Source organism: Bactrocera tryoni, chromosome 1 (assembly GCF_016617805.1).
Source record: "Bactrocera tryoni isolate S06 chromosome 1, CSIRO_BtryS06_freeze2, whole genome shotgun sequence".
Classification (NCBI taxonomy): domain Eukaryota; kingdom Metazoa; phylum Arthropoda; class Insecta; order Diptera; family Tephritidae; genus Bactrocera; species Bactrocera tryoni.
The window spans coordinates 30,010,455-30,080,581 of NC_052499.1; the positions used below are offsets into that span (position 1 = coordinate 30,010,455).

The window sequence follows — 70,127 nt, forward strand, 5'->3', positions numbered from 1 at the left end:
CTCCACGTGAGCCTTCTATCTAGGTGAATACCAAGATATGTTACTTCGTTCGCTTGGGGTACTAAAATATTGTTCATTTTTACTGCCGGACACATTTTAGGTCTTAGCAAAATGTAACATGCTTACACTTTTGTTCATTCACATTTATACGTCAGTTGGCTAGCCATTCTTCGACAGAACTTAAGTGCTCGGCTAATATTCGTGATGCTAAAATGTGGCATTTGTTACGGCTGTGTCATCCGCAAAAGTTGAAGTTAATACATTATTAGCTGTTGGAAGATCTGCTGTATATATGATGTATAGTGTTGTTATCTGTCGTTCATCAGATATGAAATCTCCCACTTTTACCATAAATCGTCTATTTTTTAAGTAAGACTCCAATGTTTTATACAGTTCTAAAGGTAGAATTTTTTTAATCTTGTATAAAAGACCTTCGTGCCACACCTTATCAAACGCCTGAGCTACATCTAAAAATATTGCTGAACAGTACTCCCTGTGCTCAAATGCTTTCCTTATCTCGTTAGTAATTCTATTTACTTGCTCTATTGTGCCATGTTTCGCACGAAAACCGAATTGATGCATTGGTATTGTATTATTTTCATGGAGAAAAGGAGTCATCTTTGATAGTAATACTTTTTCAAATACTTTTGAAAGACAGGGTAGAAGACTGATTGGTCTTTATGAAGACGGCTGTGTTAAGCCTTTCCCAGGTTTATCTATCAAGATAATCTGCGACTTTTTCCATGAAATTGGATAGTATCCGAAACTAAGAATTGCATTGAAGAGCAAAGAGAGCACCTCTACAGCAATAATTGGTAACTCAATTAGCATTTTTGGGGAAATATTATCATATCCCGGCGCCTTTTTTGGATTAAGTTCTTTGATAATACCAATAATTTCAGAAGGTGAGGTCTTAAGAGACTCGAGCGACTCTTTAGCTGTGTTGGGTAAGATTGACAGCTTAAAGTTATTCTTTAGCAAATTGGGTTGAAATACCTTTTCTAGGTGATTTGCAAAACAATTAGCCTTTTCCTCGTCACTTCGAGCCCAATTTCCACCCAAGTCTCGTATTGGCATGTTGGAGTCAGTTGGTGGCTTCATGGACTTTTGGGCTTTCCAAAGGGAATTTTGCTAGTTTGAATTTGGACACAGCTTCTTTATGTACATTTCGGTGTTCAATTCTTCCTCACGTTTGAGCGCTTTTTTTAATTTACGTACCGCAGCTTTCAATTGAAGCTGAGTGGAGGAGGAGCGATTTATCTGCCATTCACGTCTTGCACGCCTTTTTTCATTTACAAGCGTTTCTATTTCTCTATTAGAGATTTTTCTGAGACCAAGCGGATTATATCTTTTGTTCGGTGTTGCTAAGACAGCTGCGCTGGTTATTATATCATTAACTTCTCTTATACTTTCGTCGATATCACTTCCTGTATTTATTTTGTACTCGAATATGGGTTGTTCAAATAACTTTATTAGTACAGGAGAATGGTCAGAAGATAGATCAGTACATGTGTCAGCTGTTATGTGCGATTTATCTATATTTTTGATTACAGCAAAATCAATTAAATATGGTATTTTCTTACGATCACTAGGCCAATATGTCGGCTTACCAGGAGATATTATTTCAAGGTTATTGTGCCTATTTATAACAGTTTGAAGTTGAGTAATTATAGCGCTGCTTTTCTGGCATCCCGCCTTTTTCACTAACTGCTGGTTGACGGCACCCTGATTGTGTTTTGTTGCCAGCTCAGAAAACAGATCAGCTGCAAGCGAGAGAGCAAGAAAAGAGATTCTAATCAAGTTATCTATGACAATAAGAGAATGACGAATATTACAAATTACAAATGTTTGCTTTGGCATGTGCACTGGTACATACATACATATGCATGCGCTAAGGCGCTATCTACTATTTGACATGCACTCTCTTCTATGTTGCACGAATATGTATGTACGAGCTAAGGAACACTGCGCTTTGACATGCGCACTCTACTTTGTTTTATATTCACACATACATACTTACAAACATATGTATGTATATACATATGTATGGGCGAAGACGCAAGTGCAAAATCTAACAGAAATATTGTTGTCGGCGTTATTTTGATTAGAAGTATTATTGCGTTAGGTAAGCTTTGAATCAGTTCAGTTTTCTTCCAAAAGTCAAGGCGGCTATTACCAGCGAATACATACATACTAGATACATCGAATTTCAGTTCAGATTCAGATTAATTATTAAAAATAAAATGCCAAACCAAAGCCGAATTAGACGAAAAAGGAGTTTAATAGGTGAATGTTATAGATACATAGGAATTTTCAATTGTTAATGTATGTATGTATATGAATTGACCTGTTTTATTAGAGCCGTAGTCATGCAGGATCTATGGCAAGTTATTTCAAAGCTGCCCTAAACTCCGTAGTTCTTCCGGAGTATAGTTCGCTTGGGGGTTTGACTAATATGTTTACACTGTAAAGCAAAACATTTCGGAAGTGAAAAGGTACCTGTACTTTTCATTGTTTTATATTCGTAATATATGTATATACATACTTATTGTCTTAATATTTGGTTGAAATTGTTAATAGGTAAGAAATGGCTTTACGACATGTTGTCATGGCGGAAAAGTTAAACTTCAAGAATTACGTGTACCTGAGTTTTTGAAAGCTGTGTTAGAAAATGATTTGAGCTCTTGGCGGGGACACTATTTGGAGAATATTCGGCAGCTAAATAGTTCGTTTGCTTTTGCATCATTCGAAGCGAAAATTGCGGAGCCTACAGGGCGCGGACCATATTGCTTCCGAATACATGGATCAATATATCATAGGGTAGGTCCATTGCATGCAGATCATCCTTCAGAATCCTCCTACGCCCAGCTGTTTATTCTTGACACGGATCAAGCAACTGATATAAGGGCACAACATAATTCAAACTGCGATAGGTATTTGCTGAGAGAAATCCACGAAATGCTTTCAAATATTAATCCCTTGGCAAATGAGTATAAGCATATGGCGCAGGTTGAACGCGAAGAGGAACAGAGGGCCAGAGAAGGAAATCGCAATGCTCGCCGAATTAGCATGCTACTTTTGCTTAGATCGATTATTACGTGATATTCACCAAAATGAAATACCTTTTGGGTGGAAAGGTTATTTTATTAGGTGGTGATTTCAGGCAAGTTCTTCCTGTGGTGCCCAATAGCTCACGCGCTGCTATAGTTGGTAATTGTTTGAAGCGGTGCTCACTCTATAAATTTTTAGGTGTCTCAAACTCTCAAACGAATATGCGTTCTAAAGAATCTTATACAACAGTTTTCTTTTGCGTGTTGGAGAAGGTCGAGAGCTCTCTCCAGAGTCGAAAATCAATATACCAGAAGAGATAATTTTGCTAAATGAAAATTTAGTGGATTGGGTATTTCAGCCTCAGTCTGGTGTTATTAGTCAAAACCATTTGAAGGATCGGGCAATTTTGTGTCCAAAAAATGATCACTGTACGATAATAAATAGCGAAATAGTAAATATGTTGCCCGGTGAAGAATGGGTATATTATAGCGTGGATACTGTCGTTTCTGAAGATCCTGAAGAGCATGTCGGATTCCCTACAGAATTTCTAAACTCCCTTAATTTCAGTGGAGTAGCGCCTCATGAGTTAAGGCTTAAGGTTGGAACAGTTGTGATGTTAATCCGCAATCTTAATACATATGAAGGGTTGGTCAATGGGACTCGCTTGATAGTAAAAGCACTACATTGTAATTGTTTGGAGGTCGAAATTTTAACCGATGAATCACAAGGGAAACAAATTTTATTGCCCCGTATAAATTTTACAGCCCAGCGAATCAACACTTCCTTTTATTTTAAAGCGTCGCCAATTTCCAATAATTGTAGCATTCGCAATAACAATAAACAAATCTCAAGGGCAGACTCTAGCAAGAGTTGGTGTTTTCCTCAAGGAGGATTGTTTTACGCATGGCCAGCTGTATGTCGCATTGAGTCGAGTACGATCTTCTCAAGATATCAAAGTTAAGACTTAAGACCAAAATAAAACCACTACGAATGTAGTTTTCCATGAAGTACTTGAATAAATTGAGTTTTTATAAAAATTTTTTTTTTCTTTTTTCATTTTAAATAACGGAGTCCCCCTATTATCGGGGGTTATTACTAGTATACATTATTACGTTCAAAGAAGTTCGAATTTCAATTGCATTCTTTCTCTTAAAAAAATTCACGAAAATCGCCTAATTTTTTTTGCGTCACACTGGTATAGCCCCTTAAGAGCGACCGTAAATTTATTCCTTGACAAGGGAATTTATTATCCCCAAGCCCTAATTTGCACAGGGCGTAGAAAGACCAATTATGCCTTAGGTCGTTAAGTTAAGCTGTGAGCCTTTATATTTTCCTTGGGAGATGTACATATATTACAACAATATGGATTGAAGTTGTATAAACGTAGATAATATGTATGCATGTATGTATGTATTTTCGAAAATTATGCGTCCCTTATTGATGAACCCACTTGTTGATGATGTTCACAGATGATGTTCACACGTAACGTAAATGTATGCATTTACATATAAACGCATTGTATTACAAATGGATACAAATAAATTTTGTTCTCAAATCAAGGGGGAGATTTGGCCCTTAACGACGATTGTCAAGCTGCCAATAGAGTACCACACCGTTCGATGTAATGAAATTCAAAGAAGGGAGAAATCGGAAACGCTAATAGGGAGACGTGGATGTCAATAGAAAAATATCTACACAAGAGCAACTGCAGTATACAAAGAGTAAGCGCACAGAGGAATTTCAAACTGGTCAGAAAAAATTCTGCTTTGCCACAAGAATTTTCGAACTAAAAATAAACTGTCGGAAGAAGGTTGATTACAAAAAGAACCAGAATAGAGTTATATAATGTTTCTTTAACGATCTTATCTAGTTCAGAACTTGTTTTGAGTGTGTGTTTTATACTAGTTGCAAGCTTGTTTACAAATACTACCTTTTTCCGCTGGGATATTACCATAACTTCCTTATTTCTACCGGGCATGTACATATGTATGTACAAGTCATTGTCGATGCAACAATGTAATTTTTTTTGCTTTGTAAATACATATGTATAAGTGTACGTGAGTGTGGAAGCAGGGCAACTTCCTATACAAATTACAGAATTAATTTTAATTTTTTTATCATATCATATGTGAACATAATATTATACATATACATATATTTACAAGCTACCTTAAGGGACAATGATTTTCTTGTCAAAAAGGAATAAAATATTGAAAATATTGCTCCAGTTTTGTGAACTTTTTTTAAATTATGAAAATACGCCAATTATAAAACCCAGTAATATTATCAAAGTTTTTAAAATCACTATTAATAACAGTAATTTTCATACTCATATATTGAGGGTTGTCATTGCCGGCCTTCTTAATCAGCCTAAGGATGTAAAACATATTCATTCCTTTTTCTCAGGCAATTTAGCGAATAAGTGACTATAAAACGTTACCCGAAAATAAAATCATCATATTATTTGTTATTGAAATGGTTGTAATTTGTTTGCCACAATATATTTACAGGTAGTTAGGTATATATGTACATAGATGGAAAAAAATTGAGGTCCCTCCTCTATGTCACAACGAGTCACATAGGCGCAGCACGCTGTTAAACCCTTCTGGGTCTTATTGAGGCTCTGTGTTCCCGGTTCGGATGCATATGGTAGATCCAAGGGACTTAATTTTACTTCCTCACTTAAGGCCTTCATTTGTTGGGACGAGATTACCTTCCCTCTACCATACTCTTCTGCTGTCCCTTGCAGCATAGTTTATATGTTTGATTCATTACAAGGTGGAGCGGCTTAAGTTCCAGCATAACTTCTAATGCTGCCGGCAAGGACGTATGTATTGCACCCGATGCTCAGCCATAAGTTAGGTTAGAATAGTTTTGGATAGTGCTGGACCGCGGCACCGGAGGTGTTCCAACGTCTCTCCCAAACCTACTGCTTTTCAATTTCTGCATGTATCGTCGTTACATATTCCCATTCGGCATTCGCATATGATAACAGTATGTTGTCAACTGAGGCCAACAACTTTCCAGTAGTGCTTTCGAGAGGTTGTGAACAAAAGGCATTTTGGCATGAACTTAGCGATAATGCATGTACTTTAGGCATTTAATTTCGCCTAGATATGCTTGACAGCCCTTTCCAAAATTTGATTGTGTATCGGTTTGAGTGATAGCCACACGGATGGAACTTTTGGTAATATCATCAGCAATTTCGTTTCCCGGAATTTCTTTGTGACCTGGAACCCCAGAGCAACTGCTTTCCGAATGTGAGATAATTGCCTTCATTTCCGACTGGCTTTCGACATATACATATATTCATTCTTTTTCGTGTTGTTTCCTGCATTGTTAGCCATTTCCGCCGGTTTCCTTATAGCAAAGCCCTCGGAAGCTTGAAGGGGCGCAAGAGCTCCAGCTCAAGCAATATATCCCGGCTCCCACTCTATTAGCCATTTTTAAACAATCTGTATACATATGTACATCTTGTAAGTTACGCTGGTGAGTCGCAAGCTCCTACGCCATCTACCTTCTTTCAGTGTGACCCAGAACTTTGTATCCCAAATAAAGCGCAAAGATCCTGTAAATAATTCACCTAACGCTGCCAATCTTGCATAGCTTTCCACTGCAATGTCGATTTCTTAGCCTTGAGTAGCCTTTCTAATGCAGCCGTTGGAGTGGTTCTCAGCATTCCCGTTATGGAGAGAATAGCGAGTCGCCGTATCCGCCCTAACATTTTTCTATATTAAAATTTGCTATCAGCGGTCCTCCACATCAAAGCACGGTAAAGCAAGATTGGCTTGACCACTGCCGTGTAACACCAAAGCATGAGGCCAAGTTATAGGCCCCATGTAGACCCCAGCATCTGTTTACATGCATATACCACTAAAGTGGCGATACCGTCCCTTGGTGTATGATCCTTAGAGCGTTGTCCACCACGTTACTGATTGTGTCTAGTAATTATCCCGAATCTTGTATAGCTATCATAGGTAGGTATGATTGAAGTCCTACTTAATCTGCGATACTTTGCATGCCCAATCCTTCATATATAACAATCCATCTAATAATCCTTGGCTTGCAGCTACAGAATTTACCGGCCAGGCAATTGGACACCATGAGTGCTTTTGTGCCCTTAACCATGGTCAAAACCACCGAAGTGTGCAATCCAAAGTGAGACCCAGATATTTGGCCTAAGGGTTAAGGTCCTTAGGTTCGACAAGGACCTTCTCTTGGTGAACGAGGCTCTGATCGTTTTGGACCGGTTGATGTTTAGCCCAAACGTGTCAAAATTATTCCGAAAATCATAGCAATAATTACATACTTTTTGAGAGCCGATATACTTGCATATTAGTCGAAGAAAATTTTGAGTTCTTTTTTACAAATTTGTTCTAACACAAGCGATCCAAAGCAATGAAATTTTAGCAGTAAGCCAGAAGTTATCATTAGTACCTATGTAGATCCCTTGTGCTCTAAGTCATAGCGCTCAACAAAAACTGCTGATACGGCATTAAACATTATTTTGTTATTCGTCTGAAGAGTTTACCAACTACATATGTATGTATATATTTTACTTTCAAATAAGCAGAAACCGAAATTTCTTTCACCAAGGAAAAGATTTTCGCCAAGATACAAAGATGAAAACATTTCATCGAACCACAAACTGCAATCACCTGTTTACGTTATGAAATCACTTCCAACCACTATCCCGTTCTCACCAGTACAGAGGACACGAAAATGGCGAAACTTAAATTATACCTGCAAATCGAATAGAGATTTCCATATATGTAAGTGGGGATGTAAATGTATGTGCAAATGCAGATGGCTGTGTAGATTCTGGAGCGAATGTCTTTCTGTTGCGAACTTCGCTTTTGAATGCAAACCAAGTCCGCAGACCTGCGGATTTTCCAGAAGAGATAAGCGCGCACACACAATTACACAAATTTGTGAGGACAGTAATCGCTCGTCAGCGCTAATGTGTAGTTGCAACGGTAAATGCGTGCGATGCGGCATCACACTCGCCACCGCAAGCACTTCAGCATAAATTGAAAATCAAAAACCGCGCTTTTCAGGGCTGGATTTCGTGGTGGGTAAATATGCAATTCGGGTAACCTCGTTCTAATTTATGTTTCGGGTGTTGGAGAGTGTGTGATTAGTGATGGAAGTTTCCAATTTACTACTGCTTCGCCGGCAGTAGTTTCAAGGATTTTGTAGAGACAATTTTGAATACATAAAGATATTGTATCTTTTACTTTGCAGATCGAGCTTCAAACCAAGTCGGACTTGGAAGCTGTAGAGTAATCAGTTATAGAAGAATTTATTGTTGTTGTCTAGAAGTTGTGAGTACTAGTCGGTTTGAAAGCAGCATTCAATATAGAATTGTCTTTAATGTTCGCAAATGCAAACCTCAATGTGTGCTTCAAATAATGGGTTGTCAAAAAAGTCTTGCGGTATTTTTATTGAATTTTTTTTTATTGAAATTGAAATGAATTTTTGATGTCTCATGCCCAGCTCTTGACCGATGCTACGGCTGCTACTATGCCGGTCTCTTTCGACCAATTCAGCGATTTTATCGCAATTTTCGACAACAGGCTTTTCGGAGCGTGGCGCATCTTCGACCACCTCTACACCAGAACGAAAACGTTGAAACCATCGTTGTGCGGTGGAAATGGAAACTGTATCGGGTCCATAAACTGCACAAATTTTATTGGCGGCTTAAGATGCATTTTTGCCTTTTTTGCCATTTTTGCCTTTATCGTAGTAGTACTGTAAAATATGCCGTATTTTCTCTTTATTTTCTCTTTATTTTGCTCCATGTGTGTGACGCTATAACTCACGAACGACTCAAAAGAAACGACATCAATCAAACACGTGTTAGCGTGTGAAATGAGCTTTCCAAAAAGATATAGCATGACCCGGTGCGACGAATACAACTAGAACTATGCGCTTTCAGCGCCAACTAGCGAAAATACCGCAAGACTTTTTTGACAACCTATTATAAAAAATGTCAAATGTGACATAAACCATAAAAGACAATTTTCTAATTTTCTTGTATATCATCTATATATGTATATACTTACATACATATACCGTAAAGTCAGAGCAGATCCAGAAAAGGATTTGAAAATGGTTTGAATTTGTCTGCACAGAAAACAGCTAAAAAATTGTTAATGCACTACGTTTTTCCCCATTTGGCTAACTTTAATAACTTTACTAAATTATGTTTATTATCACTTGAAAGAATGTTCTTTGGCATTTATTTTCTGAGGATTATCTCTTTGAAATGTTAGCTGCGTCTGACTCGTTCGAGCATTTCAACTGGTAACTGGCGAATGACACGCATGATGTTTTTTCCAAGGTCTGAATAAAAGCGGGAACTTTAATTCTGCCGGAACCGATAAGACTTCGAGTTCAGGCCTTTGGAATCTTACAGCGAAATTAACATTGTCATCCTTTTTGTCTTTTGAATTTCGCGGCTATGTATAAAGCGCTACAGAGCTCGTACCTACATCTTTGAAAGGTCTTGACATAACCTACAAAACGACGCTATTAATGGTTAGTTTGGATATTGCGTTCAACAGTTATAGACGTGTAAACATGGAGTTCACTAACGCCGAAATTCACGTTATTTTAAAGTTTTCCTTCGTTAAGAAGAATTGTTTCGACGATTCAGAGCGGGTGAAAACGACACCATGGATAAGCCAGCCGGCGGAAGAACTGTGACGACGAATACCGATGAAATCATGGAAAACATCCAGTTAGACCGGCATATGGCATCTTGTTACATCGTCCAGAAGATAAGAGTTAGTCACCAAACCATTTTAAACCATTTGCAGAATGCTGGATACACAAAAAAGTTTGATGTTTGGGTGCCTCATGATTTGACGCAGAAAAACCTTAAGAACCGAACCAACGCCTGAAAATGCTGCTGAAACGGAACGAAATCGACCCATTTTTGAAGCGGATGGTGACTGGCAACAAAAAATGGATCCCATAGGACAATATCAAGCGAAAACGGTCGTGGTCGAAGGCCGGTGAATCACCCCAAACAGTGGCCAAACCGGGATTGACGACCAGAAAGGTTTTGCTGAGGTTTGGTGGGACTGGAAGGGAATCATCCACTATGAGCTGCTCCCATATGGCCAGACGCTTAATTCTACGATATACTGCGAACCACTGGACCGCTTGAAGCAGGTGATCGACCAGAAGCGTCCAAAATTGGCCAACAGGAAGTGTTCCCCCAGGACAACGCCAGAACACCTACTTCGTTGATGAGTCGTCAGAAGCTATGAGAGCTCCGATGGGAGGTTTTATCGATTCCACCATATAGCGCGGACATAGCGCCAAGTGATTACTACGTGTTCCTGTCCATGGCGAACGCCCTTGTTGATGTAAAGTTGAACTCAAAAGAGGCTTGTGAAAAGTGGCTGTCCGAGTTCTTCGCAATAAAGGAGGAGGGTTTGTACGAGGGGGTACTATGAAGTTGCCGTCTAGATGGAAACAGATTATCAAACGAAACGAAACCATCACTGTAACACTTTTTATAAAGCATTGAATAAAGAGCAAAAAAGCGGAAGGTAGATATTTATTTGACAATCTCACAATATTTTCATAAATTCAGGACCACTCGTGTCCTATTATCCTACCAGATTGTATTTATTAAGGGTCGTAGAGAGAAAATCAGATCTCAGGGGGTATAGGATGAGGGAATGTAATCCAACAATTTATTAATATTGTATTATAGTGTATTTATTTTGCAAAAAAATGTTTCAATTTATTAAATGAATATTTTTTGTTTATGTTAAATATGCTCGAGTTCGTACATACATACATATGTATGTAATAAAGTGCTTATATTTAAACCTTTTTGAGGTTGTATCTTCATCAAATTTGACATGAGTTATTGTCGAAGACAACAGCGCAAGTTGTGCAGATCGAGATAGCATATAGTTGGAATAGAAAGTCTTCGTTTAAAGCTTTTGTAATGAATCGTTTGTATATGCGAATGTAATATTATAGCCCTAGCATAACCGAAATTAACCTTTTTTTGTTATAAAATAAATTACAAGCATCTGGAAATATTTCACACTTCTTTACTTCTTTTTCTTTATTCGCGTAGACAGCGCTTACGTGGCTATAGTCAAGTTTACAACAGCGCGCCAGTCATTTAATCCATTCGCAATTTGACGGCAGTTTCTTCTGCAACTGATCCCTCTAACGGAGGTGAGATCGCTGAACCATTTCAATGTCGTCGTACATCTCAAACAGCTCACCGTTCCATCGACTGCGGTATTCGCCATAGCCAATGCACAAAGGAGAATAAATCTTCCCCAGAACCTGTCTCTCGAAACCTCGTAACGCCGACTAATCAGATGCTGTCTTCGTCCATGGAGAAGTGATCCCTCCATAATGTTAGTATACTGTGGACATCAGTTCTAGAAGAATATGTTCCGGTTTTGAGAGTCGAGTCTGTATCTTCGCTGCAACATGATAGTGATCCGATGTTAGGACCTCAGAATGTACGTATGTCTAAAATATTGGAAATATGTCTTCCGTCGATGACAACATGTTCGATCTGGTAGGTAACTTTTCGATCCGGAGACAACGGGTTAACTTGATACACTTTCCTGTGCAAGAATCTAGTGCTACAAATAACCATATTTCGGTGCCCGACGGAGTCGATCAGCGATGTTTCATCATGGAGGCTGAATTTACCGACTGCAAAGACACTTTTTTGCCCATCCTGGCGTTAAAGTCGCCAAGCACGATTTTGGCATCGTGGCCGAGAAGATCTCATACATATGTGCGTTCTAAGCGCTCATAGAAGACATCTTTCGTCACATCGTCCTTCGATATGCTGAAGAATTTCTCTCTGATGCGGATTGGGGTTAGGTGTTTATTTACCGGGGTTTGTACAAAAAAAATATGTAAATTTTACAATAGCGTGCCGGAAGCCCTTCTTCGATTACAGCTGCGTCCTTCAAGTTATAGTTAGGGAAGAACAATAATTGGTAAAGGGTGACTTATCCTTATGGACTAAAACATTATTTCTAGTAACTTTATGTAGATGCAAATCTTTCCTTAACCGTTCAGCAGTGACATATTATTTGTTAGCGACACAAAATTATTCCAATTATCCTTATCAATAATTGGGAATCAGCTCCCAATACTGCAATTGGTATTGAAAGCCGTGGTCACTATGCAGAACTTGAGTTCGATGTTTCAGACGTATTGACGTATACGTATTTAGCCAACCCTATAAATAGAATACAGGTATATACATACATATCTATAAAAGGCAAAGTAAACTATTTATTTTACCACCTCATAGTTGTTTATTTTCTCTGAATATGATAAATAATATTCAACTAATATTAAATTCATACAAATGCTGCAAATATTTTCTTGAAAGAATAAAGTGAATTAAACAGTTACACATACAGTTTCAAAAGAGAAGTGTATTTTTATTTCGGCTAATTGTTAAAGTTTATTTTATGATTTAGAGATAAAATTAGCTAAGCTTACACAGTACTTTGTATATGGCAATATGGTTTCACAAATTGGCTAAGACTTCACCTAAATATGTAAATAGCTACATATGTACATATATATATTTATAAGTATGGTTACAGCTAAGTTTTTGCTCTAGAATATACGCGGTGACCGTTTGTGTTTGGTTTTGAATATTTAATAAATAAATGAAAGGTTTATCTTTTGTTCGCTCGTTTGTAAATCTTCAAGCGTTTGAATGTGCTCTGGAGAAAAGGCACCTGCCACAAATTTATTTTCATTTCTGCTGCAGAACCACCACTCCTCCCCTGCCGACTGAAGAATCTCCGCTGGGCAGATCTAAATAAATGGCAACGCTTTAATTTTCTTGTCAACAGTTTGTATTCTCCCTTGTTGCTCGTTTACACCATCAATCTTCGGGCTGCTTAGCAGATTTGTTCTTTCCAGGCGTCCTGCCACCGACAACTGACAACGCTTACGGCCGAAATGAAAAACGGAAACGCTCGACAGTTTCTTACTTGTTTCAATCAGCTTGAAATACATTTTACAAACCCCCTGAAGTCTTACACTACTGACCACTACCATCGAACCCTCTTGCTATGTCTTTTTCATTTTTATTTCTGCTTGTTTCAGTTTCACATTTCTTAGCTCTTTTTGGATGGCCCTTCAACGGCACTCTAGTACTACTACATTTCAAATATATACACCCGCGCATTTTTCTCCACTGAAAAAAATGTAATTTGATTGTCCTGTGACAGAGAACCACTGTCTCGTATAGTGCCTTGTGCTTAATGCTCTGTGCACCATTTTAGCCCCGGAACATGGCTATATGGTTGAGTGGCGGCTTCTGCTTACAAATGCGTCGACAAGTTAAACGCCAAAAGGCGGTGCGAAAATCGGGATTGTAGAAAGCATAGATGAAAGGATTAATGGCGCAGTTCACCCAGCCGACCCATGTCAGAAAGGACATGAGACCCTCAAACACCGCCGGTGGGGGCAGAAATGGCATCAACAAGTAGTAGGTAAAGAACGGCAGCCAACAGGCGATGAAGCCGCCCATAACGATGGTCAGCGTCTTGGCGGTTTTCGAATCCCGCTTCGTTGTGGACACACGCATCGGTATGCGATGGGGATTATGGTGGTGATTGTGGTGATGGTGTGCTTGCGCCTGCTCTTGATTTTGTCCCAACATCGGATTGAATTTCAAACCTCTTGTTGTGGTCATGCTTGTGGTAAGCGCGGAGTTGGCCGCCAGACAATTATCAGAAAACGACGTGCCATCCTCGATGAAGTGCACTTCTTGCATGGGCAATGAGGAGGAGCGCCGTTGTGCCAGCGGTACACCCATCGCACTGGAATGCATACAGACGCCGGCGTATTTACAATTGAGTGCCGAACACTGAACTATTGATGTTAAACGTGACACCTCAACCAACTCGTAGAACGATGCCTGATGCTTGAGACCGCCACCATTAATGCTGGCACTACCACCGTTGACATTGCCGAGGTAGGCCTTATTGCATTTGCTGCAATGTAAACTGAGATTTTTGGCAGAGCAGTTGTTGCTGCTGGCATGGCCACTGCCCCAACGCGACTTGAAGGAGGGAAATTTCGGCGTGGCACATTGATAATGCTCCGACTCGGAAATAAAGTTGTCACAGTCTATATCATGGTCCGCGGTGCGCTCCGACTTCTAGCGTACGGCAAGAGAGTGCATGTGAAAGATAAAATAAATGATGATAAACTTTCTTAGTACCGTTTTAGTAAGTGTTAAAATATTGTTCCGCGCATTAATCAAATTCACACCCCGAAATTGCACGGCTGGGAATGCGAAATGACACAGACCTTTATCCACACCATTTGAATTAAGCCAAGCGTACTGAAGCTCACTCATACACATAATCTATCACACACACACACACACACACACCCCCTGTTTGCACACACACGACTAGTTGTCAAAACTTACCGCATCACGCACCATGCGCTGTCTCCGCGATGTGAGGACATAGCCAATCTTCATGTAAACGTACATCATAACGGCGAGCGGAATGAAAAATGAGCCCATTGCGGAAAACACCACATATCCCTTATTCTGATTGTAGCGGCAAACGACATTACCTTCGTGACGACGTCCCGGATCGTACCTGATAAAAAATAACATAGAAATAGTTAAAAACCAGCACATTAAATGCGAATATTCAACATAACGGTGAACACTAGTGGATCTCATGCACATAACTAACATACATACATATGTATGTATACTCGAAGCAGGTTTTATGATTTTGCTGGTAGTAATACCTAGTGACGTAAGTACTTTCTAGAGCAAGCTTCGTAAAGGTTGGCGAATTTCCAATGTTATAAAATATAAATGGAGTTATAAACTTTCCAATAAAATAACATATTTTATTTTGTGAAGTAGAAATGGTTTGAAGCTATGGTCAAATATAACTGATATAACTATTTTGATGTGATGTAGATAGGAAAGTAGGTAGGTAGTTAGAGTGGATGTATGACAACGCATCTAAGACTTTAGGAGGCCCATTGTGAAACAAACATGGCTGGCCCCTTCTGATTAGGTTCATCAATACAAAAGGTTTTAGTCTTCTCCTTCTGACCATAGTTATTGTATGGTGTTCCCAATCTAATGTCAAATCTGCCAATTATATATTCGTAACTAACATTCGTACTAGAGTTACTATGTCTTTACTTTTGAATTTTAATGGTCGGAATATGCGGACCATATTCCATGCATGCCAAATTTGCCTGCTTGTTGAGCCAGCGATCAACTCCACCGAGACTCAGCTGTATTTATAATATGATTGTCGACTAAATATCTACAAGTAGGCAGAGCCGTATACATTCCTTCTTTTTCAGATTCTAGGTGTCTAGTACCTGTTCTTGTTAGTTCATCTGCACATTGAAAGTTTATGGTGAAATAGTTTGTTGTATTCGCTACGAGATCAAGGTAATCTTTCCTTATCATTAACGAAACCCTAATACACTTAAGTGATCTCAAAGCCGATTGGTTATTGCGGCGGTATTATTTGGTATATACATGTGTATATACAGAAAAAATGGTTAGACAAAATAGTTCTTGATTTATTTTTCTTTTTTCTCTATGCCGTTCCCCTCAAAGTAATCCCTCTTGGCCACAATACACTTGTGTCAACGTTTGTTCCTACCAAGCTTTACCATGGGTTTTCCGGTTTCGTTTCATCTTTGCCGATTGATCGTCTGTCATAGATCTAAGACTCATCTGCAGTAATAATACGTTTCATAACATCCTGGTAATCGTACTTGTAAAACATTGTTTTCAGGACGTTAACCCAACGCGGTTTTTCGGAAAAATTTAATGATTTTGGAACCAATTGTATTTTAACTTTCTTTAGGCCCAAATGCTCTTTCGAAATGGTTTTCACTGATCCTTCCGATATTTTAACGATGTAAGTAAGATCCCTGACCATTAATCGTCGATTCTCAAGCACCAATTCCTTTGTCTGATGTTTATAGCTATCGTGGACGTAGTTCCAACATTCTGAACGTTTCGGCACCAGAAATTTGATTCCGCACATTTAAATTAAAATGTCTTACTATTTTTTGCCTACAAAAGTATATTTCTTGTTGTGAGCACACTCCTTGTCAGAACAAGAAGGCTTTCTTTAATACAATTATTTCTGCTTGTGAGGCACTCCAGTGGTGTGATAAATGGAGGCTATTTTGGTATCTAAGTCTGCTGTAAATTCACCATCTCTTTCTCGATCATTAAGTTTGGACCATTTGGACTTAACCTTGCGTCCCCGACATCTTGGCCCTTTCCATTCTTCTCTGGAAGGGAGGGCAATATTGCGGACTAGAGCTATATTGTGGTCTAGATATAATTGGAAAGAATCGGAATCGTCAGAGTGAATTTCAATTTTATCTAGAGAACTCTCTTCTTTACAAACAAATTAGTCATGTGCAGGAACTAGATGACATAAAATTACATCGACAAAGAAAAAGTAGTGGATAAATATTCCTGAAATGTAGCCAGATATAGTGCGGAGTTTTGAAAATATGAACCTACAGCTGATAGAAAAAAAAGAATATTGGCGAAGAACCGGACTAGAATGTAGAGCTGATGGTTAAGAGATGATTATGAAGTTCTAGCTATAAATTGTTACAAGTCTTAATATGAAAGAAAGAGATTGCCAGCAGCCGAATATATGGAAAGGAATCTGAAAACACATTTAGTTGATTTCAAAAAATTAATTTTTCATTTATTTTCCATGATTTTTTTTAAGTGCTCACACTCAATACTTTTTCATGAGTTCATGGTCTTTTTCTAAAGATCATGGTACCAGAAACTCGGGGAAGAGCAAATATAGTGGTTAATCACATGTCGGCCGATTAGAGGTTTACCGAAACTCTATTTTCCGGAATTTGATAAAAAGCGTGCCTGTATAAAAAATCTATGGCCTTGCATTGCCCCTGTATCTTAACTGGATTAATGTTCCACAAAGCCTCTTTAGTACACCCTCCGTTTTCTTCAGTACATATTTTAATGTGCAATGTATTGTTGGTTTCTATTGCGTTGTTTCACGCATTTTATGTGCATTTCACATTAATAACAGTACAATGTTTTCGGCATTATGTGGGAATATTTTGCGAAATTCACACTGCACGGCACTTTAACTCGTGTGTACATGCACACCTACTTACGAAGTGGCTTTTTTGTGTCGGTACGGATCCATGGAAGACTGACGAAACATTTTAGTGATGTGCGAAAACTCCAGTGTGAATGTGTATGTGTTTCATAAGTGAAATGTGCAAAAGTTCACTTTTATTCAGAAGCTTTTCTTGTTTTTTGCCAATGTTGACTGATGCATTGCGGCAAAGGCGGCGAATTTCAGTGCTAAGCAATTCCAGCAGATTGTCTGCAGTTAAAAAGTGCCAGTATGGCGATAAAAACGTGAGTCTATGAACAATATAATAGGCATTTTTGCACTGCTTTTTAGTCTTAAAAGTAAGTCTTCAGCCGCAAGGATGCAGCTTAAAATGAAATTTCTGTAGGATTTCCATAATGTGCACAGTGATTTGGAGTTAGAGTGGCCCAGAAAGCTTGTCGCAGGTTCAATTCCATACATATATTTGAGGGTATACTGGTGACTACGGTTTATTGTAAATGACATCTACTTATACATATATTAACGCAGTTATACAACTTTTAAGTACGGCTCAGCCGTGAGGAGAACTAATCACCGGTTTGGTTATAAGCACTTACAATGGAGATAACATAACTCATATGTCTGTGTATATCTTCTTAGAATGAAGGTAAACATTGTTTACAACATTTGATTTCATCCATCGTCAGGCGCTTGCTGAACACATAAAAAACATAAACCTCGATAGAAGTTAGTAAATGGGAGTGAAAGTAAGACTATGAACTGAATATGCAGTAGCCAAGCTATCTAAGAACACTAGTATGTTAGAACATTGCCTTATATAAATGAATATGTAGAATATATGTATTTATTGGAGAAATCATACATAACTTAATAACTTAACATAACTTAATAGTCTAAAATTGCATTAAGACAAGAAAAAACATTAACTTTGTTGCACCGAATCCATAAAACCTTTTACAAATACAAAAGATTCCTTACAATAACTTGATTTTGTCACTTTGTATGGCAGTTATATGCTATAGTTTCCTGAAGAGATTCTTCTGCCAAAAAACTTCGAGTAAAACTTTAGTTCTTCAAAACATATATAAAAAACAACTTCCAAACACACAAAATTTTAACTTTATTATCTATCAATAAATAAATTATTCATGCATATTCTGTGGACCCGTTTTACTGATCCGATCAACCCACTCCTTCTACACAAGATGATAGAAACAATACATGACACCATAGCGAATGAAGCTTTAAAATTTTCATAGCACTTGCATACAAAGTCTTCTGTACTTCCACTGATGACATCACCAGATTACCTTTATTTTATCTGAATGAAAGTCTTGCAATGTTTTATTCCATTCTTTCGCTTCTTGTCTTTACTTACTGACTTTTATCAAGGCCTATGAGGCAATCACCTTTGATTGTTGAACGAATACTCCAAGCGCAAAAGATTTATCACTCAAAGATTGCTTAGCTCTATTCAATATTTCATAAGCGTTGTGAAAGACCTTATAGCAACATCCTAATATTATTGGCTTTATCAAGAAACTTAAATTTTAAAGAGTTTGACCATTCATTCTAACTTTTTATGAAAATATGAAGGAAGTAGTAAAATACTCACCAACCCAAGTACGGTGGACATGTGATTAATAGCGCCGTCACCCACACAATGAATATCATGCCCAATGCCAAGCGCTTCGAACGGCGTTTTTTGGAATAATTTAGGGGTTGAGTCACTGCAAGATATCTAAGAATAGTCCATTTTCAGAAATCAAATCGATGAAAATACAAAGGAATGAATTAAATAATAGAGCAATTGTTCCGCGTTGCCACAATGTTGCCGCTGTCAAATACACCCCTAAATTACATTCATTAGAAAAAGTTGCTGTTGCAAAAGCCGCTGAAACGTACGTGAACAGTTATTGAGTAAATTAGTGAGTACCTTATTAAATTCACCATGGAAAATTATTAAAATGTGGAAAGCTAAAGTCAAATGCCTAGGCAAATGGTAATTCGAGTACTAGTTCTCAGATGGATATTACAGCTGTTATGAGCTTAAAACCAAGACAATTTTATTATTTAAAAAATACTCCATGGTGAGATTTGTAAATTTAAAATTTTTCTTTTCTAAACGAAGGTGAATTTGACTATTTCTTTAATTTATAAATCTGCTCCCTTCCGACTATCTTTCAGAATGACTACTAAATGCAAATCCGCCGAGAAAATCCACCATGCCTCTAAAATGTGATAACGACATGGCCCAGAAGGAAACTAAGAGTCTATTAAATATACTATGTACATACTGATATACATATATAAATAACACCGGTCAACACGTTTTTTGGGTCTGACATCTACATGTTAAATTTTAGTTTCTCCTATGACAAAATAAGGAACACTTTTTTTTTAGATACAAGAGTCGTTTTTATTCAAGATGTGTGATAAACAATAAATGTAAAATAACAAGAAATTACTGTCTGAAAGTGAATATTTTTTATATTTCTTTTATGCTCATATGAGCTCTCTCGTATTAAACCCCAAATATACTTATCGATGTCGATCAGCCAAAAGCAAACTTAAAGAACTAAAGATTAATATTTAAGTGTTTTTCAACGTCTAGAATCAGAATTCAAGCATGAGAACAGAAACCCCAATAAATATTTTTTTGTTGACCGGTGTAATCCGCATGACGAGTTAAGTTGTCTGTATATACGCAAACTCGTCCCTCTGTTTTAATCGATCTGAAATTTAGAACACTTTTTTCTCATTTGTCGAAAAGCTGAAATTGGATCATTGTTTTTGTCATTGCGTGCAGCCAAAGTTAATGTTTTCTTGTTTCAGAACAAGCAAAATAGAAAAATAATTGTGAAAACAGTAAATTCGAACAAAAATAACAGCACTTATCAAACTGTTCTTATTTGTGTTTGATACTTTAGATAACTTGCACTTGGTGCTGCCTCAGCTCAGCTCAGCTCCTTTCGCTCGCTGCAATGGAAAACTGACACCTAATAGCGCCATTTTTCTCCCTTTGCTAGTGGCAGGGGCGAACGCAGGGGGGGGTTTTGGGGTGTTAAACCACCCCAAAGTAATTGAATTTTTAAATAATAGAATTTAATTCTACATAGTCATTTGAAAAATTGTAATTTGTTGTTTTCAAAGCAATCTTTCTGCCGACGATGTATGAATACGTAAAATAAATGAATACATTAGTCACTAACAGCGTTGCCGTTTTGATACAACTGTATCTTTTTTGATACTTTTTTTCTAAATTTTGTGATTTGATACTTTTTTGTTCACAAACGGCCTATTTTGATACTTTTCTGCTGATAGAATTTAATTTTTTGAAACTATGAAAATGTTAAACTAAAAACAAACCTATTGTATCTGGATAGTATTAAAAAGTTGTGGGAATGTAGGCCAATTAAAAAACCCAGAAAAATATAAACTGGACAGAGACATTTTTTTAGTTTGCTTCAAAGTAATGAGCTTGCCTTATAACTCTGTGGCTGCTGAACTGGATTTTTTTAGATTTAAGGGGAATTGTGAGTCGAAAATGGACTTCTTTTGAAAATTAGTTCTGAACTGAAAAGTCACCAATAAGGTTTCTATTATTTTTTTTAGAGTTTATTGTTAATCATAATACAGGAAAAATAAAAACTCATTTATTATGACTTTCAGTTTTCGTTCCATGAGCAAACTGTTGTGAAATAAATTTAAATAAAAAAAAATTATGCTATTTGCAAAAAATACTTGAGTGTCTTAACTAAAATGTCTATATTTTTAATAAAAACAACCAGAAAAAACTGGTCTGAATTACATACACACAATTTTACTTATTATTTGTTTTTCATTTGCTGAATTTAGAATGTGGAAAAGGTTAAAAATCTTTTCTTCAGATTATATTTTCTAACTAAAATTTTGAATATATTTTCAGGAACTGGTTAAATCAAACAAAGAGATCCAAAACTTTTTTAGTGCATCGTTTTTTAAAGATTGGAGCAACAATCCCTATATCTGTCGCTTCAAGTGAACGCTCGTTTTCCTCACTTCGCAGGCTTAAAACACATTTAAGAAATAAAACTGGAGAAGCACGCCTGAACGGAATGGCTCTCTTGAATATCCATAGAGATATAGACGTGGCGAAGGAAGAGATTTTAAATGTTATGGCCCAAAATAAAAGAAGATTAGACTTCAATTTGTGAATAAAATAATGAAACATTGTCTTTTTACCTAAAACCCCCCCAATTTTTTTTCCTGCGTTCGCCACTGGCTAGTGCGTTTGTATAATACTTTTAGCAGCGAAATAAATAAGATGTTATCAATTCGTTTTCACAGTACCGCTAACTGCACGAGCCCTTTGAGTGTTTTATGGATTTTTCAGCAGAAAATCGAAGGGAGAAGCACTCAGCAATTGATACCATGAGGCTTTCAATAAGGCGTGTAATGAAGCGCTGTACTTTTAAACACTTGCCTGAATTTCTTCGAAACTTAAACTTAAAAACTTTTAGTGAAACAATAAAAATATAACTTGTAGGACTGTGCTGTATACGACGAATAACGACAAAAATTTAAATAATTATTATTGATTGATTTTGACCTGTAGTCACCGAAGTTGTAAGCAATGAGTAGGTTAAAATAATTTCTTTAAACATCCGATATTTTGTTTTCATAAAACTGCGTTTGAAGCGCATTTTCTTATTTCTCTGAAACTTCATTATTTTTCCATTGCAGGTTAGGTTCAGGTCAGTTTGTATGGTTCTTATCTTTATCAAGTCTCAACAAATGCAAGTTTTTGCAACCTTCTATTTACGAAATACGTTAACCATATACCCACATGCTATACATATGTATGTATGTAAGTCAAATATAGACGTGTCATTAAATGGTAATTGAGACTTGTGTAGACCGCATTAAATTTATGAACAACAACAAAAGGTATAAAAGCTAACAAAGCGACGAAAACTCTATTGGCTAGACCTAATAGAAAATATCGGCAAATAGATTTGCGCAATTTTTAGGACACCCTGCTCCCCTGTTTGACAATTTGCGACGATGACAGCGGCAGCGATTAGTGGACAGCACAATGACGGAAGCGGTGAAAAATGACTGAGCACAGTTCACCTTTTTTGCAATTATTCCTAAAGCACCGCGCTTTCCTAGGTCACTTTCAATAAAGCAGTGTGTATGTAAATGTATTTTTATTGTGTGTGTTCGCATTGTTAGTATGAGAACGTTGTAAATTACCTGTCCAGGCTAATGGCGCACAAGCTCAGTATGGAGCCGGTGCAGAGCAGAACGTCCAGTGAAATCCAAATGTCACACAAGATCCAACCATAGCGCCAGCTACCTGCCGATGTATGCGTTATATGTAGGTGTGTGTAGAGCAGCCATTAAAGTCGAGTTTCCGTTGAGGCGAATATGTGGAAGATTAAGAGGCTAGGATTAGTAAACATTTGGTGTGGTGTTTTGTTGCGAGGACATTAAATGTTCGCAGTATCCTTGCACAAATTGGCAAATAAACACACATGAGCACACTCATACACAGCCACATACTCGTAAGCGTGCCACCCCACATCGGCATTACCTGCACCTACTGGCTTCCTTGGAAACACTCGCTGCACACAGGCAAATTAGTGAGTTTGTGTAATTAGCAGATGTGACCTAACGAACAAGGTGCAATTATATTACACAGTAACAACAAAAACAAACTGTAAACATACAATAAAATACGCGGCAAAGCACCTAAAGGGATTCCTGCTTGTCTTAATTGCCCTTAATCCTTGTATGTTCATATATTTACTTGTCTAATAGGCGATGTGAGCACATAAACGGAACAACAACACACTTATACACATACACACAGACAGACATGCATACCCAATCAACCATGAGTATATAGTTGTTTTGAGAGTATGTATGTCGAACTCTTGAAATAAGGAAAAAGGATCGACAAGTTAAATGTTTTTGAAAGCCTTCCTTTTATGTTCTTCTTCTACATAGACGGCAAAGTTAACCTCTAATACTCATTTTAATAAAAAGGTCGGAATGTCTGCGCGAGAAATAGCCAGCTGTAAATGTAGTTGTTCTTGCTAAGTGCACCCCTATCTCATACGAAGGTCATTCATATTCGTATAGTGGTAGAAGACAAGGATCAACGGGCTCCAACGCTTGTTCTGCACAAAGCTAAGATCATTAGTTAGGTGACATTTAGTTCAAATATCTTCAATAGTACTTCAATTACCACCGTTATTCTCCCTTTAAACGAGTGGAAATCAAAAAGCCCTTGCAGGTCGAGTAGATATTATTTCCAGTGGTGGATATTCCTTTGTCAGTGGTAGTTCGGACAATGCAGCTCTTCTCAAAATGTATACTAACAGAACCTGATTCATAATGTCGGCGACTTTCGAGGAAGTAATTACTTTTAATTAACTGGGTGGCATTCACATGTGAGTCACTCGTCACTTTTACTTAATTGCTCTTAGCAAACGACCGCGATATGAAGCGCCCACGCGCTCACGCGGACACAACGAGCCGCAATTCAAGCGAACGGAGTTCAAGGAAGTGTCAGCATGTCTGGCGACATGTTGGAAGTTTAATAAAGTCATGCCAAATGTCGCGTTCACTTTCCATGTGAAACTTTGCTCATATTAATTTTTCGCTGTTGTTGTCGTTTTCATCAACTTTCAATTACAACTTTTGCCCTCTAACCTCAAAGCGTTCATATATGGATGTATGTATGTATAAAACATGTTTATTCCTTGCAAGTGCCTTTGTTCTTCCGCGCGTTTTTCATTAGCCCATCCTGCTGGACGCGACGTAAGCGCGACCATCAGTATATCAAGTATTTCACTCTCCCCCTCCTCTGACTCTCTTTGCCAATATAGATGTGCATATATTGGCAAAGAGAGTCAGAGGAGGGGGAAAGTGAAATACTTGATGTTCTATGGTTTCGTCAACTCCAAACGCAAGATTTCTAACTTGCCGCCCGCTATGAAATATAAGTCTAGTATGCCTAGTGACAATCACACAATTTCTATTATGTTCGCTGAATTCTTTAGGTCCAACTACTTTCCAAAATCTCCAAAAAATGTTCCGCAGCAGCACAAGTTATGTCCGATTTCTGTCATTAATGCACCTACCATTTCCGAAGGAGACGTCTTATATCAGTTAAATATGTGAGAACAATCATTTAATTATGGCCCAGATATGATTCCTTATGATTTCTTAAAAAATGTGTCAAATATACATATATACAAACCAATAACAAAACAATTTAATTCCTCTCTTATGCAAGGATTATTTCCATCTACGAGGTGTGTTCAAAAATTATCGCAAATTTTGAATTTTCGCGGCTTACGTATATTCGAATTTCGAATTTTTTGTGGCGTTATGTTGGTACTCATGTCTCTCACTTATGCCGACAAGCTCGGCCATTTTGAATGTTCATTTAATTGTTGACAGGTGCTTGCTTGCACGTATTTTGGATCGTCCTCGATTTTTTCCTATTCAAAAATTAAGTGCGCGGATGCATTCCGAATGTTGACTGTGGCATACGGAGAAGCTACCGAAGCAACGTTTATCGGTCGTACAAAATGTTCTCAGAAGGCCGAGAAGATGTGAACGACGAAGAGCGTGCCGGAAGCCCGAGCACTTCAACAACAGACGAAAAAATTAATGAAGTGAAGAAAATGGTATTGGCCAATCGTCGAATCACCGTTAGAGAAGTTGCTGAGGACCTAAACATATCGACCTGCAAGTCATGCGCAATTTGCGCGAAGCAATCCGCCAGAAACGCCCGGATTTGTGAAAGAAAAAAAAATTGGCTTTTGCACCACGATAATGCCCCTGCTCACACATCGTTGCTTGTGCGCGACTTTTTGGCCAAAAACAACACACTAATGATGGCGCAGCCACCGTATTCCCCAGATCTGGCCCCCTGTGACTTTTTCTTGTTCCCTAAACTGAAGAGGCCCATGAAAGGACGACGTTACGCTTCTCTTGACGAGATAAAGACGGCATCGAAGGAGATAAAAAAAATGATTTTTTGAAGTGCTTCGAAGATTTGAAAAACCGTTGGCACAAGTGTATAATATCTCATGGGGATTACTTTGAAGGGGACAAAATAGATATTCATGAATAAATAAATAATTTTTGAAAAAACACAAAATTCACGATACATAATGAACACACCTCGTATGTATGTATATGGAAAAAGTCATTTATAATTCCTTTACATAAGAGTGGATTTAGGTCATCTATTGAAAACCATAGGGGAATAGCAAAGTTGTCAGCAACATCTAAATTTTTTTAAGTAATTACAACTGACGGCATAACCTTCCGGATCTCTCCACTAATTTCTTGTTCTCAGCACGTTATTTATTAAAGATATATCATCTGTTGTTAAGTATTCAAAAGTTTTATTCTATGCTGACGATGAAAAACTTTTTAAAACATATACTTCAAACAGCGAAAGATGTCCGTTGGAAACAGATTTAAGCAACATAGTTTCCTTGTTGTGTTAAAAATGACATGCCATTGAACCTTAAAAAATGTAAAACGATGCTTTTCACGTAGATCTGTAGATCCTACTTAGATCTGTAGACCCTGCTTCATACGCAATACTAAACTTTAGGTTGGAGCAAGTATGCAGTTTTGTTGATCTGGGAGTAACTATGGACCCCAAACTCAATTTTAATTTTCACGCCTCTTTCACGGTTTTTAAAGCTAAAGGCGCTCTTAGTTTTGTTAAACGTTGGTCTAAAGAATTTAGAGATCCGCCTACCACAAAAATTCTTTTTACCTCTCTGGTGAGGCCTATATTGGAGTATGCTTCTGTGGTTTGGAACCCTAGTTACCAAGTCCATTCGGATAAGTTAGAGTCCGTTCAAAAACATTTTTTACTTTTTGCCTTAAATCATTTGCATTGGGATTCCAGTTTAAATCTTCCCCCTTACATTAACCGTTTAAAACTTATAAATCTCCCGACACTCGCTAGTCGTAGGGAGATGCTTGGTATAATATTTCCTGTAAAACTCATGAATGGGTCAGTCTGTAGCCCATCTCTCTTATCTGATATTAATTTTAACGTTCCCGCACGCTCTACCAGGCAGTTTAGACCTTTACTTTTAAAATTTTCTAGAACAAATTTTTAGTTAAACGAACCATTCCGCCGTATATGTCATGATTTCAATTCTCATTCCAGCACATTTGATCTAACAGACTGACTCTTTACCATTAAAAAAATTATTTTGTCGACTCTTAACAAGTAACATTTAAAAATAATAAACTTACTTTAATGTCATTCTTAATTTTGGCTATTGAAATTTTTGTTTCTGTAGCTGAGCAGCTTATGATCGCAACGCTTAAAACTCTCTTGCCTTTTATGACTCGGCTAATTCCGATCGTTCGCGGATTGCGCCCCTCGCGTCTGTTGGGCGAGAGGAGGGTAACCGTTGGGTATTATTTAACCGTTTTTCGTGCAGTTGAAAAATTGTTTACGTTTCATACTCTTTCTATATTTGCTGCACACAGGTCCTTATGTTCGTATATATGTACTATATGTGCGTGTGTCAATATTGCATATTAATATGTCGCGCAAAGTTTATTCCGCATTGACTAGTATGAATTTAAAACATCCAAGATTTTACTAAACTCGTTTCATGCAGAACCACCGTTGTTTAATTGTTCTAGGGCCAACAAAAAAATAAAAGAAATTTTCGTTCTGAAAAAAAAATTTATTCATTTGTCCCATTCGATAATATGCACTTATGCCACCGCTTCTTCCTATCGTCGAAACTCTGCTTAAACTTGATTTTTAGTTTTTTAGCTCTTTCATCACTAATTTAGTATAACGACGACCCTTTAAGGCTCTCTTTATTTTTGGAAATAGGGAAAGGTCACGCGGAGCCATGTCTGGCGAATATAGACGGTGGGGCACTGTTACAGTATTGTTTTTGGCCAAGAATTCTCAAACAAACAACGAAGTGTGAGCTTTTAAGAAACGAAAATCGCCACACTCAGAAAGATGCGTCTCAACATTTTTTTGTACTTCAGGTACAAGTATATCATACTATTAAAAATAAAAATTCCTTTTGGACTCTCCAAACTCGCATTTAAAAGTATTGTTATGTTCTGCACAAACATCGTATAAATGATCGTGACGGGCTAAGTCGATTTGGCCATGTCCGCCTGTCTGTTCGTTCATGTATACGGGAACTAGTCCCACAGTTTTTTTGGTATCGTTTTCTTTTTATTAGGATATATATTTTTCCGACCGAACATACATTCAAATATCTAAACAATGTCACAACTTCAGCAGAATATCACAAATGTCTTTTGTGCGAAGAAAAATTCCGATTTTCTCCCATAAAAGTCTCTGCTTATAATCAAGGTAACGAAATTACCGGAAATTTTTTAAATTTATTCTAAATCATGTTCATGAAATGGACCCATACACTGCAGCTGCTCCTCAAATAATTCCTAGGAGATGTGAAACAAACAGTTTTTTGTGCGCAAATTATCGCTGGAATATGGATGAATAATTACTTTTGAATCAACACTTGGCTCCTTTATTATTCTACGGCGCTATCGGTAAACTAACTTTCGTAACTGATAACAATGTAACCACATGCCACACAACAACAACACACACGCGCATACACAACAATAACCGCACAAGCAATCGCAAATGAATTTTTCAATCACCGCAAACACAATTCACCTGTCTGTAGGACAATTTCACGGTAATCAGTTTAAACAACTGCCTATTGTAGCAGCACAGAGCGAATGAGCTCGCAAAGCACCTGTAACAAGTCAATCACCTAAAACCACAGACACAATGCCCTGCAGCAATATTATTTTTACCAAATACATTCACACATGCATACATATATAGACAGGCACAATGGGTGAAAATGTCCCGTTACCAATGTAGAAATTAAATTCTAGAAAGTTCGCTTCAGAACTTTGAAAATCAATGAGGGTTCTTGTACGCTAAACACATTCGAAAGGACTTTATTGAGCGATTGCATGTACCTATGTATAACCCACAATATTTATGAATTCAATATGACATCGAGAGAATGGTTTTGTTATCTTACGATGAATTCGGGACCTAGAGCATAAATGTTAAGGGATTAAATAAGTAAATTAAATTCTATATAAAAATGTAAAACTGCGGGGAATTTCATAGTTGAAAACAGTGTGTTTATATATTGAAATTTAACAAGTTATCTATTCTCGGATCCGAGCGCAGACTCCCCTAATTTGAAAGAATTTATGGAGAAATATTGACAGACTTTACTCATTTTTGGTACAACAACACACTAACATTGTTAAATTTATTAATTTTCCCACTCTAAAACTCAATTTCGATAAAGTATCTTGTGGATGAAATACAACATGGCTCTTCGTCGGCATCTATCAAATAGAATAAATTCGGTTCTTACCGAGCACCCCGAACTCATGACGAAGGTATTGAACAAAAATTTCAGGCATTTTATTTATTGTCAAAATGTCATTTATTTTATCAAAACTGAATGATTGAGAAAATGTACGTGCTACACTATGAAGCTCTTTTTCCGTTTGAAGAATGTATTAACGTTTTGAAGAACGTATTACGTATTGTCGAAAAGCTTCGATTTTAACCTCCAAGTGTCAGATACAGACCTAATAACATATTTTTTCGTAAGTTTTTTACATATGACAACGTAGTATTCGTACCTACTGTATCTGCCATTTAAAGCACACAGTAAACATCTCGACCAACACACACACACATACAAGCAAATAGAGCTGACTTGCCTCCATTCAATGATGGTTTGTCAACAAACACAAACAACAACAACAATTGCAGGAATGAGCAAATATAATTGTAACTCACCAACAACATAGAGCATAACAGCTGGTGGCATCACACACGTGCCCACAAGCCAATCAGTGATGGCCAGGTTCATCACGAAGCAATTGGTGACAGTTCGGAGCCGGCGTGTGGTCAGCACGGACAGTATGACTAGTGTGTTGCCGACCACCGTCACCAGGATCAGCAGCATGAAAATTGCCACTGCGAGCGCCTTCGGCCAGGGCAACGCCACCAGGTAGGCGTCCATGGAGGCAGCCACGTGAGCGCTGGCAGTGGTGGCGGCATAGCTCACGGTAACACTACTAGCATTCAAAACAGACTCAGTGCTAGAGTCGTAGAGAGTGAATTGGGCGCTGTCATCTGAATAGGGGGGATCCCCGCCGACCGTGGTGGCATTCATTTGAATAAATGCATTTGCGGATGTAACGCTGGGGAATACTGCACTCAGAGTTGTGGCGAAGGTTGTCGGCACAACCGCAAATGAAGTTGCCTTTGTGGCAATTGACGGTGTTGCGGTTGACGCTGTTGCAACATTGAAGTGCGTGAGTTGTGAACCTGTTGTCGCTGTCGTGGTGGCTGCAACTGTTGCGGCGGTTGACGTTATTGCCAGGAACTCGTAGAGTAGTGTTTTTAAATGCTGTGCACGGCTTCCGCTGGCAAAGCGACCCTCCGGCACACTGCGCGTCTGCCCGTAGCGTCTATGTAACGTTGAATTTGATTGCTGGCTGTGCGTTTGTCGCTCCGCGGAGCCGGAGAGTCGCGCATTGAAGGACTTCGATGATAGTTGGGTGAAAAAGCCGTTTTTCCTTGGCAATGTAGTCGAGGCAGCTTCGGTGGTGCGAGCAGGCTGGTTCTCGGAAGTCATGCTGAAGGGTTTGCTGTCATCAGTGTGTTTCCATTTGATTGCTGTAAATAAATAAACTGTTGACTCTTGACGCTTTTATTTTTGCTTATTATCGTCTTCTTCCTTTCGTACTTCAATAATTTGCGTGGGATGAAAAATCTACGGAACGGAGATAATAGTAAATAATGCTTAAAAAATATATGTACATATATATATGTATATATAAATAGTATATAATGGGATTTAAGTACTGCGCGATTGTTAAAGTGTCTGAAGTGGAGGCAAAAGCGATAAAAATAGTACTTTTTGTACTCTTGCAACTTGTTGCTACAGAGTATTATAGTGTTTTTCACCTAAAGGTTGTATGAATCACCTAAAACTAAGCGAGATAGATATAGGGTTATATACAGGTATATACATGTATATATGTATATGTATATATAAACATAAATGATCAAGATGAAGAGAAAAGTTGGAATTCCCTCCGTCCGTGCAAGGTGTAACTTGAGTAAAAATTGAGATATCTTGATGAAACTTGGTATGTGCGCTCCTTACGAGTTCGTAGATGGGCGCAATCGAACCCCTGCCACGCCCACAAACGATTAACATCCATTAACCGAAAACCTGTAACATGCCATAATTTAAGACTCAATTAAGATATAGAACTGTTATATCGCACAGGGGATCGCAGTGGCATGGGGTACCAGTGGAAAAAATTTTTTGAAATATTGCCTCCGCCATCTAATAAGTTTAATGTACATATCTCCTAAACCACCAAAGCCACAACAATCAAATTTAACCAACTCAAATATTATGAAAATCTCTACCAACAGTGTGAAAATGGATGAAATCGGAAGACAACCCCGCTCACCCCCAATATAACGGTACAGTTAAAAACTGCTAAAGGCGCAATAAATCAATATTTACTGTAAATACGTCAGAGACATACAAATTTTTCACTGAGATAGTATGCGGGGGCCTTATGAGAGCCGGTGTGAAAATTGGGCACAGCACCGCCCAATTTTTGGTGAAATCATATATCGCGGGATGCACTCAACCGATTTCGATTAAATTTAGTAGGTGGCATTCTTCTTACATCTTTATGTCACAGTGCGAAATCGGACCACAACCGCGCCGACCTCCCGTATAACACAACTCTAATCTATTCATTTGCTTTCCAGTACACAAATTGCTTGGATTCCAATCCCCTGGTTGACGTTTTTCACCGTATGCTATTTGTCTGGTTTTGATTCCTGCAAGTTTCTAGAGTATAAAATAATCGGTTGAACCCGAATTTAGCCTTTCCTTACTCGAAATCTATACAAGTTATTTTTCTATAGAAACTTAAAGGGTCATTCATTTCGAGGTTCCCTAATTTAAACAAAAAGCACAGAAACTTCAAATTCAATGGGGAATGTTTACTATCATTCGAAAAAACGTCTCAGATGGTCTATGCATTCAGTTCAATTTTCGATGACTCGTCCGAGCATTGCGATTAGTAACTGGCGAATGACACGCGTGATCTTGTGCTACAAAGCCTGAATCCAAGAGGAATTGTCCGCATAGGCTTTATATTTTGCATAACCACACAAAAGAAAGTCTAACGATGTGATATCACGCGATCTTGATGGCCTAAAACGTGAAATTCTCTCAATAAATCCATTGATTGTCGCCAAGATCACGAACTTCAATTTTAGGCATAAAATGAGGACATAAAATAATCGTTTATCATTAGCGTGATAAAGATCACCATTGACTTTTACGTTCGCACCTGAATCATTTTTGAAGAAATATGGACCGATGATTCCACCGGCCCACAAACCACACCAACTGCCAAATGCGGAAATTTTGCTTGTTTACATACATACAATGGCGTCGTCTTGTTTAATATTCAAGCAATTTCTAATAAAAAGGCTACATGTCCAATTCGATTAGAGAGAGCAGTAAGTAAGTATCCCAGCATTATGAGATTTAACATTTTGAAAATAAATTACTAAGCAATAAGATACCAGCCCTAACCCATCTCATCCTAATAAAATTCTAATTAAATGAGGACTAATAATTAATAACATTATAGACAATAGCCCACAGAGCTTCTCTTCTTCTTCGGATCTTCTTGGAATTTTTCAATAGCACGAGCTAAGCGCCGTGGCTTCGGAAGGTCGAGCGGCTTCAGTTCATGCACAAGGTGTATTTTATACACTTTCAATTAAGACCTCGATGTAAAATGCGCCAAGTCGTTCCATACGTCAGTCAGAGTTGCTGCGAACGGCGCCTAATCGACTCTTCACGATTCATATAATATATATTATTATACTGAGTTAATAAGAATATATGTATATAATTTGTTTCAGTTTTCAAATTTTTTTACCGATTTTAGAATCATGCTATTTAATAGGCATCGAAGAAGAGTATGAGTTACCCGTATAAACAAACAAGTGGTGATAATCCACAATATTATGGTTTGTCAAAAAAGTCTTGCGGTATTTTTATTGAATTTTTTTTTTATTGAAATTGAAATGAATTTTTGATGTCTCATGCCCAGCTCTTGACCGATGCTACGGCTGCTACTATGCCGGTCTCTTTCGACCAATTCAGCGATTGTATCCCAATTTTCGACAACAGGCCTTTCGGAGTGTGGCGCATCTTCGACCACCTCTACACCAGAACAAAAACGTTGAAACCATCGTTGTGCGGTGGAAATGGAAACTGTATCGGGTCCATAAGCTGCACAAATTTTATTGGCGGCTTGAGATGCATTTTTGCCTTTATCGTAGTAGTACTGTAAAATATGCCGTATTTTCTCTTTATTTTCTCTTTATTTTGCTCCATGTTTGCGACGCTATAACTCACGAACGACTTAAAAGAAACGACAATCAATCAAACACGTGTTAGCGTGCAATGAGCTTTCCAAAAAGGTATAGCATGACCCGATGCGACGAATAAAACTAGAACTACGCGCTTTCAGCGCCAACTAGCGAAAATACCGCAATACTTTTTTGACAAACTAATACATATTATTGAGACGCCGTTTCATCCTCAAAAAGTCACTATCCGTTGAGCACTGTGGGCTGAGAATATACTGTTACTGTCTTTAGGGAACGCTATAGAGCCATAATTAAACTCAACGATGCCATTCAGCCAACGAAACAATCAATTTATTGAAGGATACTTTTGATGAGCCCATTACCGTCGTAGGCATGTGGCATGACCTTCAAGATTACACAATACAACACCGCTGGCCTATTCTTTCAGGGTTATGTAAAATCGCTTGTTTATGCAGATAAGTTCGATACGGTTGACGCGTTGGAAGAGAATATTCGGCTCGTTATTGCTGATGTACAGACCCAATTACTGCAAAAGACTATTGGTTGTCTCGGCTGGAATTTAGCCAGCCACGGCGGTGAGTGAACTAATTTTTAAAATGTAATGGCAAATACTCAGCTTCACAATAGAGATAAATTTTGATCAAAAATTTAAATTATATGCAATATATTTCTTCGTGAAAACCATAAGTCTAAAAAAATCATCCTGTACATGCAAAATGCAGGCGGGTGTGCACTTTCATTGGCAATTCAGACTTATTAAGATTTTAATTAAACTTTCTTTGGGAATGTTTTCGGCATGACTTCCTTTAAAAATCGATTAGGTCAGGAGTAAAGAGGGATTGCCATTGAAAGCTTTTTCCCCAAAACATTAAACATCTCATCATAGGTTTGTATAACTTTTACTGGCAATATTCCTAAAATATGTATTGAATAATTCCACAATGAGTGGAAAATAGCCTACATTTAAGTTTCTTTCTTATACATACTGGTATTTAGTGGATATAGTAATTACGAACTACTTAAATTCCATTCCATTGCAGTACTCTGAGCGGCATTCAGCACACTTTGTTGCGCATCTCGTATTCAAAGCATTAATGAATGAAATTCTCGAATCATTATTGATATGTCAGACACATATCTGCCCGTAGATACTCGAATATACAATGTTTCTGTGTAATATAATAAAAAAACTCTTTTTCACAAATTATGAGCACATATCAACACCGACCTTTATGGACCGAAAAGTAAATCTCTTCGCTTTTTAAACGCGATAATGATGAATATGATGAGTAATTACCTCATTTATATGCAAATATATTATAAATATTCCGCTACTGTTGGGTTCTGCTTTCTTTCAGACAATATATGTACTATGTACTATAAATTTCAGATATACTATATGCAAAGTGGATTTTCACAGAAAATGTTGCCAATGCTAATTTTACGAATTATTTTTTGGTTAATGCAACTTAATTTGGGATTAGATAAATTTCGAATGTGAATATAAATAATTCCATCGCTGAGGATATAGTGCGCGGAATTTTATGTGGCGGCGAGTGAGGCGGTGCTGATTTAATGGTGTAAGTGGATATTTTACACGTTTTACTTTTGTTTTAACAACATTTATTCGAAACATTTTTTATGATTTGTTTACTATAGCATACATATGTATGTATATGTATGTATGTATGTATGGTATATGAAAAGCATTTATTTGAATTTGTACATATTTATGTTTGTATAAATGTTAAACAAAGTAATATCGCATTTAAAGTTTATGGGGCAGTTCAGAGATTTATAATAATTGTTCAACGCCCATTTTCGCTGCTGTGGCATTGAGTAAAATAATTTTATTATCGTATTCCAAAGCGTTAACAATACGAGTTATTTGTAAAAAAACTTGTTTAATTATACTGTTGCAAAATATTAAAATAATTAGTAGAAAAGAATACGAAAAGATCACCATTTAAATAAAGGCGTCGCAACTAAAATGCCTCTATTATACCTTATTAACCATCCATGTTTATTAGGTACTTGTACCTGAACTCTTACGCAAATAACTATAAAAAAACGAGAAAAACTTTAACATCGGGTGCACCGAAGCTGTAATACTCTTCGCCCGTGCATTTTTAAGGACATAAAAAGATTGTTTTTTGGTTTTTATCGGTCCGTTTGTATGGCAGCTATATGCTGAAGTAGTCCGATCTGAGCAATATGCCCGATCATTTATGTATTTACAGTGGCGGATACAGAGGGGGGAAATTCACCGGCCCCCAGCCCCCCCAAACCAAAATGGCTTATTAAATTTACTACTCTGAAAAAATATGAAGTAACAGAAATATAATTCAGACTTTTGCCTTTTTATTTCAGAAACAAAATAAAAGACTGTCTCCATTTTTTAATTAAATAAATAAATCAATCCTCGAAAATTTGAAGACGCGCTTTTCTGAAGAAGTATTGGATGGATTTCAACTGAGTATGCTGCTTCCAGAAAAAGTATGTGCTTTGAAAACCACAGAAATGGAAAATATTATTGATTGCTTGATAGATAGATTCAAAGGCCCTTTGGATAATGACAACGTCGTACGACGTTTGAGGCTCAAAGGCGAACTTGATCACTGGCAGTACCATTTGGTGCAAAGGCAAAACTCAAAAGACAACAACTTACGAAAAACTTGGCCCACATCGTTTTGTATGTTGAAATGTTTCTATTCAAGACACGAACTGACTACAGTATTATACTTAACAATGAAGTATGTCATCATCCCCACGTCTACGATTTATAAGGTGTTTTTTAGTAGAATTTGATATTAGAAAGTCGATTTGAAAATTTTCCACAATGCTATTAAACTGTATAAAGACTAATATATTTAACATAATAATCTTCATATTTCAAGTAAATGTTTAATTCCCCCGCCATCCCAAAGACTGGATCCGCCATTGGTATATATGTACATATACATATGTATACTTTATAGAGGCAGCGACCTTTCCTACTGAGCGATACAAATAGTTCCCGGTATAATAATGGCTCCTTGTTATTCAAATGCTTTGGTATCTTTCAATAAATATTTATTGACTATTCACAATAGTAGGGTGTGAAATTTCTTATTTAACTGTAAATTGAATTGGACAAAAATTCTTGAAAATAAACGGCCAAGAAATTGAATCCAAATTTAGTTTGCAAATATTGCTTCGACCTTTATTTTCTACGAGAGCCAAGCCAGAGAGGCTCCGTCAACGTCAAGACGGAGTATTTTTGGACAAAGGTCCGTTTCCAGCTCTCAAAAAATGTAAAAACTTCATATAAAAACGCTTAAGAAATGGTGAAGAAATTTACTGCGGTAAATTTTCTTGTGCTAGTATGCAGCTCTAAAGAAATCTAATACTAATTTTAATAAATTTTTACAGTAAAATGCGTATTTGGCAATCCTTGTTGTTTCATGAGGGAAATTCAAAGTAATCGTTAAATTCATCCTTAATTAGTTAAAATCATTATTATGAAGTATAGTTCACTTTGAAATGTTGTATAAAACTTACCAATCATCAACAGCATTCCTTAAATCGCAATGAAAATATTTATGATACACATACATATGTACATACTTATGTAGGTATAGAATTGAAGGCAGAAATAATTTTTCAATTATTATTTAATTAAGATAATAAAATAATTTGAATGAAACATAAACTTATTTCTTATAAAAACATTCACATATTTCGGAGCTATTGATAGGAAAGTATCCCCTAAGATTCATTTTTAAAATTTTAAAATTTTAAGAGAATGCTTCGGTAGCTCAGACGAATTCTATTGGATTTAAAAATTAAATTAGTCTGTTTCCGAAGGCGGCTTGAACAGGTGGAAATCTTACAAAACTTTCAGCACTCAGACTTAATTTTGTTGCACTATATTTATGGATTTTTAAGCAAATTTTCATTTAACCAACTAAACGGTTTTAGTTCAATAAATCATAAATGATTTGCACTTTCCGTAGCACTCTCGAACACAGTCGGAAGCAATGAGATCACAATTTATGCAGTCCAAACTCCAACAACACAAAGCCGCATTTCTGTGGAATACAACGGCACATTGTCAACAAATCAACAAATGCCGCAAACGATAATATTTATTGTATTACAACAACAAATGTCAACACTTCATTGAGCACCCAGAACGATGTGTACACCTCGGAATGCAGTCGGCTCTAGTGGGCTCTACAATTCAATCAACTTAACGATGCGTTGAAATGAGATTTCCACACTAGTCTGTATGTACTTATATATACAATACATATGTACATATGTACTTAAGTTTGTTCGTAAGCAAATTAAACACTCGAGTAAGTTATAGTAATTAGTTCAGCGTTCGAGTACCCTACAGAGGCGGAAAAAGTCAGGGATCGATTTGCTTCCAATAACGAATCTCTGGGCGCATCACTAATCGCTGTGATGCCGTTGCTTGAAGGGGTGGTCGGCATTACTAAAACAGCAACAAACAGGTGATAGAGGTAAAGAGGTGAGGAAGGCAAATGGTCAAGATTTTTATTGAAAGCATAATTTCTAATTTTGGCCATTAGCAAGAGATTGAGTGAAATATCAGCAGAATTATAATTGCAAAATGCACTAATAATAACAACAACCGATTTGCAATATACCGTAATTTCGCGCTAAAATCGCGCTATTATTTATCTTGAATGTATACAATATGCATTTGTTGAATTCTCACAATATTTATAGCATACTTTTGCACATTTCATTTGCTTTTGCACTTTTTCACCTCACTTCTGCCAATTGTGTGCTATACGCACTAATCGCACTCTCAACGAACAGGTGTCTTGACTCGACGACGAAAAACAAACTTGAAATCACCGTGTAATCGCATGAAGGCAGGCTCCAGTGTTCTCCGGCCTCAGTATATACTGTGTCTCCGGCACCGTGTGCGAAACGAACTGAAGTGGCATCGGTTGCTAAAATGCTCGCAAGCGCCTAAAGCGCGAAGGTGCTGTTGCCGTTGCCGTGGCCGAGCTCGCAAGTGTCGTAAGATTCGTTAGCTGCTTGCGTTCTGTCTTGATGCTTATTTGCTTCAATTTGCACCTTGTCTATGAGTCTGGCTAGCTGTTGTTTTCTTCCCTTGGTCGAAGCAGTTGTTGAGACGACGGTGTAGGCCGTCGCTGGGAAACTTTGCAAAATCAAAATGTACGATACAACAAATAAGAGGAATTTTGAAAATAAATTGAATTTAATGTGAATGCCACAATGGCACAATGCCCTTTGTGCGAAATGAAGATAAAGGGAAGTAAAAGCTAAAAGCCATATTGTACATTCTATTGTTTTCTTAAGCCAAAGATGTGATTTCTACTTTTACGCGCACATATGTAAATACAAGATGCGTTCCAAAGTAAACAGGACATTTTGAATCTAGCGCCCCCTGGTGGCGCCATCTATATGTCGACCGATGCGTTAGAATCTGCTATCTTTATCGATTGTCCAGTGAGAATTTCATGACATTTCATTGATTGGAAGTGAAGTTATTGCGTTTAAAGTGTCAGTATATTTGTGTTATCGGTGCGAAAATGAGCTTCGTACAAAGAGCCAACATTAATTTTTGTTTATGTAAAATTGGTAAAAAATTTACCGAAACGTTTCTATTGATGAAACAAGCTGATGGCGATGATTGCCTATCCCGTAGCAGAGTCCGCGAGTGGTTTCAACGTTTTCAAAGTGGTCGTGAGGACATAAAGGACGATCAACATGTGGGCCAATCAAAATCCATGATCACCGGAAATTCCATCAAAACTGTGCGTGAATTCACCAAAAATCAGCCGAAATCATCATTGAACTTCATGGAAATGAAATTGACCATCTCCAAAACATTGATTTATCGCACTTTGATTGAACATTTGGGCTTACGAAAGGTGTGTGCACGGTTTGTTCCGCACAAATGACTGACGACCAAAAATTCCTCAGAATTCAACATTCGAAGGACAGAATTGAAGAGGTTTATTTGACAAAAAATCACATTTTAACCATTAACCACTCTCCGTATTCACCTAACATGGCACCGTGCGACTTCTTCCTTTTCGGAAAAATGCACTTGCCCATGAAAGGAAAGCATTATGGAGACGTAGAGGCCATTCAAAAGGCTTGCACCGGTATACTGGCTGCCATACGGGCCAACGAGGTAAAACACTCATTCGACTTGCTTTTGGACCTTGCAAAAAGCTCTTTTGAAGCAGAAGGAGACTATTTTGAATAAAATAAATTGATTTTGCCGAAAAAACCATTTGTTCTGTTTTTTTTTTTAAGTCCTGTAATCTTTGGAACGCACCTTGTACAATCTATGGTTTACAGTTATGCTCAATGTTTATCGAGCAAAGACAAGTTTTGGTAAAAGTAAGATTCCAGCATGTTGTTATACAAGATATGAAATAAATATATTTTCTTTCGGCCTCACCTATCCCGATATAAGGAGCTTGGGATTTCTTAATATATGACAAAATCCCCTAAATGATTGAACAAGATAGCCCTTCAATGTCTTTGTATCTACAGAGCTAAGCAATTCCTTACAATCCTCTATTCAGGATATAACAACGCTTTAAATTGTTGGGGTGCAGTCTCAAAACAATAACTCTATGATATGGTATGGTGGTACATCAACACGCTTATAAAGAGTGATCCATTTTGAGTTTCCCTACTTTTTTAAAGACAAAACACAGAAATTTCAAATTTAAGAATGTTTATTATTATTTGAAAGAACATTATTCGGCATTTATTTTTTGGAGATTATCTTTTTCAAACGTTAGCTACGGCTACGTCTCAGAATCCTGCCTTTTGACTGGTAAGTGGCGAATGACACGCGTGATGTTTTGCTCCCAGACGTAAATCAAAGCGGGATTGTCAGCATAGGCTATCGACTTTGCAAATCCCTACAGAAAAAACGTCTAACGATGTGAATATCAGCGATCTTGGTGGCCAATGGACCGGCCCAAAACGAGAAATTAACTAAATAAATCCATTGAATTATGCGCTGTGTGGGGACTGGGACCGAGATCACGGGCTTTAATTTCAGGCATCAAATTGTCAGTTATTGAGGGAAACGTTCTCACTGGCATCATTTTTGAAAAATTATGGACCGATGATTCCAACAGCCCACAAACCACACCAAACAGTTGTTTTTATACTCTCGCAACAAAGTTGCTAAGGAGAGTATTACAGTTTTGTTCACATAACGGTTGTTTGTAAGTCCTAAAACTAAAAGAGTCAGATATTGGGTTATATATACCAAAGTGATCAGGGTGACGAGTAGAGTCGAAATCCGGATGTCTGTCTGTCCGTCCGTCCGTCTGTCCGTCCGTCCGTCCGTGCAAGCTGTAACTTGAGTAAAAATTGAGATATCATGATGAAACTTGGTACACGTATTCCTTGGCTCCATAAGAAGGTTAAGTTTGAAGATGGGCAAAATCGGCCAACTGCCACGCCCACAAAATGGCGGAAACCGAAAACCTATAAAGTGTCATAACTAAGCCATAAATAAAGATATTAAAGTGAAATTTGGCACAAAGGATCGCATTAGGGAGGGGCATATTTGGACCCAATTTTTTTTGGAAAAGTGGGCGTGGCCCCGCCCCTACTAAGTTTTTTATACATATCTCGGAAACTACTACAGCTATGTCAACCAAACTCTACACAGTCGTTTTCTTTAGGCATTTCCATATACAGTTCAAAAATGGAAGAAATCGGATAATAACCACGCCCACCTCCCATACAAAGGTTATGTCGAAAATCACTAAAAGTGCGTTAACCGACTAACAAAAAACGTCAGAAACACTAAATTTTACGGAAGAAATTGCAGAAGGAAGCTGCACCTAGGCTTTTTTTAAAAATTGAAAATGGGCGTGGCCTCGCCCACTTATGGACCAAAAACCATATCTCGGGAACTACTCCACCGATTTCAATGAAATTCGGTATATAATATTTTCTTAACACCCTGGTGACATGTACGAAATATGGGTGAAATCGGTTTACAACCACGCCTTTTTCCAATATAACGCTATTTTGAATTCCATCTGATGCCTTTTCTGTATAATACGAGTATAAACATTAGGAACCAATGATGATAGCGGAATAAAACTTTACACAAATACGGTATTTGAAAAATATGTAAATGACGTATAATGAAATCTCGATTATCACTTTATCATGCGAGAGTATAAAATGTTCGGTGACACCCGAACTTAGCCCTTCCTTACTTGTTTCTGAATAAAATAGCAGTTCTAGGATGTCTACAAGTTGCTCTTCGTGCCGAATGCGGCAATTTTGCCTCATCGCTGAACAAATTTATGTTCGAAAACGCCGGATCTTCTTGGAACTTTTCAAGAGCCCATAGAGCGAATCAATGTCGCTTGCGAAGGTCGAGCAGTTTCAGTAGTACAAGTTTATTTTGTATGCTTTCATTTCCATACGTCAGTCCGAGTTGCTCTCTCTCCACGGTCTTCGTGTAAACTCTCAGCCGCTGCTGTTATATATTATATTATATAATGAATGCTGGGTCTTGTGATGGATGATGGTATTGCGAATAGTACGCTCTTCTTCTTCTTCACCGGCGTAGAAACCGCTTACGAGGTTATAGCCGAGTTAACAACACCGCGCTAGCCGTTTCTTCTTTTCGCTACGTGGTGTGAATTGGAGATTCCAAGCGAAGCCAGGTCCTTCTTCACCTGGTCTTTCCAATGGAGTGGAGGTCTTCCTCTGCTTTCCCCGGCGGGGACGTATGCAGTCTTTTCCAAAAAATTGGGAAGATGGGTTTGCAAAATATGTAAATAGTTTTCTTTTCGCATTACGCCATCAATCTTATGCAATAGTTCAACGTGCCACCACGTAAAGCACCCCCATCCGACTGAAAACGGTTAAACTTAGATTCGTCCGACCAGATAACACGTTTCCAGTCATCTAGAGTCCAGTTTTTATGTTCCTTTGCAAATTTCAACCGAGCCTTACTATTTTTCTCCGATAGAGCTGGTTTACTTTTTTTCACAGATGCGACATATCCAATTCTACGAAGTGCTCTTCTAGCTGTCCACCGACTAGCATTTTTATTAACTTCCATAGAAGCCTTTTTTGGTGTTAAAAGCTTATCTTTCCTCATTTTCGACATCATAAGTCTAGCGTCAGAGCCTGTTAAGATGCGATGGCGCCCATTCAATACGTTTTTGGAAGATACATTTTTTCTTTTTTGCACCTTGACCACCACTGACTGACTAGCAGTTATTTAGCAATAATGCGTGTCGAATAGCAATATTATTTTCTATATCTGGCGATAATTTCTTCATTTTTTATCAGGAATGTAGATACTAATTTGCCAATTCAATGAATTAATTTTAAACTGTTAGGAACTATTTAAGACAATGAATATTGAACAAAGAAAACATATTATGAGAAATCTGGAAATCTATTGCTGATAATAAACTAGGGAGAACGAAAGCAAGCGCGAATAACGGAAGGTGCAAAACTGAGTACATGCTTTATGTTTTTGTTTTCGGTTCTTAACTAATACATTTCTTCTGTGTTTATCTCAATAGAAACGCATATTTGTTGTAAGCTAAATACATATTCTTGGAAAAAAAGTTTTTTTTTTTTCATTTACTTCATGCGTTAAGGTTATATGAGCGCTCAAGCACGAAAATGTTGAGCGTGGAATCACTTTTGCTCCATACTGTATGTATTGTTGACCTTAGTGTAATTCGAATCGAAATGAGCTTGATTTCAACTCTACTGCTGGCTAGGAAGATTGATGTCAAGTTTCTGTCGTTATGCCTACAATAATGCCTTAACAGTTAATTTAACCCTTCAAGCAGAAGAAATATTCATGGGAATATTAATTAGCCTTGTCATGTTGACATCGTGGATTGACATGGAATCTTCATTAATTTGCTTTCGTAAGCTTATTTGTAAACTTCTACGGAATGCTAAGGAAATAAAATATGAAATTAAAATATGCAAAATTGCAGACTCTCTTAAATCAAGGCAAAATAATTTAGTTATAATTCACTTGTAATTATCTCTCTCAAAAATTAGATTTTCTTTTCCAATGGTAAGTATTGTGTTTTGTGTAGAAGAAGCGCAAAATAGACTCAGAACATACATTATCAATGGGCTCAGTTCAACATTGCTGAAAAGTAAAAGGAAGATAAGTAGTGTTGAGGAAATGTGACATACATAAGTATGTATGTATGAATACAACGCTCGTGAAGCCTAATCGCTTATTTGTATACTCTCGCTGATTTTCACAAGAAATTTTTTTTCAATTATAAAGTTCACTTTTGTCTAAATAGGTACTTTAATAAACAAACAAGTAGTGATAATCCACAATATATTATTGAGACTCCGTTACATCGTCAAAAAGGCACTTTTTGGTGTGTTCTATGAGAAAAGAGAATCACCGCTCCTATTTATTCAAAAATGAAGCAGGCCATAATGTCAAAGTCAGTAGTCATAATTAATGACTTTTTCGTACCTGTGTTGGGGGATGCTGATATGAACGACCTTTGGATCCAACAAGACGGCGCTTCATGCGGTTTACCTAGATAAGCCCGAAACGATTATTGCCTTGGAAGAGAATATTCGACGCGTTATTGTTGGCATGCGGCCCAATTGCTGCAAAAAAATGGTCGAAAATTAGGTCTCTCTGCTTGAATTTATTCGGCGGTCACTTGCCCGAAATAATTTTTAAAACATGTGTCTACCTTATCTTTATAATAAAACTAAATTCTTGGCCATAGCACTAATATCTTCTTGAATACCACTCTGTATTACGTTCAGTAAAATAATTTTATTAAATTTTGAAAGACCTATGCGATATATAGACATCATAAGAGGTTCTAAAATGAGAAACAATAAAAAAAATATTTTCAATATGAATTACACTAAGTCATTATTTATATTCATAGAGAAAGCCATCGAAGTTGTCGCATAAAACTGCGTGCCATTTTAGGGGATGGGGGTTTGTTTCTTCTTATCTCCACGATTGACAAAAATTGCTTAGCCCTTAATATTAGCCGCCATCAATGCTGCTCCGGTGGTAATGACACTCGTACGTACATATATATCCGACAATATTGACCTCAGATGGAGGTTTTACGGATTTTAATAATGTTTGTCAAAGTTTTAGAGATTCCTGACGCCTTTATTTGAAGCCACGAACAGCCTAGTGGCAATCACACATGCAACGAACTCGTAACCTGGCTTAGCTGACTTTGGCATGCAATAAATATGTGCATGCCGCGGCTTAACTAAATAGAACCGAAATGTGTGGCGTTTAGTTCCCTCTATCATTCATTCACCACCAGTGAACGAACAAATATTTGCCAATGACTTTCATAATAAACTCGAGGCATTAAAATGCTCATACATAAAATGCGGCGTTCCAATTACAAACCAACCGCTGGTTAATCGCCACCGCACACCGCCAGGCACGAATTTCGGATGGACAATTTAATCATATCGCCCCAGAGATACACAGGGATTACACACGTATTTATGACTGGCGATCCCCGCCACGCGCGATTGGCCCCTCAACGCCACGGTACTTTGGCTGCGTGTCGCCCACACCCCGCGTGCTTGCGACGCATTACGAACTCGGACTTTTTTTTATAATCAATTTAATCGGAGCAGATGGTATTTTATTAGTTTTCCCGCTTACACAGAAATACACGCAAAACCAAATTCCAGAGGAAATCTACTTTGAAGCAAAAGAAAATCGCAAAATTCTCTTTGTTAAATATGCCCTAATTTTTGCTTCGCGATTCATTTTCACCAGCAGTGAACTGTAAAAGTTCGAGGCAATACCTTACCGCCATCACAGCTATCGCTTTCCGGTTCTCCACCCCTCGCTCCCTGTTACGAGTCTTTTTGTACCCTGAAGAGGGTATTCTAAGCTTGTCATGGAGTTTTTAGTACTCACAAGGAAGCGGCTGAAACCCTTTATATATGTACATACATATATGCATACATAAATGATCGGCGTGACGAGCTGAGCCGATTTAGCCGCTTTCGTCTCTTCGCCTACATAGTGCAACTGATCCCTCAGTTTCTGAGGTATCGACTGAAATTTTACGCACGCCCTTTTCTGCCTAAGAAGTTGTTCATTTTTCGGGACCGACGCTATCGGACCACTATAGCATATAGCTGTTATACAAACTGACCAATCCAAATCATGTTGTTCTGGGAATTTATTGTATTTGTGAATAGTAGTACAGGTTCGGTGCAACCAAAGTTAATGTGTCTTCCTGCCTTAGACGGTCATATGGCAATTGTAATCACTTCAATTGTATATTAGTACCAAATCAATAACCCTGTTCGTTTTTATCATTGTTTGATGAATTCTTTGTATCACCATTTGTTACTTTGTTGATAAATGTAAACACACTGAAACCACAAAACTCAGTGAGACAAGCAAAGTTCGCGGTGTGTTTGTTTTTGTTGTTTGTGTTAGCTTATAAAATACTTCACTTGTATTTTCACGCCTTTCCCCTTTACTCTGGAGGCTCATTAATTTCATAAAATTTTATCGACGACGTAATGATACATTTGTGTTGTAGCGCTCTTTTATTTGCATTAACAACAACAAATCTATACATCTAAATATGTCGATATGTTTGCACTAATTTATATACATATATGTATGGACTACATGGAAGTATGTATGTATGTACATATATATAATGTGAGAAAAGTATTCTAGAGAACATCAATATGTGCGCATATGTCTATCGGCGCTTTGTGCCGCAGATTTCTGTATTCATACTGAAGCGCCTTGGGTCGGTTATAATATTTTTTAAATTTTCAAACATTTCTGTTGTCCAATTGGATTTCTTTTGAGTGTTGCGAAATTTCGTATTTTACGATCAATAAAAATGAAGAAGTATTTTCTGGAAGGCTTCGGTGCTTCCCGTGTTTATTGTTTTTAAGCTTTTCTGGAAATGTTTGTATTTTTCTCTAAAAATATACCTTTTATATGATAAGAGTGTTTTAGCAACATTTTCAAAACATGTATGCTGCTACAAAAACAAAAAAATATTATTTTTCAACATTCGACATATTCGATTAATGGCTTACAGAAATTGTTTTCTTCATTAGTGAATATGTAGAAGAATTGGGTATAGGGTACAATGGGTTTTTTGCTCTTGCAACTTGTTGCTACAGAGTATAATAATTTTGTTCATATAACGGCTGTTTGTATCACCTAAAAATAATCGAAATAGATATTGGGTTATATACAGTATCGGACAAAACTCATTGGACCAACTTGAGTCTCACACATATTTCGTCATACCTTTTTCCGGAGATGCATTAGGAGAATATCTGTTTTTGCAAAAGGAAGATCGCATTTCTATATTAAGAAACAATTCAATTTTAGTTTTGAACTTTTATGTAAAATTTATGAATTATAACAGAAGGAAAAAAGTAAAAAAATCGTGCTACAAAATTCATTCGGCTTTAGCTGAGTACAAAAATAAATTCGTTTTAAATTAATATTTTATTGGATAGCCATTATTTTTAATGATTTCAGCACTTTTTTAAGCATGGATGATATTACATTACTAATACATATGTATGTGTGTCATTTATTCTTTTCCAGACTCGTTTCAAGGAATCTAATATGTTGTTTTTATTACTGTGGACCTGTTCTCTGTTAATCGGCTTGCTGACAATTTCCTATAAGTTTTCAATCGGGTTTATGTCAGAAGGCTAGGGCTCATATAACATAACGTGTTCTTCCAAAAGCCAATCCTTTACAACTTTGAACGAGTGTTTGGGGTCATTGCCATGTTGAAACTGCCAATCAAGCAGTATTGTTAAGATAGTGTGTGGTAACATTTGGGTTTACAGTATATTTTTATATTGGAACCTATCCATGTTCCCTTCTATTTTGTAAATATGTCCTACTCCCTGACCAGGATCCCCAAACCATTATATTACCCCTCATGCTTTACTGTACCCTGCAAATATCGACAGTCTAAAGGTTTCCCTGTTTTTTCCTATCTGAATTCTGCAAATTAAATTTGAACTGATCTCTGAAAACAATGCCGACTTCCAATAGTCTACAGACCAATTGATATGCAGTTTCGCAAATTCCCAACGTGCTAATCGATTTGTTTTATACGGTTTTTTCGCAGAACGGAAGCTAAATAGACCAGCATCAACGGCGAATCGTTGTACTGTACGCGTTCTCAGTCTTATTTGTAAGCTATATTATTTTGGATCTTTTTTAAATTCGCGCACTATACCCAAGTCATCCTTTTCCGAAGTGACTCTAGGACGTCCTCCAATACTAAGTTGCTAATTTCGACCATCAAAGTGTTAGTCCAATGAGTTATGTCGCACGAATTTTTTACTTTTTTCCTTCTGCTATAATTCATACATTTTACATAAAAGTTGAAAGGTAAACATGAATTGTTTTTTAATATAGAATATGCGATCTTTCTTTTGCAAATAAAGTAATGCATTACTTATGTAAAAAGTTATGACGGAATATGTGTGAGACTCGAGTAAGTCCAAAGAGTTTTGTCCCACACTGTATATGTATGTATATAAATGATCAGAGTCGCGAGACGAGTTGAGATCCGAGTGACTGTCTGTAACTTGAGTCAATTTAGTTGTAAACCACTAGTAAGGATGAATTCGTAGATGGGCGTAATCGGTCCACTGCCACTCCCACAAAACTTCATTAATCGATAAAGTATAAAATGCCTCAACTGAGCACTAAATTAAGATATTAAACGGCAATTTAGCACAGTTGATCGCAGTAGTAAGAGGAAAATGGTTGAAATCGGATTATAAAACTTCCCACTTCTCTCGTAACGGCTTAGCAAAAACTACTAAAAGCGCGATAAATCAATAAAAAAATACTTCAGAGACATAAAATTTTAGACGTATATTTTGGGGCTTACTCTACCGTTTTCAATCAAATTTGGTGCAATATATTCCTGAAATTCCTACACTAAGTTGTGAAAATGGGCAATATTCGACAAAAGCCACGCCTATTTCTCATATAACGTAATTTGACATTCCGTCGGATTCCTTCACTTTCCAGTATATAGAACCAGAACCATTCAATGTATCTGCATAAATCTTTGCACAAATAGCATCCTCAAGAATCCTTGAGTCAAAAATAGGTTGAATTAAATCACCACCTCCTATAGCTAAAATGAAATATGCAAGTTGCAAGAGTATAAAATGTTCGGCTGCACCCGAACATAGCCCCTCCTTGCTTGTTATGGTTATATTTGGATGTGCACTCACATTTAATTTAGCTGAAATAAAAATCGCCATGCGTTTTATTATTTTAGGAAAAGTAATTCATTGAAATATGCACTTATCATCACTGACGAGCCCTTTTGAAAAAACAACAACATACATGCACTCGTTAAAATTTCGTTTTATCCGTTTCACCGCCACTTGTTGCATCGATTTCACATTCGGTGAATGTTTGTTTTTGTTGTAAGGGATTGTGTCATCACATTGCGATAGTAACGGTATCTCATGGGCAGCTCAAACCTCAACAGCGCTGCGTGGGCAGTTGGGACTCACACAGAACTACTTAAAATTATTTGTTGTTGTTGTCTTTTGCGTATGCCAACACTCGAGCGATTACATGTGTACACTTGGGCACATATGTACTAATTTTACCTACAAGTACCTACATATTTATGTATATAGTGTGCGATTGTTTGTGTGTTGGCAAATGCGACCCTTCCGCTGGTTAATGAATTTATCTTAGGAAATTATCTGGTTTTTATCGCGTCCCCACCGATAACGCCACTAATTGGACAAATTTATCAATTATTTTGCATTCAGCGCTCATTAAATCGCGGCGTTGCCAGCCTATGCAGTAATCTGCATATCTATATTTGTTCAGTTGTGTGTTCGATATTGTTGAATGACGGCTCCTCTGATAATTAGTCAATGGCAATGTAGCCGTAAAGATCGCCTGCGAATAACGTCACAAAATGTCGGATAAATGCGCGAGTTGCATGAAGCACACGAAGGCAAATAAAAGCATTTATCTGTATTCACTGTATCAACACAGTCCTGACTTTGTTGCCAGCACGCGATAATACATCGATCATTACAATCACAAACACATCCGAAATTATTCACGCTGAAACATGTGCGCCCACAGCTAACCGGCGCGTCTTTCACTCTCTGTTTTTTGGTTAGAAAAAAATGCAAAAAACTTCTTTTTCACTGTCAGCGCAGCAATCACAAAGCACGAAGACGCGGCGGAAGCGCGTAGAAAAAAACTGTGAAGGCCTCTGTACGCCAGGACGTCTCGCGCGCGACTGATTCCGGTCAACTGCCAAGCGTTGGGTTGCGCGCCGGCCACAGCAAGCCCGAAGGCCAACACCAAAGCCATTGCCAAAGCGAACGCCAACGCTAATGCTACTGCCGACGGCGTCATCCTAACACAGGCGAATAGCGCGCGACGTATGGTATGTGCGCGCGCCTGCCTAATTTATTGGCGTTTGCGAGGAGTCTACTATATCGTTCGCTTTATTTTCATTCACTTTTTATGTGCTGCACCTTTTGTGCGCTCTCATTTAGTCGCCATTAGTTACAAGCCAAGGCACATTATTCGCAGTCGCTTTCACTGTGCTGCCGCTGCTCGTGCTTTCTGCTTCTGATTCGGTTTCGTATTAAATGTTTTTCGTGTTTTTTTTATTTTTGTTATTTACCGCAAGTGGTACTGTTACTAGCACTGATGAATGGGCGCAGCGGCTTTTTGACTTTTCTTCGCCTAACTGATAGAGCAAGTATCCGTATTCGCAGTGAATTAGAGAGGCAATAAGAAAAGTTCAAATGACGCAAAGTTTTCGGGATATAAAAATCGATGCGCCTAATTCATGTAAGGTCATATACGGAAGAATGCATGAACACACATGCAAAAATTTAAAAATGCGCGAAAAATTCCCAAAGCTATATTTCTTGATAGAAAAAATGGCATTTGTGCCACGGCACGGCATCCATAAACCCAACTCTAACTTCCTAAAACTATTCCAGATATGTTACGCGAAGCAAAGCCGAAGGGAAGGAGGAAGAAGGAAGCAGATGTATCTTTCAGCTCGTCGCTTTCGAACTAGTGAATTGACGGACAATGTTCACACACCAATTCACTCGCTTCTGTTGTGCGTAAGGCTAATGAATGCTTGGTCCAATTATTCCTTCGGGAATATTTAGCTCGTTAGATGACACCACTTTTTACACATACCCTCTCGGCTACAAACACTCATCTTTAATGCTTTTAGTATTCGGGCACCTCCATGTCATTGTTATAACAAACTTATTCCGAGTAAAATACTGTTTGCGCTTCACATTGGATTCCGATGCGAAGTTCCCGCGGCAATGGCACATCAGCATTGAACATATTGAGCAGGATGTGCATATATCCACCTGCTTTTCTCTTCTGCTTTCATCTGCTGATTTGCCAATTCCAATACAGTTCGATTGCTTGAGGACATGGCTTTTGTTCTGTCATTTCGTTTACGGTTGACACGTCGTATGAGTAACATTTTGATTTAGAAGAAATGAACTCACTTTTTCATTAATCCTGCAGCAGTTCTTAGATGGCTACGCTTCGTCGCCTCGTATCTACCTGGCTTTCACACATTTCCATGGCAGTTTTCGTGTGAATGCCAAGTAATATACCTTTTCGTACACATATATCCAAGCCCACACCACCACGCACCTCTCTTTATGTACAAGAGATGAGTAAGAAAGTATACCTACATACGTATAGATACATGCATGTATATATAGTGCTTACTAGATTATTATTAGTATGGCGTTTGTTCAGAGAACAACGGAGATTTTAAAGAATTTTAAATTTCGCGAAGTTGTGAAAATTTATTTTTACTTGTTTCGGAATTCATGGACAAAGGAGCAGTCTTCTTATTCGCCAGCCACGGCTCCGTGGGTCTTTTCCCAACTTCCATAAAGCAACAGATAGATGCAAATCACTAAAAAGCTAATGACCATCCCAAAAATAATAATTTATAACAAAACTGATATAAATGCATAACATCTATTTTAAAGACGACAACATTGATTTAGACAAATGCATAAATATTTTTTTCAAAAAACCAAAATTCCCGTTATTTTTTGGCACATCTCGTATATAAGTAAAGTTATGATAGCTTTATTACCCAGAATCTTAAAAACGAAGTTGCGCTTGAAAAGAGATCTTCTTCATTATTTTAATATGAAGAAAACCGTCGAAAGTCATCGTAACATATTTTCTGGCGAACATAATCTAGTTGAACGTATTTGTCAAAAATGGTTTGCACGAGTTAAACGTGAGGATTTTGGCTTGGAAGACGAAAAGCGGCTTTAACGGCCAAAAAAGTTTGAAGATGAGGAACTAAAAGCGTTACTCGATGAAGATGGTTGCGATACGCAAGAAGAGCCATCAGAATCTATTGTTGTCACTCAAGCAGCCTTTTGAAAACATTTTAAAGCAGAGCGGATACATTCACAAGCAGGGAAGTTGAGTGACATATAAATCGAAGACAAGTGACGATTAAAGACGATTTTGCATGGGAAAAATGCTGCTTAGGCGCTATGAAACCTAGTAAACCAGCCGACTTTCCAAGTCTGTATTTGATGGCATTAGGAGGGTCATCTAATTGAAGCAACCGATTACCGAAAACGCCCGGATTTTGGGATTAGACACGGAATAAAATGTTATAGCTTGAGATGGACAATACTAAGAATTCATGTTCTTCTTAAACAAACATTACATTTTTGAAAAAAAGCAGAATGTTTAAGTTTTAAAATTGATGTATGGCACTGATCGGGTTTATTTTAGATTTATTGTAATATGTACCATTAACGAAGAATCCTGTGTACTTCCCAATTCTTTTAAAAATATACAATACACAAAATTTCAGGATAATCTGAAAAGTGGTTTCAGCGTTAAAGTGTAACACACACTTACATTCACAATGATAACAAAATATAAATTTTATAATACTATAGATTTACAAAAACAGAAGAGTTGTTGTTGTGTACTTGAACACTTTTAGAACACTGTATGTTTCCATGCGTTATCAGACACAAAAACATGCCGGACGATTGGAATTTAGGTGTGCTCTGTCCAATCTACAAAACTACCGTGGGATAAACCTCCTCAACATCCCATATAAAGCTATATCGAGCGTATTGTGTAAAAGAATAAAGCCCACAGTCAACAAACTCATTGGACCTTGTCAGCGTGGCTTCAGGATTCGAAAAGCAACAACCGACCAGATATATACCGACACATCGACATATAATTACCTCCTCCTTTTCGATTTCAAAGCTGAGTCTGAATTTGGTATCCCCGCAAAACTAATACGGCTGAGTAAACTGAGCAATACCAAAAGCTTCGTCAGGATCTGAAAGGACCTCTTCGAGGTTTCAGGCAAGGCGACTACCTATCGTGCGACTTCTTTAATCTACTCTTGGAGAAAAGAATTCGAGCTGCAGATCTGAATAGAGAAGGTACCATCTTCTTTAAGAGTGTACAGGTGCTGGCGTACGCTGATGATATTGATATAATTGGTCATAACAACCGCACCTTTAGTTCTGCTTTCTCCAGACTAGATAAGGAAGCGAAGCAAATGGGTCTGGTAGTGATCGAGGGCAAGACAAAATATCCCCTGTCTTCAAACAAACAGTCGTCTCACTCACGACTGGGTTTCCACGTCATTGTTGACAGTCATAACTTCGAAGTCGTAGGTAATTTCGTGTATCTTGCAACCAGCTTCAACCTTAACAACAACGTCAGCTCCAAAATCCAATTAAAGAGTAAAGTCCTCTGTCGACGAACAAAGACCAAATTATACAAGTCACTCATCATTCCCGTCCTACTATATGGTGCAGTGGCATGGACGATCACAACATCTTATGAGTCAACGACCGGTTTTCGAGATAAAGGTTCTGCGGAAGATTTATGGTTCTTTGCGAATACAGCAGTATATGGAACGATGACCTGTATAAGTTATACGTATCATGAATGAAAACACACCAGCTCTGAGAGCATTCGACGTAATACCCGCAGGGGGAGCAGATGAAGAGGAAGATCTCCACTTCGTTGGCAAGACAAGGGTGAGAAGGACCTGGCTACACTTGGAATCTCCAAGTGGCACTAAACAGCGAAAAGGGAGAACGACTGGCGCGTTGTTGTAAGCATGGCTATAACCTCGTAAGTGATGTCTACGCCAATAAAAAGAAGATGAAGAAATTTTTAATCAAAAATTTCCCGTAATACATGCTCATATTAATATAGAATTTTTTTATGATTCACAGAAATTTTTAAATTTCTACAAGGTCTGATGGTAGAAATTCTGCCCTTAACGGACGTTTGTAGCAATATGTGTTAAAACTGCCATTCATTTAATATGACTGGTTCAATTCCCATTGATGGAAACAATGAAATGTCGTGTGCAATTCACTTGGCGACAACAGGAGTCTTTAATTCAGTCTGGCAGAATAACGTCAACTGGGAGCGTCAAAACAGCGCTGACTTTGCAGTATAAAGTAGATATACATACATATGTACATATGTTTTGCGAGTGTGATGCGATCCGAAGCATGTGAAAAGGGGAAGTGGATGGCTCCATATTCAACAATACCCGCATTACTACCCATTTCCTTTTACTTTGGAATAATTGAATCTCGTGAACTACTCAGAAGGTTACGTGGCACTAAATTTAAAGCAAATGAGCTCAATTTGGATCCAGTTTGACCTCGAGGCTTTCTCAACAATGCGGAGAAGTTAGTTGTGGTATCATCGGTTATATCGACAATCGGAAAAGAAGTATTGAGAAAATTGTGCTACTGCTTTACAGTTCTAATTAAAGTACTGCGTAAGCACACTAAACAACCAAATAATATACACCATAATTACGTAACACATTCACATTAGGCAGAGCAAAATGTTTTCGCACTTTAGCTTCACTTTTACACACATAATTCGGATATAGAACTAATTATTCACAAAAGCTATTAATGCCGCAAATTAATTTCTGTTGCGAAATGTGTTGCTGAAATGATCAAATTCTAAATACATATAAGCACTACATGTAATTTAATTACATTGACCTATATTTAGCACGAGGCAAATATTTGTGGCATGGCAGAGTGGGATGAACGTGGAAGGAATGTTTGTAAAATTTCATTTTAAATTTAATTTGCGTTTAAATACTGTACTAATCAACCAAATATACTTATAGCCCAGTTCTTTAAGTAGTCTCTGGTCACTATTTGAGGCATTTTGAGGTAAAGTCTCAATTTGTGAGAGCTGCGATAATAAACGTGTCCGATTGCTGCTAAATTCAAAGTGTTATAGAGAAGACCGCGTCCTCCGACGTGCTATTTATAGGCACACTCCCGCCGCATCGGCCGTCCTGTACCGTCACAAACGCTACGTCTCGTAATTTTTAAATCTATAATAACTTCGAAAATATTCATTTAAGTCATATGCTGTAAAAGGCCATATCTTCTTCTTAATTGGCGTTGACACCGCTTACGCGATTATAGCCGAGTTAACAACAGCGCGCCAGTCGTTTCTTCTTTTCGCTACGTGGCGCCAATTGGGTATTCCAAGCGTAGCCAGGTCCTTCTCCACTTGGTCCTTCCAACGAAGTGGAGGTCTTCCTCTTCCTCTGCTTCCCCCGGCGGGTACGGTGTCGAGTGCTTTCAAAGCTGGAGCGTTTTCGTCCATTCGGACAACATGATCTAGCCAGCGTAGCCGCTGTCTTTTAATTCGCTGAACTATGTCAATGTCGTCATATATCTCATACAGCTCATCGTTCCATCGAATGCGATATTTGCCGTGGCCAACGCGCAAAGGACCGTAAGTCTTTCGCAGAACTTTTCTCTCGAAAACTCGCAACGTCAACTCATCAGTTGTTGTCATCGTCCAAGCCTCTGCACCATATAGCAGGACGGGAATTATGAGCGACTTATAGAGTTTAGCTTTTGTTCGTCGATAGAGGACTTTGCTTCTCAATTACCTACTCAGTCCGAAGTAGCACCTGTTGGCAAGAGTTATCCTGCGTTGGATTTCCAGGCTAACATTGTTGGTGGTGTTAATACTGGTTCCTAAATAGACGAAATTATCCACAACTTCAAAGTTATGACTGTCAACAGTGACGTGAGAGCCAGGTCGCGAGTGCGACGACTGTTTGTTTGATAACAGGAGATATTTCGTCTTGCCCTCGTTCACTACCAGACCCATTATCTGTGCTTCCTTGTCCAGCCTGGAGAAAGCAGAACTAACGGCGCAGGTGTTGAGACCGATGATATCAATATCAACGGCATACGCCAGCAGCTGTACACTATTACAAAAGATTGTACCTGCTCGATTAAGTTCAGCAGCGCGAATTATTTTCTCCAGCAGCAGGTTGAAGAAGTCGCACGATAGGGAGTCGCCCTGTCTAAAACCTCGCTTGGTATCGAACGGCTCGGAGAGGTCCTTCCCGATCCTGACGGAGATTTTCGTGTTGCTCAACGTCAGTATACACAGCCGTATTAGTTTTGCGGGGATACCAAATTCAGACATCGCGGCATAAAGGCAGCTCCTTTTCGTGCTGTCGAAAGCAGCTTTGAAATCGACGAAGAGGTGGTGTGTGTCGATTCTCCTTTCACAGGTCTTTTCCAAGATTCGGCGCATGGTGAATATCTGGTCAGTTATTGATTTGCCAGGTCTAAAGCCACACTGATAAGGTCCAGTCAGTTTGTTGACGGTGGGCTTTAATCTTTCACACAATACGCTCGATAGAACCTTATATGCGATGTTGAGGAGGCTTATCCCACGGTAGTTGGCGCAGATTGTGGGGTCTCCTTTTTTATGGATGGGGTAGAGCACACTTAAATTCCAATCTTTGGGCATGCTTTCGTCCGACCATATTTTACAAAGAAACTGATGCATGCACCTTATCAGTTCTTCGCCGCCGTGTTTGAATAGCTCGGCGGTAATCCATCGGCCCCCGCCGCTTTGTTGTTCTTCATACGGGTAATTGCTATTCGAACTTCTTCATGGTCGGGCAATGAAACGTCTGCTCCGTCGTCATCGATTGGGGAATCGGGTTCGCCTTCTCCTGGCGTTGTGCGTTCACTGCCATTCAGCAGGCTGGAGAAGTGTTCCCTCCATAAATTAAGTATGCTCCGGGCATCGGTGATTAAGTATGCTCCGGTCTTGAAACCTTCTGTAAGCCGCCGCATTTGTTCGTAGAATTTTCGAGCATTATCAAGCTTTTCGTACTCACGCATTTCGGCCTCTTTCTTTTTCTGTTTGCAAATGCGTCACTGCTTCCCTCTTCAACTCTCGGTATCTATCCCATCCCGCACGTGTTGTGGTCGATCGTAACGTTCCGAGGTAGGCAGACTGTTTTCTCTCCGCTGCGACACGGCACTCCTCGTCGTTCTCAGCTGTTCTTTTGCACTTTCCGAAAACCAATGGTTTTGGTTGCAGCTTTACGTAAGGAGTTTGAAATGACGTCCCACAGTTCCCTTATACCGAGTTGTTGACGAGTGCTCTCAAAGAGCAGGAGTGCAAGCCGAGTAGCAAATCGTTCGGCTGTCTGTTGTGATTGCATCTTCTCGACGTCGAACCTTCCTTGTGTTTGTTGACGTGCGTTTTTTGCTGCACAGAGGCGGGTGCTAATCTTAGCTGCAACAAGATAGTGGTCCGAGTCGATGTGAGGACCTCGGAGCGTACGCACGTCTAGAACACTGGATACGTGTCTTCCGTCTATCACAACATGATCGATCTGGTTGGTGGCTTTTCGATCCAAGTAGCTTGATGTATCTTCTTATGCTGGAATCTAGTACTACAGATAACCATATTTCGGGCCCCGGCGAAGTCAATCAGCCTCAACCCATTTGGGGAGGTTTCGTCGTGGGGGCTGAATTTACCGACCGTAGTGCATATACCTTCTTTGCTCATCCTGGCGTTAAAGTCGCCAAGTACGATTTTGACATCGTGGGGGGGGCAGCTCTCATAAGCGCGCTCCAAGCGCTCATAGAAGGCATCTTTGGTCGCATCGTCCTTCTCTTCCGTCGGGGCGTAGGCCAACTCAGCGATATGTTGAAGAACATCGCTTTGATGCGGATTGTGGCTAGACGTTCATTCACCGGAGTGAATAATAGTACTCGGCGACAGAGTCTCTCTCCCACCATGAATCCAACAGCAAACTTGCGCTCCTTTATATGGCCACTGTAGTAAATTTCACAAGGCCCTACTCGTCTCTGTCCTTGTCCCGTCCATCGCATTTCTTGGACGGCGGTGATGTCAGTCTTTATTTTCGCGAGAACATCAACCAGCTTCCCAATTAAGGGTCCGGACATTCCAGGTGCATGCCCTGATATCGTAGTCCTTATTTCGTTTGCCATGGTCGTCATCAAAAGGGGGGTCTCTCATCCGAGGCTTGTTGTTCCTTTTTATTGGGGGTGTTTTTTACGAGGCGGGTCCCAAACCCAGCGCACAACCCTATGGGGGGCATGTTTCGCCTTCTCATTTTAGCTCGTCTCGAACGGCTGTTCTTAGGCTACCCAGAGGATTCTTTCCTCACTTTCGTGAACTTCTACAGACGACTCCATCCTCCATAGGCCATATAGATCAATATAAAATCAAGAATGTACAAAAAGTATTTAATTCAATAAGTATTAATGCTGTATAGGTTAAAATCGCTTCTAAAATTAGTCATTATTTGTCATAAAAAGTAAATTACAAAAAACTGTTACTGTGGGATATCCATAAGAGATAGACATATACCATCGTGAAGTTTCTGTAGACCTTTTCAATATGTAGAATACTTAGTACATCGTTTTAATAAGTCTCGTAGAGTTCAGCCTGCGTTTTCAACGTAAGCGGAAAAAATGTAATTAAGTATTTACGACATCACATTAGAAACCTTAAAAATAACAGTATTTCTCCACTATTTAATGAATGTTATTATACATATAAACCTTCCTCTTCAATCACTCTGTCTATAAAAAAACGCATCAAAACTCGTTGTGTAGTTTTAAAGATTTAAGCATGCAAAGGGACATAGGGACAGAAAAGGCGACTTTGTTTTATGCCATGTATTGATATAATTATTTTTGAGGGCATAAAACGACTATGGAGGAAATGTCAATAACTTTTTTATAATATATTTACTTAAGCATCAAAATAAGCCTCAGTGTCTGCGATTACCCCTTCGTTGTTCTTAAATTTCTTTCCAACGAACATTCTCTTAAGGTCTGAGAACAAAGAGTAGTAACTGAGGAGCAGATCTGTAGAATAAAGTGGATGGGGAAGCAATTAGAAACCCAATTCATAAAATCTTAACAACGTCTCGGTGCGCTGTCTTGATGAAACAGCACTTTTTTCTTCTTCAAATAGGGCCGTTTTTTATGCTTTTTTCCTTCAAATGCTCCAGTAATACCTTTGTAAGAGTCGCTGTTAATATTTTTCCCTTTTGAATGTAGTCGCTGAATATTATTTTTGACTGTCGATTAGACTTCGATATGAAACGCTGGAGAGATGTTTCATCCATTGCCACATATCGACGCAAACCTTCGGTTTTATTGCGATAAAAGGGCTTCAAACACTACTCCGAATCATAAAGACGTCGTTGTTTTGGTAAAAAGTGAGCTCACGCGGCACCCATTTGGCACAGAGCTTTCTCATATCCGAATACTAATTCACAGTATATCCAATACATTCCTTTCATATCGTCTCAGCTCTCTCGGTTAACTTCACTTTCCCGGTATCCAAAATTATTTTGGGACTTTTTTGGTGTTTTCGTCGTTAACAGCCTCTTTAGAGCGTTCACTGTCTGCCCTCGTCCTCATTGCTTATTTCGAAAACTACTTTCAAGAGATTTCAAAATAATATTGCTCAGTCCAAAATATTATTTTAAACATATTATTTATTAATACACGATATTTCTTTAGATCCATTTTTTGTAAACTTAGACAAAACACAAGTTGCTTTACAAAAAATCCTACAATATATAATCCGTACACATATCTTTTAAAGGTAGGGAGTGACTAAAAATCAAATGGATTTAATATTAGTGCTACCATCAATGAATGTATCCGCCTATACAAAAAAAATTATAAGGACATTGCACAGTCTGACAAGTCAGGCACAGGAAAGGATAGTTACGACTATGTGATAAGTACTGTCTATTAGCTGGAACTTTTGGGCCCATACGTAAAAATCATTTAGAAAATGATTTCATACAGAAAGTACTACATTGGCTGAGGAGTCTTTGATGTGACAATTTGGTTAATTTGCGAGGTTTGTAAAAAAGTATCGCGAATTTGGGCTACGTGCATTCGCTTTTCGATTGGTAATCATATGTCTTACTTATGCGGACAAGGTCGGCCATTTGGAATATTTAGTGATTTTTTTACAGCTGCTTTGCTTGGAAGCATGTTAGGTCGTTCTTGATTTTTGCTTATTCCAAAAATTGGTCAAAGAATCTGTAAAAATTGTGTCTAAAAACCAAAATTATGTACGCGGACACATTCCAAAAGTTGGTTGTGACATATGGTGAAGCTACCATGTACAAAAGCAACGTGTATTGGTGGTGTCTTTGGATGGTAGATGTTCTTAGAGAGTAGAGAAGATGTAAACGACAAAAGCATGCCGGACGCCCGAGCACGTCAAGACAAGGCGAAAATATTAATGAAGTGATCAAATACAAGGTGCGTTCCAAAGTAAACAGGACTTTAAAAAAACAGAACAGAAGTTTTGAAAATGTTCAATTCCATTTCCATGAATTTCAATGATGATTTCGGCTGATTTTTGATGAATTCACGCACAGTTTCAATGGAATTTCCGGTGATCATCGATTGGCTCACATGTTGATCGGCATTTACATATGTCCCCACGACCACTTTGAAAACGTTGAAACCACCCGTGCACTCTGCTACGGGATAGGCAATCATCGCCATAAACTTGTTTCAACAATTGAAACGTTTTGGTAAAAGTTTTATCAATTTTAAAGCAAAATTTTATGTTGGCTCTTTGTTCGAAGCTTACTTTCGCACCGATAACACAAACATTCTGACACCTAAAACGCAATAACTTCACTTCCAATCGATGAAATGTCATGAATTCTCACTGGACAAGATGGCGCTACCAGGGGCGCTAGATTCAAAAAGTCCTATTTACTTTGGAAAGCACCTTGTAGTATTTGCTATCGTTAGGCAATCATAGCCAAGGGTCGTGCGGACTTGGCTTTTGCACCATGATAAGCCGCTGCTCACGCATCGTTGCTTGTGTGCGAATATTTGTATACAAACAACTCAATAATGGTACCGTAACCGCCGTATTCCCCAGACCTGGCCCTCTGTCACTTTTTTGTTTCCAAAACTGAAGAGTTCTATGAAAGGACTACGCTACGCTACGATTGAGAAGATAAAAACTGCTTCGAATGAGGAGAGTCGAAAAAAACGCTGGCAGAAGTGCAATATATCCGTGGGGATTACTTTGAAGAGAACAAAATAGATAATCATGAATAAATAAATATTTTACTATTTACTATTTACTATAACTTTAACTATTATTATAGGCGGTACAATAGTCATGAAAAGAGCAACTGAAGTTAGTTATTTAAATCCGATATCTTCTAGTATCAAAATAAATTAACAATTCCGCAGAAAGCTAAACTTTTTACAGCAAATAAATTCAACAAAAACAAGAAAATAAACTTTCGTTCGACGCGGAGAGGCTACGAGCCCATAAATTTATGGGTTGCGAAATATTTTATAGGAAGCTGATACAAACTGGCGTGCAGCTTTTCTGTGCACTTTCAAGAGAGCTTTAAGCAAGCATGAAAACCGTAAATAGGGTGCTCAAAGTTTATATAAACTGCCTCACATCATTTGCAACTACACCAGCTTTGGAAAATGGGAATGAGTTATTCAAATATTGACTTATACACTTTACGTTTCTCAAAATTATGTTTTAGGGATTACCATTAGTCAACAAGCTAGTCCAATGACAACATTAAAGTAAATCAAAACTAGGCAATCTCATAGAGTAATCTGGACCAAAGTCACAATGATGCCACTAAAAATGCCAGTATTCAGGGCAACATAACATATGTATGTACTTTAGAGGGGGTATACCACATACGTGGGAAATATTCTGCGAATCATACTGAACAACTTTGCCTAATAGCCTATGAGTCTTAAACCGGTTCCAAGCCAGCGATTTTTAAAGCGACTTTTGTTTAGAGTGTATATATACCAAGCTGTAATAACCAATTTCGCTTAAGACAAGCAGAAGAAGTTTAAGAACACCTACCGACATTGTGAAAATTGACGAAATCCCCGCCTTCTCCCCACAACGGTTAAAAACTACTAAAACTGAGATAAATCAATAACTAAATGCTTCAGAGGCAATCAATTTTACAACTATAATGATTTTCATTAGCCCAGTTTTTTGGTAATTTCCAACGAAGTACGGGTCTTGATATGCAATAAGCGGTAATACTTCGAACGGTTTTCGATATACGTGTACCTTTCTTCCCACAAAATTTTTCAAGAAATATGTGATTACCTCATAATTCACTTTTCTACTAATTTTTTTATATAAGGCATCTATATATCCGATTTAAATAATGTATTCGGGGACTGCAACGTTGCCTTGGGCAATAATTTATGCCAAATTTCGTGAAGATATCTGGTTAAATTAAGGGATCAGTAGAGTCATCTGGCCCATTTTTTTACATTTTTTTCATAGAAAGTTTTATTCTACAATAGGACTTTTTTGACATGTTATTGGCTATATCGTGGAGTGTGTAAACAAATTTTTTCGGAATTTTTTGATGACATCTGTCGGAGAAATGGCTGAGTGAATGAGGTGCGTTTTTTCACTGGAGGACACGATTTCCCATGTTGTTCTCATCTGAAATATAAAAACCCAATTTATTCTTAAAAAGTACGTAAATGGTTATCGTCCCTTCTATCAGAATAGAATCATGAAAGAATGTTTATAAATAAACAAGTAATCAACGTTTTTTTTTAATTTTTCCCCATGTGTTTTTACATAAATTTTGTCATAACATTGTCAATAAATTATAAAAAATTTAAGGACGATAGCCAGGCGTTTTGTGAACATAAAAAAAAATTAAGCAAATCGGTTGAGTAATTCGACCGGAATTATGTCCGCCAAATTAAAAAAGCTTGTTTTGAGGAAAACGCGTTTAAAGTTTGAGGTGTGCACTCCGAGCGCTCCGAACGTCGAGCGGTATTATTATTTTTAGGCCTTTTTCGAAAACTTCCAATGGTAACGTGAATTTGTACATACAATTAAGAGAACAAAAAATGCAAAAAAAATTTTTTTTTGTAAAAAGATTACCCTACTGATGCCTTAACATTTTTCCATACACGAATATAGTTTGGTCGCTGGGGAGAAAAAGGCGTGTGTTACAGATTATTATCTTAAAAAATTATTATATACTTAGCTTGTCATGCTGATCATTTATATACATATATATTTTATAAGTTCTCCCAAGTTTCTAACTATGTGTTACGTGGCGACTATCCCAAATGAGCTCATAACTTAACTATATAACGAATTACCGAAAGTTAAGTCATCTTTACACCGGCAATAAAAATTGCGAACGGACGGTTGCTCAGAGTGTATTTCAACTTAATCAACTTCTCTTCGCGAGAACCTAATTTAATCCCAATCGAATTGTCCTATGAAGTTGTTAATACCTACTTCATGTTCTAAATGTAAAGTAGTAATGTCAACATCGACCTATTAAAGAAGTTTCGAAATTTGGAGGTTCTTAAAATTGATTTTAGTACGTCATTTCTATTGCTATTACCTCGGACGCCTATATGTGGATCATCAAAACTCATCGCTACAAGATCTTTTAAAAATCTAACTAAATCAGAATCCTGAAGCAGGAATAGAGATTTGATGATTATTGAAAGCTTTGACAATTCAAAAAAGTAATTTATTCAAAAGCAAAATCAACTCAAAACTATAAAAACATCCAATAATCTTAAAAATCTAGCTTAGTTAACTTAGGAAAATAGACTCCGTGCACTGGACACTATGTTATATATACTTACTATATGTACATACTCTCAGACGAGACCGCTTCAAAATTTCTTGATAAAGAATAAAAAATGTTAATTTAGACATAATAATATATACTTCAGCTATTCTCTGGTACTAACTGGTTATGTTTTTCACTTCTTCTCCCTGGTTCTCTGACCTCTTTGGGTACATATGTATATTTATATTTTCTATATTTTCTTGTCTTCAAAACACTGGGCTTTATTTCACTTCACATTTGGAACAATGTATACATAGTACAAGTAACACTTAGAGGTCAATTAAATGTAGTTACAATAACACTCTTTATTATTTTCAAGCAATCCAAATATTTTAACCACTCCATATAAAATTTTGGCTTGCTACAAAAGATGACCAAGTCATTAATTGACATGTCGTATGTTGAAGGTCTCATTTACCTGACGTCGATATAATTTTCGTTCAATTAGACCCGGTCTCTCAATGGCTCCCCTGGTTCTCACTAGCTCTCTCTGTTTCTGAGTGATTATCAGTGACTCAGGGACTATCTATGTTTCTCACTCGCTTTCGAGGCCCCTTCTTCCCTTTTTCTCCTTCATTCTATCGAGTTTTCTGTGGTTCTCAGTTTTTTTCTGTGACTCTCCTAGTTTCGCCTCAAGTGATCTGTTGTTTTCCGGGTTTCTTTGGTTCTCCGTATTTCTACCGTGATTCTCCCTACTTTAATATAAACTTGGGCCAACACCTGATGGCATTTCCCCGGCTTTGATCCTTGCATGTTGTGACAGTTTTAAATGTTCGATTACACCTGAACTTAGCCCTTCTAAACATGTTTTAAATTGAATATTGCGTATCTTATATAGTTATAATATGGATTCGGGAAATTCCTATTTTACGATTTTATATAAAGCAGCATAGAAAAATCTTCAAAATACACATTATTCACGTTTTTAATAAATCTACAGAAGCCCGTGGCTGTGTTTCCGAATAAAGCAATTTGACTGTTCAGCAATAAGTATGTAACAATAATTATCTATGTATATATATATAAAAGAAAGTCATGTTAGTTACTAATTTACCATTTATAACTCAAGAACGACTGAACCTATTTGGCTGAAAATTGGTGGGGAGGTAGCTTAGAACCAGGGGACGGGCAAACAGTACTTTTTGCTTCAAATTCGTATCCTCTCCAGAAATGACGATCTTGATATGAATAAAGAGATATGTAACAGGGCTTTACTCTTGATCGAAGACATGTGTTATGTCATGTGCAATAGTTTATTTGTCAGGTTAGGAATTCCAGCGCCAAATTGTGCATGACTGCATTGCTTAATGGCAAATCTGCTGAAGATTTCTTTGAGCAATTGCTGCCTATCTATAATTTCTTTAACCTTGTCTCATCGAAAAACGGACTTATCAACAAACATCATTACAAACCACAAGGGTAATGAATTGTTGAGTGAGCCAGCAATTTTCAATGCATGAATTTAAATCTATTGGTTAAGCAAGAAGATAAAGCCACTAACTAATCAACTCCTTGGATGAGCCTGGCTTGCGCAATTTACGAATAACGGTTGGCTCCATAGTAATATCGCTTCGAAACATAAACCAAACGGTACGCGTTTGGTGGTAAGTAAATTGAATAACAATGTGATTTGCGTTACAATACTCAAAGGAAAATTCAAAGGCGAGGAAGTTTTTATTCGGAGTATACCCATGATCCCAACCGATATGCCGTTTGAGGTTAAAATACTTAAATTTCCGATTCTGTCATTTGTAATGACCATTAACAAATCACAAGGTCAATCTTTTAAAGTTTGTTGTTTGAATCTGGAATATCCATGTTTTCGCATGGTCATTTATATGTGGCATGTTCAAGGGACGGATGGTCATCTGGGTTGTTTGTTCTTGCGGATGATAATTTAACAGAAAATATCGTATAACACAAGATACTTAACTGAAGAGTACGTCCTCTGCACTAGAATACATGAACAATAAAGAATCCATAAAATGCTTAAAAATTTTATTTGTATTTCCTCAAAAATAACTTAACAAAACAGAGTTGTCCGGGTCCTCTATTTATAAAAGAACGTAATATTGGGTAGTCGAAAAGGTATTTTCGTATTTTCTCAATAGATTTCATGGCAGTCGTATAGTACCTTCACTGCTATCAATCAGATTGTATCAAACGATATAGTGTAGGAAAGGTGAGATTTTAAGCTTAATTTAACCAAAAAAAAAAATAAAATTCGGGGAAGTTGAAAAAAGTTACAGCTGTTCAAAAAAAAGAAAATAATGAAGAAAAAAGGGAAATGCCACGCAAGCCACCAATGAAATTTGTGAAGTTTATGGAGACGTTGCTGCATCAGTTCATGTAGCACAACAAGGGTTTGCTCGTTCCGCTGAAAATTTCGAAATTTCGATTTACACTGATGGAATAATGTCTCTAGCGGAAAAATGGCAAAAAGTGGTCGGCCAAAATGGTAAATATTTGTTTATTTATTAGTATTATATTTTTTTTTTTTGTTCCAATATCTTTTTATTTATTGAATCTGCTTTTTGTTTTAAAAGCCTAACAATAAGTTATAAAATGTTAAGTCTATTTAAAAACTATACAAGCTCAAGCAAGTGTTTGAGCTGTTTTGGTGATACGTTGCTCCTTCCTTTAAGGCGTGTTTGATCGCAGGAATGTACCAAAGCATTAGCCAAAGGGTTTGGGTGATCGCGGAGTTTAGATATATATTTAATTCTGCTGTCTTCTACTTCTTTCTTTACCATAGAAATACCAATGTTTTTAAGGATATTTTCAAGTCAATATAAGTCAATTTAAATTTGCAGTTGTTATCTTCATGCAAGTTATTTTACTAGATATATGTTTTCTCCACGTAAGTCTTCTATCTAGGTGAATACCAAGATAAGTTACTTCGTTCGCTTGGGGTACTAAAATATTGTTCATTTTTACGGCCGGACACATTTTAGGTCTTAGCAAAATGTAACATGCTTACACTTTTGTTCATTCACATTTATACCTGAGTTGGCTAGCCATTCTCCGACAGACCTTAAGTGCTCGGCTAATATTCTTGATGCTATTATGTGGCATTTGTTACGACTCACTAAAGCTGTGTCATCCGCAAATGTTGAAGTTAATATATTATTAGCTGTTGGAAGATCTGCCGTATATATGATGTATAGAGTTGGGCCTAAAACACTGCCCTGTAGTACACCAGCCCTTATCTGTCGTTCATCAGATATAAAATCTCCCACTTTTACCATAAATTGTCTATTTTTTAAATAAGACTCCAATGTTTTATACAATTCTAAAGGTAGAATGTTTTTAATCTTATACAAAAGGCCTTCATGCCACACCTTATCAAACGCCTGAGCCACGTCTAGAAATAAAGCTGAACAGTACTCTCTGTGCTCAAATACTTTTCTTATCTCGTTAGTAATTCTATTTACTTGCTCTATCGTGCTATGTTTTTCACGAAACCCGAATTGGTGCGTTGGTATTATATTATTTTCGTGGAGGAAAGGAGACATCTTTGATGGTAACACTTTTTCAAATATTTTAGAAAGACAGGGTAGAAGACTGATTGGCCTGTATGAAGACGGCTGTGTTAAGTCTTTCCCAGGTTTATCTATCAAGATAATCTGCGACTTTTTCCATGATTAGGATAGTATCCGAGATTAAGAATTGCATCAAAGAGAGCACTTCTGCAGCAATATTTGGTAACTCAATTAGCATTTCTGGGGTAATATTATCATGTCCTGGTGATTTTTTTGGTTTAAGTTCTTTTATTATTCTAATAATTTCAGAAGGTGAATTCTTAAAAGACTGAGTGACTCGTTAACTGTGTTGGGTAAGCTATACAACTCGATGTTGTTCTTTGGGCAATTTGGTTGAAATACCTTTTCTAGGTGATTTGCAAAACAATTAGCCTTTTCGTCGTCACCTCGAGCCCAATTTCCACCCATGTCTCGGATAGGCATGTTGGAGTTAGTTGGTGGCTTCAGGGACTTTTGGGCTTTCCAAAGAGAATTTTGCTTGCTTGAATTTGGACACAGCTTCTTTATATACTTTTCGGTATTGAATTCTTCCTCACTTTTAAGCGCTTTTTTTAATTTACGTGCTGCTGATTTCAATTGAAGCTGAGTGGAAGAGGAGCTATTTATCTGCCATTCACGCCTTGCGCCTTATAAATATAAAAAAATATGTTGAAGTTTGATTAGAAATACGAAAAGACTTTTTCCACCACTCAATATTACATACGTTATTAATGATATTATATGATATACATATATAACTTTTTTTTAAAAATGTTCCCATTATGACTTTTTTAGGAATCTTATGAATTTTTCCAAATACATTAAAGCCATATTATTTATTTTCTTTATTGTTGTTTATATTATATTTATTTATAATCAACATTCATAACAGATTTTCACAATCATATTTTTATGAATAAGTTAAAAACATTTATAATTCCCTATATATAAAACAGATTAATATATAAAATAGTACTTACATATATACATTTACATATATGTATGTTTATACATATATAGATATATATTTAATAGAGAAGCGCTAAATAAATACAATAAATTAGTTGAAGAGACGAAAACTTTCAAAAACATTTAAGTCGACATTACATATTTGCAGTAATATCCAAATACATATATTTTGTATTTTTTTATTCCGTCCAAGACATTATGTATAAAGCATTGAACTGTCAAGTTCAAGCAAAGAGCTTAAAAGTTATTAAAAGCTCCACTATTTGTGACAATAAAGGGAAAAGTTGCTTATAAACTTGGTTAAATGTAAAGAAATGTGTGTGATATTTATTATATTTTAATTTAGCTTATAAATAATTTCTTTTCGAATATTTTAACTAACTCAGGTATCACAAGATATCTTACGAAATATGAATATAACGATTTCAAGACAAAATATAATTAGGTGATTATATGTATAACTAAACTTAAGTACCGTTTTATGAAGATTTACATGCCAGTTTTTAAATGATTTTCAAATAATAGAAATTATTTATTATTTAAAAATTTATCTATGTACGTATTTTTCGTTAGACTTCGGGCTTGTTGTATGTATTGTATGCTTCCCTAAATGTCGTTGACTGAAAACTAAGTAATTGGAGTAGTGACTATCTATGTAGGTACAAAAATACGATTTGATTATAAATACAAAATCTCCGAAATGCATGTAAATTTTTTTGATATCTACATTCAGCAGCACTTTAAGTTGTCTTAATAGCTAACTATAATACAAGTACATGATGTAAATATTTGTAATCTGGTATATGTGTATTTATTCCACGTTTCTTCTAATATTTGGCCTCAAGAATCTGTAAGAGAGTCAGCATTTAATGTTGCTAAAACTTAATGGTTTACGAAACCACGCTTAGCGAACTAGATAGGTTCAAGATTGTTAAGTGTTTAAAATATCTTTTAAAAGCAGTTAGCAGCTTCGCTTGAAGATATTTAATATGAAGTAATTAAATCGAAATCAGTCAAAATAAAGGTATTCACAATACTTTCATGCTTATAGAGAAACTTTCAGCAGGTTTAAAACCTATTTGAATAATTGCAAGTAGTTTTTCAACTTAAAACTCAAGAAATGTAGAAATGGTTTAGTAAAGGATTGCCATATATCCTGGTTTCGCAAAGAAACATGAAATCAATCAAAAGTACTTAACTAGAGATCATGAAATAAGGAATTTTTTTGTTGACCATTTACTTGAGAGCTGGAAACTCATCTTAAGGGGTTATATGGGTTTACGGATTTCAAACAAACGACTTTTTTGCCTTAATAAATTCTACAACGCTTCTGGAATATTGCTATAAATTTTCAAGTTGATCCGAGTAATAGTTTCGGAGATATAGCCTTGAATGCTTGTGCACTTGTGTCTCACTTTTATTGCCACATAAATCTTTAAACGCGTTTTTCTCGAAACTGCGTTTTTGAAGTCGGTAGGTAAGATTTTTCGAGAACTACTCAACCGATCTTCATGAAATTTTACACTAGTTCTTAAATACTTGGACGAAGGGTTTTTTGTAAAAATATCTGTCAAAAATCTTGACATTCGCTACATTTCCTATATGATATTCTCAACTTGGTAGCAAAAGGAAAAAATTTCTGATTTTCTTTATTAATAGTGTATGTTTGTAACAATAAATAATAAAATATTTAATTTTTTATAAAAGAAAAAAATTTTTGAAAAAAGTCTGTTTTTTATCGGAGGAAACCCATGTAACTCCTTAGATATTATAATATAGGTATGCAAACTCTTTGAATCATTCATCTTTCCAAATACTCAAGAATTTATGTCAAGCAAGAGTGATTGAAATATAAATTACGATATTTTGGTGCCGTTATTTCGTTTGCTGTGTTCCTGACAATAAGATGCATTAGTTGGTGACGCCATCAACGAAAGTATGGACTTCGTTGCGTGTCGCCATCTTACCTCTAGCCATAAATGAACTCTGTTATCAAACAGCCCGAGACGTTTCACTTGTAACACCCACATTTTTTTTACTGTGACTCTTTGATTCAAAACTGAAGTAGATTTATTGGTCCTTTTTGAAGTCTATCCGAGTCTGGCATATAACATCAGATCTTACAAAAACTTGATTTTTAAATTGACTCAACTCGTCACGCTGATCAGTTATACTTTATACACAAGGTGTGTTCCGAAGTAAACAGGGCTTTAAAAAAAAAACAGAACAGATGGTTTTTTCGGCAAAATCAATTTATTTTATTCAAAATAGTCTCCTTCTACTTCAATACAGCTTTTTGCACGGTCCAAAAGCATGTCGAACGAGTGTGGCCGGTATGGCCGCCAGTATACCGGTGCAAGCCTTTTGAATGGCCTCTACATCTGCTTAACGCTTTCCTTTCATGGGCAAATGCATTTTTCCGAAAAGGAAGAAGTCGCACGGTGCCATATCAGGTGAATACTGGGAGTGGTTAATGGTGAAAATGTGATTTTTGGTCAAATAATCGGTCACAATGATGTCATTCGAATGTTGGATTTTGAGCAATTTTTGGTCGTCAGTCAATTTGTGTGGAACAACCCGTGCACACACCTTTCGTAAGCCCAAATGTTCGCTCAAAATGCGATAAATCGATGTTTTGGAGACGTTCAATTCCATTTCCATGAATTTCAATGATGATTTCGGCAGATTTTTGATGAATTCACGCACAGTTTCGATGGAATTTCCGGTGATCATGGATTTTGATTAGCCCACATGTTGATCGTCATTTATGTCCTCACGACCA

The 70,127-nt window shown here is 37.4% G+C and overlaps 1 protein-coding gene across 2 annotated transcripts; it reads right to left on the reverse strand.

Moving 5' to 3' along the window:
• Positions 1-12,929: 12,929 nt before the first annotated feature.
• On the reverse strand, positions 12,930-48,137 carry LOC120766626 (putative tyramine receptor 2). 2 transcript variants are annotated; one of them, XM_040092240.1, is made up of 6 exons: positions 48,043-48,137; positions 29,092-30,073; positions 22,455-22,557; positions 18,832-18,957; positions 14,516-14,693; positions 12,930-14,239 (listed from the first exon to the last, which is right to left on the reverse strand). In XM_040092240.1, the coding sequence occupies exons 2-6, from the start codon at positions 29,933-29,935 to the stop codon at positions 13,355-13,357; spliced, it is 2,136 nt and encodes a 711-aa protein (XP_039948174.1). In that variant the 5' UTR covers positions 29,936-30,073; positions 48,043-48,137; the 3' UTR covers positions 12,930-13,354. The 2 variants fall into 2 exon arrangements, with proteins under 2 accessions (XP_039948174.1, XP_039948175.1); XM_040092241.1 differs by lacking the exon at positions 48,043-48,137 and adding an exon at positions 37,485-37,576.
• Between the last annotated feature and the right edge of the window lie 21,990 nt (positions 48,138-70,127).

Bases quoted from the DNA above. Each gene is read 5' to 3' on its own strand.
- LOC120766626 (XM_040092240.1), bottom strand. From the start codon at position 29,935: ATGACTTCCGAGAACCAGCCTGCTCGCACCACCGAAGCTGCCTCGACT. The intron at 18,958-22,454 runs GTAATTTACAAC...GACTATTCTTAG, and splicing joins TGCGCCATTAGCCTGGACAG to ATATCTTGCAGTGACTCAAC. The intron at 14,240-14,515 runs GTAAGTTTTGAC...GCCGTACGCTAG, and splicing joins AGCGCATGGTGCGTGATGCG to AAGTCGGAGCGCACCGCGGA.